Raw genomic sequence first — 60,948 nt, 5'->3', positions numbered from 1 at the left:
ACATACATACATACATACATACAGACACGCATACTGCTCTGCTGCATATATACATACATACACGCATACTGCTCTGCTGCATATATACATACATACATACAGACACGCATACTGCTCTGCTGCATATATACATACATACATACAGACACGCATACTGCTCTGCTGCATATATACATACATACATACAGACACGTATACCGCTCTGCTGCATACATACATGCATACATACAGACACGCATATTGCTCTGCTGCATATATATATACATACAGACACGCATACTACTCTGCTACATATATACATACATACAGACACGTATACTGCTCTGCTGCATACATACATGCATACATACAGACAGACACGCATATTGCTCTGCTGCATATATATATATACATACATACAGACACGCATACTACTCTGCTACATATATACATACATACATACAGACACGCATACTGCTCTGCTGCATATATACATACATACAGACACGCATACTGCTCTGCTGCATATATACATACATACATACAGACACGCATACTGCTCTGCTGCATACATACATGCATACATACAGACAGATACGCATATTGCTCTGCTGCATATATATATACATACAGACACGCATACTACTCTGCTACATATATACATACATACAGACACGTATACTGCTCTGCTGCATACATACATACATGCATACATACAGACAGACACGCATATTGCTCTGCTGCATATATATATATATATATATATACATACATACAGACACGCATACTACTCTGCTACATATATACATACATACATACAGACACGCATACTGCTCTGCTGCATATATACATACATACAGACACGCATACTGCTCTGCTGCATATATACATACATACATACAGACACGTATACTGCTCTGCTGCATATATATATATACATACATACAGACACGTATACTGCTCTGCTGCATATATACATGCGTACATACAGACACGCATACTGCTCTGCTGCATATATACATACATACAGACACGCATACTGCTCTGCTGCATATATACATACATACATACAGACACGCATACTGCTCTGCTGCATATATACATACATATAGACACGCATACTGCTCTGCTGCATGCATACATACAAACACACACCTTGCTCTGCGGTGCCCACACACGCGGCTCCAGGGGCCACACACACGGCTCTGCTGGGCCCACACACGTAAGGGGGGACAGGGAGGGGCGGGGAGGGAGTGATGTCCCACATACTGATCAGGTCACGGTGCAGATGGGGCCCACACAGCGCCGGAGGGAAGCGATGTGCTGGGGGTCGCTGGCTGGCACTGTGACTCCTTCATCTGTGCGACCGAGCAGGACGCCGGGCGGTAGCTCCGCCCACAGATGATGCTCAATGCAGGAGAACACAGTGAACACTGTGGCCTGCGGGCCTTAAAGGGCCGGCAGCCACAGTTTCCAGTGCCAAGGACTGCTGCCCCCGGGCCGACCGCAGGTAAGCCGAGCAGGACTGTGTGTGTGTGTGTGTGTGTGTGTGTATACGTGTGTACGTGTGTACATGCCGCGGGCAGGAGGGGGCGGAGCGAGCTGAGCGGGGAAGTGTGGGCTTCCTGCACGTAACTAGGATAAACATCGGGTTACTAACCAAAGCGCTTTGGTTGGATACCCGATGTATATCTTGGTTACCAGCCTGTGGCAGGCTGCCAGCGATGGCTCCTGCACACTATAGCTGTAAAAAGCCCTGCTTTTTGCTGCTAGAACCGTTCTCGAACGTATCTAGAACAATCGAGCTTTTGCAAAAGCTCAAGTTCTAGTTCGATCTCGAACAGCCCCCAAAATCACTCGAGCCTAGAACTGGAGAACCTCGAACTGCGCTCAACTCTACCCAGGACCTTCTGCGTATTAAGCAGAAATGATGACCACTACACTATGAAACCTGACAAAAAGTTACTGTGTATTGGCTAGCAGAGCAGAATTGTGACTGACGGGGCCTTTTTATTGCTGAAGGAAAGTATTTTTGGTTAATGAAACATTTACAATTATTATTACATATTTTACCAGTTTTATTCCTACAAAGGGATTTTGCTTAAATTGAAGTTTATATTGAATGTGTTACTTTTTTCTCCATAGTTTGGACTTTTGCTTTTGTATTTATGGGAACTATATATTTTGAAACAAATAGGATTTTTATAATATGGGATTATGTTTTCTGCTAAAATGGTCAATAAAAAAGAAACCCAAAATCGTAGTTCTCTTTGTGATGGAAGCCAAAATGTATTGTCATTTGGCAACGAAACCAAGAATTTCACATATTACAAGTCGATAGGAAATTACTTCAACACCAAAAACAGATTGGTTTCTCTGGGGATTGAACCCATGACCTTCTACAAGTGAAGCAGACGTGATGACTACTACACTATGAAACCTTTGAAATCCTGCAAAGTAATGGCAATTAGAGTCGAGTTTTGACCGCCAGGGGAAAAAAAACAAATTCGTAGCTCTGTTGGTGATGGAAGCTAAAACATCCCGTTATTCGGCAACAAAGCCAAGAACTTTATATACTGCAGGTTGATGGGGGATTATTTCAACACCAAGAACACTGGGGTTTCACTGGGGATTGAACTCAGGACCTTCTGCGTGTTAAGCAGACGTGATGACCACTACTCTATGAAACCTGATGGAAAGTTACTGTGTATTGGCTAGCAGAGCAGAATTGTTACTGACGGGGCCTTTTTATTGCTGAAGGAAAGTATTTTTGGTTAATGAAACATTTACAATTTTTATTACATATTTTACCAGTTTTATTCCTACAAAGGGATTTTGCTTAAAAGGAAGTTTACATTGAATGTGTTACTTTTTTCCACATAGTTTAGTTGTTTGATTTTGTATTTAAAGGAACTATATATTTTGAAGCAAACAGGATTTTTATAATATGGGATTATGTTTTCTGCTAAAATGGTCAATAAAAAAGAAACCCAAAATCGTAGTTCTCTTGGTGATGGAAGCCAAAATATATTATCAGTTGGCAACAAAAGAAAGAATTTCATATGTTACAGGTTAATAGCAAATTACTTCCCATCATTCGGCAACAATGCCAAGAACTTCATATATTGTAGTTTAATTGAGTATTATTTCAACACCAAGAACAGATTGGTTTTACTGGGGATTGAACGCAGGACCTTCTGCGTGTTAAGCAGACGTGATGACCACTACTTTATGAAACCCGATGGAAATTTATTGTGTATTGGCTAGCAAAGCAGAATTGTGACTGACGGGGCCTTTTTATTGCTGAAGGAAAGTATTTTTGGTTAATGAAACATTTACAATTTTTATTACATATTTAAACAGTTTTATTCCTACAAAGGGATTTTGCTTAAAAGGAAGCTTACATTGAATGTGTTACTTTTTTCCACATAGTTTAGTTGTTTGCTTTTGTATTTAAAGGAACTATATATTTTGAAACAAACAGGATTTTTATAATATGGGATTATGTTTTCTGCTAAAAGGGTCAATAAAAAAGAAACCTAAAATCGTAGTTCTCTTGGTGAGGGAAGCCAAAATATATTATCAGTCAAACAAAACCAAGAATTTCATATATTACAGGTTGATAGCAAATTACTTCAACAGCGAAAACGGCTTGTTTTTCCTGGGGATTGAACCCAGAACCTTCTGCATGTGAAGTAGACGTGATGACTAGTGATGAGCGAGTACTAAAAAGCTCGGGTGCTCGAGGCTCGGGCCGAGCATCCCAAGATACTCGTGTACTCGGCCCGAGCAACGAGCCCAATGTTATCCTATGGGAGACCCGAGTATTTTTGTGAAATGACCCCCGGCAGCATGGAGAAACCCTAAAAATGTCACAAAAGTCTCAGAAGAGTGCTCAAATGACATGGCAACAGCATGGGGAAGACCCCTTGAAGCATTTATCACTCAAAAGTCACAGCTGTGAACAATTTTGTCCGCGTTTTACGCCATTTTTACGGACTCACCAGAAAACCTTCCAAAATGACCCCAAAATGATTTTTCATGGCAGAAATGTTAAGGGCACATACCCAATAGTGAGATAGAGCTGGTGTATGTTACTTTTTGAGATTAATACATGAAAGATTTTACGTAAAACATTGTGTGGCACTCCGATGTCCCTGAGAAGAGACGTACATGAAGGCCTCTTGAGTCTAATGTGCCCATTTTGAGGAAGTGAGTCTTTGTAGTATTTTCCTTTGGCAGGGCAGCCAAAAATTGGGAGGTTCACCAATGCCCCTGCATACAGACGTGCATGAGGGCCTGTAAACCTGAAGTGCCCATTGTAAGGAAGTGGGTCTATTGTAGTATAGCCCTTTGGCAGGGCAGCCAAAAATTGGGAGGCGCCACATTGTCCCTAGATAGAGACGTGCATGAGGGCCTGTAAACCTGAAGTGCCCATTGTAAGGAAGTGGGTCTATTGTAGTATAGCCCTTTGGCAGGGCAGCCAAAAATTGGGAGGCGCCACATTGTCCCTAGATAGAGACGTGCATGAGGGCCTGTAAACCTGAAGTGCCCATTGTAAGGAAGTGGGTCTATTGTAGTATAGCCCTTTGGCAGAGCAGCCAAAAATTGGGAGGCTCCACGTTGTCCCTGGATAGAGACCTGTTAGGTTCTTAGTGCCTCCGTGCTTGCATTTAAAAACCGCACGTGTGTGCCTGTTGGTGGCAGCTTTCCGCTGCACTTGTGTGCGTTTTGCAAAAACTTGGATATAACGCACAAGTCTAGTGAATACACATCAGCACAGCATTGCAAAATGCGCAAGGGCGTTGGCAACGAACAAGGAAGTGGACGTGATGGTGGTGCAGGCAGAGACCGAGGTCGTGTGCAAGCTCTAATTTCGCCACAAAAAGGGCCACATCTACTCGCTCGCACGTCCTGTCCCAAATTCTTGGGGACCGCAGCAGTACACCGCTCTTGAACCAAGACCAGTGTCAACAGGTTGTTAGTTGGATAGCGGATAATGCTTCCAGTCAGATTGGCACCACCACAAACACTCTGTCTTCCACACGGTCAAGTGTCAGTAGCCGTGATACTGCACCGCACATTTTCGAACCTGATCCTCCTTCCTACCACCAGGCCGAGTACACGTCCACGGACATTACTGATCCCACACTTGGACACTCGGAAGAGCTGTTCGTTCACGTTTCCATTCACACATTCTCGCCTCTCGCCAGCTCCTGTTAAAGTGGGCCATGACGAGATTGTATGTACAGATGCCCAAATATTTGAGCAGCCATTTTCTCACGAAGTTGGCAACGTGTCTCAACAAGGGGTGGACGATGATGAGACACAATTGTCAGGAAGTCAGGAGGAGCAGGGTGCGGAAGAGGAAGACGACGTGGTGGATGATCCAGTAACTGACCCAACCTGGCAGGAGGATATGCAGAGCGAGGACAGCAGTGCACAGGGGGAGGGAGGCGTAGCATCCCAACAGGCAGTAAGAAGCAGGGTGGTGGCCCCAGGCAGACGTCAGGCAACTGTTCCCCGGAACAACACGACACAAGGTGCCTGTACAAATGTTAGGTCTTCCCGAGTCTGGCAGTTTTTTAAGTTGGCTCCAGATGATTCTAAAAAGGCCATTTGCAACACCTGCCGTGCCAGCATCAGCAGGGGTACCAAAACTAGCAGCCTGACCACCACCAGAATGATCAGGCACATGTCAGCCAAGCACCCGACTTTGTGGGATGTACAACGGAGTCGAGGAGCAGTGCTTGCTGATGTCACTGCTACATCTTCGCTTGTTGTGCATGCGAGCCAATCCCCTGTCCATGCTGCCCGCAAACAAGCCTCCTCCGGCCCTGCACCTGCAGTTGCCCACGCAGAAATAACACCATCATCAAGCACGTCCTTGTCCCAGCGCAGCGTTCAGTTATCCATTCAGCAAACCTTTGAACGCAGGCGCAAATACACTGCCAACGCCCCACATGCCACACTTCTAAATACTAACATTTCGCGACTGCTTGCGCTGGAAATGTTGCCTTTTAGGCTGGTTGAGACAGAAGCATTCCGCGACCTGATGGTGGCAGCTGTCCCACGTTACTCGGTCCCCAGCCGCCACTATTTCTCCCGGTGTGCCGTCCCCGCATTGCATAACCACGTGTCACAAAACATCACACGTGCCCTGAACAACGCTGTTTCACCCAAAGTCCACCTAACCACAGGCACGTGGACAAGTGCATGTGGGCAAGGCCACTACATCTCGTTGACGTCACACTGGGTTAATATTGTGGAAGCTGGGACCCAGTCTGAGCGAGGGACGGAACACGTCCTTCACACACCAAGTTTTGCAGGCCCTACCTCAGTCAGGTTTTCACCCACACTCTACAGCTCCGGAATGTCATGCTCCTCAGCCTCCTCCTCCTCCTGCGCATCCTCATCCACTTTACCCTCCACACCAGTCCCAAGCTGTAAGTGTCGCGGGTGGAGGAGGGGACGCTGCGCTCTCCCACTGCTCAGGTCCGGCTGCCGCTGCTCTACGGCTGCTGCTGCTCGGTGGCTCGAGCGATGGCCGGATCCCGGTGGCTCGAGCGGCGCTCCTCGCCCGTGATTGAAAAGGGGTGGTTTGGGTTTTGGGGATATTGTCCGTGACGCCACCCACGGTTGTGGTGATTGTGTGGACACCACCGCTGCTCTGGACGTGGATCCCGGGAGCCTGTGACAGGGAGCAGCTTTGTTGTTATTTCTCCCCTCCGTGGGTAGGGGGGTTGGTTGTCCCGGGGCCCGGTGATGGGGTAGAGATGGATGACAGGCAAATTGCGGGGCCTGATGAGGTGCAGGGTCGCAGGGGCAGCGCTGTGCCGCACGGCACGGAGGTACTCACTCAGCCCAATGATGATGACACAGTTCACGGTAAAACAAGTGGCTGGATGGACGGGTCCCTCGGACGGCTGCGGTTGTTCCTCCCTGCAGGTTAGTGATGACTGTCTCTCCCTGCACCTAAGTTCAGTGTTGGTAGTGATGGTTTCCCACCGGTAACCCGCTCCCCGACCTGGATATGGGCCGGAGGAGCCCCTTTTGCCCACAGGCGCTGGCCCTGGGAGACGGTTGCCCTTGGCGGTGGCGGTGTCTCCCCTTCACGGTTGGACGGTTGCCTTCTATCGTGACTTGGCTGTTTGGAAACCCTGAGGTCCCCTTCACTAACGGATTTGGCAAATTCACGGCGACACCAAGCCTTGCCGGGATCCGAAAGGCCCCTGCCAATGGTGCTGTCTTCTCTTTGTATACCGGTCCGGTACGGCCGGGTCACCACCCGTCCACGGTCCTTACGGCAGACTCCAATCGGCCTCCACTGCAGACGGTCACCACATCCTACCAACCTTGCTGTCCTGTCCGGGCCACACACTCGGACCAACTTCAGGCTCTTTGCTGTCACTTTTCTCCTCTCTACTACTTTCCTCCTTCCACTTCCTTAGCTTAACTCTCACTGCCTGTGTTTTCCCTCCTCCTTGGTGGGTGGAGACCAACCGCCTGGCTCCACCCCCTGGTGTGGACAACAGCCCCTGGGGAAGGCAACAAGGATTTGGTGTTTTGACTATGATATGCCTGCAGGGAGTGTGGGGTGTGTAAGTGTTGTGCTCTGTGGCCCCTGGCTTGTCCAGGGCGACACAGAAGCACTGCAGCACTGCCTCGGCGAAGCGGCAACAGGCTGTGCTGAAGCTAATCTGCATAGGTGACAAACCCCACAATGCAGAAGAGGTGTGGACAGCTCTGAAACAGCAGGCAGATCACTGGCTCACACCTCTGAGCCTAAAGCCAGGAAAGGTTGTGTGTGACAATGGCCGGAACCTGGTGGCGGCTTTGAGGCGAGGCCAGCTGACACATGTTCCATGCGTGGCCCATGTGCTCAACCTCGTGGTTCAGCGGTTTCTAAAGTCATACCCAGAGCTGTCTGATCTGCTGGTAAACGTTCGCCGCCTGTCTGCACATTTTCGAAAGTCACCTACTGCTTCAGCCGGCCTTGCCGGCTTTCAGCGCCATTTGCATCTTCCGGCTCACAGACTGGTGTGTGATGTCCCCACGTGTTGGAATTCAACTCTGCACATGTTGGTCATGATATGTGAGCAGAAGAGGGCAGTTGTTGAGTACCTGCATCACCTAAGCCGTCGGGAAATGGGTCAAACTCCACACATAACACCTGAGGAGTGGAGATGGATGTCCGACCTATGTACCATCCGCCAAAAGTTTGAGGACTCCACCAAGATGGTGAGCGGCGATGATGACATTATTAGCGTCACCATACCGCTTCTCTGCCTTCTAAAATGGTCTCTGCTCAAAAAACAACCACGATGCATTGCAGGCGGAGCGGGATGAGTTTGAGCAAGAAACAGTAGTGGGTGTGGGTGATAACACACAGCCCAGCCTCGTCTCATCACAACGTGCAATGGAGAACTATAACGAGGAGGAGGATGAAGACATGGAGCAACTCTCTGGCCAAATTGAGGATATGACATGCAGTCATATTCTCGGTTCAGCGTGGCTGGCCAGAGGACAGGGTAGATGAGGAGGAGGAGGACAGCATGTTCAGTCATCGTGTTGGTCAGGATACTGAAGTGATGGCTGTTAAGAGTCTGGCACACATGGCTGACTTTATGGTAAGCTGCCTGTCTCGTGACCCTCGTGTTAAGAACATCTTTGCCGACAATCATTACTGGTTGGTAACACTGTTAGACCCACGCTAAAATGAGAACTTTATGTCTCTTATTCCCGAGGCGAAGAGGTCTGGCAAAATGCAGCAGTTCCAGAAGGCCATAGTCACGGAAGTAGGCAAAGCATTACCCTCACAAAACGCTAGCGGCATAGGTCAGGAATCAGTGGACAACCAAGCCGTACAGCCGAGAGGGACACAAGTCCAATCCGCCAGAGGTAGGGGAACAGTCTTTAAGATGTGGGACAGTTTTCTCAGGCCCTCACATACCACTGCCCCTGAGGTGCGGGGTAGTGCCACAAAAAATCCTAAGTTTGCCCAGATGCTCAAGGAGTACCTTGCAGATCAAACAACTGTACTCCGACATTCCTCTGTGCCTTACAATTAATGGGTATCCAAGCTGGACAAGTGGCATGAATTGGCTCTCTACGCCTTGGAAGTCCTGGCCTGCCCTGCCGCTAGCGTTTTGTCAGAGCATGTTTTTAGTGCCGCAGGTGGAATCATTACAGATAAACGCACCTGCCTGTCAACTGTAAATGCTGACAGGCTGACTCTGATCAAGATGAACAAGGGTTGGATTGGGCCAGACTTCACCACACCACCAGCAAATGACAGCGAAATTTAAAGTTTGTAACGGGAATTTGCCATGTACCTCCACTCACCCATGGTAACACACTTCTGGACTTTGGCTAATCGCTGGACTGCTCCTCCTTCTCCTCATGCGCCATCATGATGACCGTTACAATAGTTAGGCCGTTGTTTCAGGTATACCCCCAGTGGTAAATTTTTTCGACCATTCTTTCAGAATGGGCATTACAACGACAGGAGACCCGCTCCTTTGCAATGGGAACAATGTTTTGAGGCCCTTATGCACATCTCTATCCAGGGACAATGTGGAGCCTCCAAATTTTTGGCTGCCCTGCCTAAGGGCTATACTACAATAGACCCACTGCCTTACAATGGGCACTTCAGGTTTACAGGCCATCATGCACGTCTCTATCCAGGGACAATATGGAGCCTGACACTTCCACCTACTGCCACACACGTGCGGTTTTTAAATGCAAGCACGGACGCACTAAGAACCTAACAGGTTTTTAGGAGCGACAATTACTGAGAAGTCTGACACTATCAGCCACTGCTGACTGACATGTATTATTCACTAGACTTGTGCGTTATATATTAGTTTGTGCAAAATGTGCACCTGTACGCTGCCACCGACAGACACACACGTGCTGTTTTTAAATGCAAGCACGGACGCAATAAGAACCTAACAGGTTTTTAGGAGCGACAATTACTGAGAAGTCTGACACTATCAGCCACTGCTGACTGACGTGTATTATTCACTAGACTTGTGCATTATATAATAGTTTGTGCAAAACGTGCACCTGTACGCTGCCACCGACAGACACACACGTGCTGTTTTTAAATGCAAGCACAGACGCAATAAGAACCTAACAGGTTTTTAGGAGCGACAATTACTGAGAAGACTGACACTATCAGCCACTGCTGACTGACGTGTATTATTCACTAGACTTGTGCGTTATATAATAGTTTGTGCAAAACGTGCACCTGTACGCTGCCACCGACAGACACACACGTGCTGTTTTTAAATGCAAGCACGGACGCAATAAGAACCTAACAGGTTTTTAGGAGCGACAATTACTGAGAAGTCTGACACTATCTGGACTGTTTTAGACTGTGTACACCAGCCCCAGATATGATGAAGGCTGGTATACGGTCACCACTAGGAATGGCTATATACCCTGCCTGCCTGCCTGTATACTGCTACAATAGTCCTGACAAGGACTCTTCTGGTCACTAGCCTGTATTCCGACCTGGCTATACCCTGCCTGTATATAGCAACAATAGTCCTGAGAAGGACTCTGCTACTGTACTCCGACCTGGCTATACCCTGCCTGCCTGTATACAACTAGAATAGTCTGACTCCTGAGAAGGACTTCTGGTCACACTGTTTGCAGCCCTGCTCCGGAACTAACTATAAAGGGCCGCAAACCTTTCCCTGAAGCAGCGACACTCTCCCTGCACTGACTGTCTGGATAGCTGTGAGCAGAGCACAGCGCGCCGGCCGGTATAAGGGCTCGGTCACGCTGTGCAGGCCGGCCAATCACTGCAATTCCACAACTAACAGGGCTGTGGAATTGCAGTGGTCTGCCAGCCAATCCCTGCATGAGGGCTGGCTCTCAAAAGTGCGCCAACATGCAGGGATGAAGACCACGAGTACAGCACGAGTATCGCGAGATTACTCGGTCCCCGCCGAGCAGCCCGAGTACAGTGATACTCGTGCGAGTACCGAGTAGTAACAAGCATGCTCGCTCATCACTAGTGATGACCACTCCACTATGAAACCTGTGAAATCCTGCAAAGTAATGGCATTTAGAGACGAGTTTTGACAGCCAGGGGAAAAAAAATAATAATTTGTAGTTCTGTTTGTGATGGAAGCCAAAACATACCGTCATTCGGCAACAATGCCGAGAACTTCATATATTGTAGTTGGATAGCGTATTATTTCAACACGAAGAACAGATTGGTTTCACTGGGGATTGAACCCAGGACCTTCTGCGTGTTAAGCAGACGTGATGACCACTACACTATGAAACCCGACAAAAAGTTACTGTGTATTTTCTAGCAGAGCAGAATTGTGACTGACGGGGCCTTTTTATTGCTGAAGGTAAGTATTTTTGATTAATGAAACATTTACAATTATTATTACATATTTTACCAGTTTTATTCCTACAAAGGGATTTTGCTTAAATTGAAGTTTATATTGAATGTGTTACTTTTTTCTCCATAGTTTGGTCTTTTGCTTTTGTATTTATGGGAACTATATAATTTGAAACAAATAGGATTTTTATAATATGGGATTATGTTTTCTGCTAAAATGGTCAATAAAAAAGAAACCCAGAATCGTAGTTCTCTTTGTGATGGAAGCCAAAATGTATTGTCATTTGGCAACGAAACCAAGAATTTCACATATTACAAGTCGATAGGAAATTACTTCAACACTAAAAACAGATTGGTTTCACTGGAGATTGAACCCAGGACTTTCTGTGTGTGAAGCAGACGTGATGACCACTACACTATGAAACCTTTGAAATCCTGCAAAATAATGGCAATTAGAGACGAGTTTTGACCGCCAGGGGAAAAAAAACAAATTCGTAGCTCTGTTGGTGATGGAAGCTAAAACATCCCGTTATTCGGCAACAAAGCCAAGAACTTTATATACTGCAGGTTGATAGGGGATTATTTCAACACCAAAAACACATGGGTTTCACTGGGGATTGAACCCAGGACCTTCTACGTGTAAAGCAGACATGATTTCCACTACACTATGAAACCTTTGAAAGCCTGCAAAGTAATGGCAATTAGAGACGAGTTTTGACCGCCAGGGAAAAAAAAATCAAATTCGTAGCTCTTTTGGGGATGGAAGCCAAAACATTCCATCCTTCGGCAACAAAGCCAAGAACTTCATATATTGTAGTTTAATTGAGTATTATTTCTACACCAAGAACAGATTGGCTTTACTGGGGATTGAACGCAGGACCTTATGCGTGTTAAGCAGACGTGATGACCCCTACTCTATGAAACCTGATGGAAAGTTACTGTGTATTGGCTAGCAGAGCAGAATTGTGACTGACGGGGCCTTTTTATTGCTGAAGGAAAGTATTTTTTGTTAATGAAACATTTACAATTTTTATTACATATTTTACCAGTTTTATTCCTACAAAGGGAATTTGCTTAAAAGGAAGTTTACATTGAATGTGTTACTTTTTTCCACATAGTTTAGTTGTTTGCTTTTGTATTTAAAGGAACTATATATTTTGAAACAAACAGGATTTATATAATATGGGATTATGTTTTCTGCTAAAATGGTCAATAAAAAAGAAACCCAAAATCGTAGTTCTCTTGGTGATAAAAGCCAAAATATATTATCAGTTGGCAACAAAACAAAGAATTTCATATGTTACAGGTTGATAGCAAATTACTTCAACAGCAAAAACGGCTTGTTTTTACTGGGGATTTAACCCAGGACCTTCTGCGTGTGAAGTAGACGTGATGACGACTCCACTATGAAACCTGTGAAATCCTGCAAAGTAATGGCATTTAGAGACGAGTTTTGACCGCCAGGGGAAAAAAAATAATAATTTGTAGTTCTGTTTGTGATGGAAGCCAAAACATCCCGTCATACGGCAACAAAGCTGAGAACTTCATATATTGTAGTTGGATAGCGTATTATTTCAACACTAAGAACAGATTGGTTTCACTGGGGATTGAAGCCAGGACCTTCTGCGTGTTAAGCAGACGTGATGACCACTACACTATGAAACCTGACGAATAGTTCCTGTGTATTGGCTAGCAGAGCAGAATTGTGACTGACGGGGCCTTTTTATTGCTGAAGGAAAGTATTTTTGGTTAATGAAACATTTACAATTTTTATTACATATTTTACCAGTTTTATTCCTACAAAGGGATTTTGCTTAAAAGGAAGTTTACATTGGATGTGTTACTTTGTTCCACATAGCTTAGTTGTTTGCTTTTGTATTTAAAGGAACTTTATATTTTGAAACAAACAGGATTTTTATAATATGGGATTATGTTTTCTGCTAAAATGGTCAATAAAAAAGAAACCCAAAATCGTAGTTCTCTTGGTGAGGGAAGCCAAAATAAATTATCAGTTGGCAACAAAACCAAGAATTTCATATACTACAGATTGATAGCAAATTACTTCAATAGCGAAAACGGCTTGTCTTTACTGGGGATTGAACCCAGGACCTTCTGCATGTGAAGTAGACGTGATGACCACTCCACTATGAAACCTGTGAAATCCTGCAAAGTAATGGCATTTAGAGACGAGTTTTGACCGCCAGGGGAAAAAAAAAAATAATTTGTAGATCTGTTTGTGATGGAAGCCAAAACATCCCGTCATTCGGCAACAAAGCCGAGAACTTCATATTTTGTAGTTGGATAGCGTATTATTTCAACACTAAGAACAGATTGATTTCACTGGGGATTGAACCCAGGACCTTCTGCGTGTTAAGCAGATGTGATGACCACTACACTATGAAACCTGACAAAAAGTTACTGTGTATTGGCTAGCAGAGCAGAATTGTGACTGATGGGGCCTTTTTATTGCTGAAGGAAAGTATTGTTGGTTAATGAAACATTTACAATTAATATTACAAATTTTTTTCTAGTGATGAGCGAGTACTAAAAAGCTCGGGTGCTCGAGGCTCGGGCCGAACATCCCAAGATACTCGTGTACTCGGCCCAAGCACCGAGCCCAATGTTATGCTATGGGAGACCCGAGTATTTTTGTGAAATGACCCCCGGCAGCATGTAGAAACCCTAAAAATTGCACAAAAGTCTCAGAAGAGTGCTCAAATGACATGGCAACAGCATGGGGAAGACCCCTTGAAGCATTTATCACTCAAAAGTCACAGCTGTGAACAATTTTGTCCGCGTTTTACGCCATTTTTACGGACTCACCAGAAAACCTTCCAAAATGACCCCAAAATGATTTTTCATGGCAGAAATGTTAAGGGCACATACCCAATAGTGAGATAGAGCTGGTGTATGTTACTTTTTGAGATTAATACATGAAAGATTTTACGTAAAACATTGTGTGGCACTCCGATGTCCCTGAGAAGAGACGTACATGAAGGCCTCTTGAGTCTAATGTGCCCATTTTGAGGAAGTGAGTCTTTGTAGTATTTTCCTTTGCCAGGGCAGTCCAAAATTGTGAGGTTCACCAATGCCCCTGCATACACACGTGCATGAGGGCCTGTAAACCTGAAGTGCCCATTGTAAGGAAGTGGGTCTATTGTAGTATAGCCCTTTGGCAGGGCAGCCAAAAATTGGGAGGCTCCACGTTGTCCCTGGATAGAGACGTGCATGTGGGCCTGTAAACATGAAGTGCCCATTGTAAGGAAGTGGGTCTATTGTAGTATAGCCCTTAGGCAGGGCAGCCAAAAATTGGGAGACTCCACGTTGTCCCTGGATAGAGACGTGCATGAGGGCCTGTAAACATGAAGTGCCATTGTAAGGAAGTGGGTCTATTGTAGTATAGCCCTTAGGCAGGGCAGCCAAAAATTTGGAGGCTCCACGTTGTCCCTGGATAGAGACGTGCATGAGGGCCTGTAAACCTGAAGTGCCCATTGTAAGGAAGTGGGTCTATTGTAGTATAGCCCTTTGGCAGGGCAGCCAAAAATTGGGAGGCTCCACGTTGTCCCTGGATAGAGACGTGCATGAGGGCCTGTAAACATGAAGTGCCCATTGTAAGGAAGTGGGTCTATTGTAGTATAGCCCTTTGGCAGGGCAGCCAAAAATTGGGAGGCTCCACGTTGTCCCTGGATAGAGACCTGTTAGGTTCTTAGTGCCTCCGTGCTTGCATTTAAAAACCGCACGTGTGTGCCTGTTGGTGGCAGCTTTCCGCTGCACTTGTGTGCGTTTTGCAAAAACTTGGATATAACGCACAAGTCTAGTGAATACACATCAGTACAGCATTGCAAAATGCGCAAGGGCGTTGTCAACGAACATGGAAGTGGACGTGATGGTGGTGCAGGCAGAGACCGAGGTCGTGTGCAAGCTCTAATTTCGCCACAACAAAGGGCCACATCTACTCGCTCGCACGTCCTGTCCCAAATTCTTGGGGACCGCAGCAGTACACCGCTCTTGAACCAAGACCAGTGTCAACAGGTTGTTTGTTGGATAGCGGATAATGCTTCCAGTCAGATTGGCACCACCACAAACACTCTGTCTTCCACACGGTCAAGTGTCAGTAGCCGTGATACTGCACCGCACCTTTTAGAACCTGATCCTCCTTCCTACCACCAGGCCGAGTACACGTCCACGGACATTACTGATCCCACACTTGGACACTCGGAAGAGCTGTTCGTTCACGTTTCCATTCACACATTCTGGCCTCTCGCCAGCTCCTGTTGAAGTGGGCCATGACGAGATTGTATGTACAGATGCCCAAATATTTGAGCAGCCACGTTCTCACGAAGTTGGCAACGTGTCTCAACAAGGGGTGGACGATGATGAGACACAATTGTCAGGAAGTCAGGAGGAGCAGGGTGCGGAAGAGGAAGACGACGTGGTGGATGATCCAGTAACTGACCCAACCTGGCAGGAGGATATGCAGAGCGAGGACAGCAGTGCACAGGGGGATGGAGGCGTAGCATCCCAACAGGCAGTAAGAAGCAGGGTGGTGGCCCCAGGCAGACGTCAGGCAACTGTTCCCCGGAACAACACGACACAAGGTGCCTGTACAAATGTTAGGTCTTCCCGAGTCTGGCAGTTTTTTAAGTTGGCTCCAGATGATTCTAAAAAGGCCATTTGCAACACCTACCGTGCCAGCATCAGCAGGGGTACCAAAACTAGCAGCCTGACCACCACCAGAATGATCAGGCACATGTCAGCCAAGCACCCGACTTTGTGGGATGTACAACAGAGTCGAGGAGCAGTGCTTGCTGATGTCACTGCTACATCTTCGCTTGTTGTGCATGCGAGCCAATCCCCTGTCCATGCTGCCCGCGAACAAGCCTCCTCCGGCCCTGCACCTGCAGTTGCCCACGCAGAAATAACACCATCATCAAGCACGTCCTTGTCCCAGCGCAGCGTTCAGTTATCCATTCAGCAAACCTTTGAACGCAGGCGCAAATACACTGCCAACGCCCCACATGCCACACTTCTAAATGCTAACATTTCGCGACTGCTTGCGCTGGAAATGTTGCCTTTTAGGCTGGTTGAGACAGAAGCATTCCGCGACCTGATGGTGGCAGCTGTCCCACGTTACTCGGTCCCCAGCCGCCACTATTTCTCCCGGTGTGCCGTCCCCGCATTGCATAACCACGTGTCACAAAACATCACACGTGCCCTGAACAACGCTGTTTCAGCCAAAGTCCACCTAACCACAGGCACATGGACAAGTGCATGTGGGCAAGGCCGCTACATCTCGTTGACGTCACACTGGGTTAATATTGGGGAAGCTGGGACCCAGTCTGAGCGAGGGACAGAACACGTCCTTCACACACCAAGTTTTGCAGGCCCTACCTCAGTCAGGGTTTCACTCACACTCTACAGCTCCGGAATGTCATGCTCCTCAGCCTCCTCCTCCTCCTGCGCATCCTCATCCACTATACCCTCCACACCAGTCCCAAGCTGGAAGTGTCGCGGGCGGAGGAGGGGACGCTGCGCTCTCCCACTGCTTGGGTCCGGCTGCCGCTGCTCTACGGCTGCTGCTGCTCGGTGGCTCGAGCGATGGCCGGATCCCGGAGGCTCGAGCGGCGCTCCTCGCCCGTGAGTGAAAAGGGGTGGTTTGGGTTTTGGGGATATTGTCCGTGACGCCACCCACGGTTGTGGTGATTGTGTGGACACCACCGCTGCTCTGGACGTGGATCCCGGGAGCCTGTGACAGGGAGCAGCTTTGTTGTTATTTCTCCCCTCCGTGGGTAGGGGGGTTGGTTGTCCCGGGGCCCGGTGATGGGGTAGAGATGGATGACAGGCGGGTTGCGGGGCCTGATGAGGTGCAGGGTCGCAGGGGCAGCGCTGTGCCGCACGGCACGGAGGTACTCACTCAGCCCAATGATGATGACACAGTTCACGGTAAAACAAGTGGCTGGATGGACGGGTCCCTCGGATGGCTGCGGTTGTTCCTCCCTGCAGGTTAGTGATGACTGTCTCTCCCTGCACCTAAGTTCAGTGTTGGTAGTGATGGTTTCCCACCGGTAACCCGCTCCCCGACCTGGATATGGGCCGGAGGAGCCCCTTTTGCCCACAGGCGCTGGCCCTGGGAGACGGTTGCCCTTGGCGGTGGCGGTGTCTCCCCTTCACGGTTGGACGGTTGCCTTCTATCGTGACTTGGCTGTTTGGAAACCCTGAGGTCCCCTTCACTAACGGATTTGGCAAATTCAAGGCGACACCAAGCCTTGCCGGGATCCGAAAGGCCCCTGCCAATGGTGCTGTCTTCTCTTTGTATACCGGTCCGGTACGGCCGGGTCACCACCCGTCCACGGTCCTTACGGCAGACTCCAATCGGCCTCCACTGCAGACGGTCACCACATCCTGCTAACCTTTCTGTCCTGTCCGGGCCACACACCCGGACCAACTTCAGGCTCTTTGCTGTCACTTTTTTCCTCTCTACTACTTTCCTCCTTCCACTTCCTTAGCTTAACTCTCACTGCCTGTGTTTTCCCTCCTCCTTGGTGGGTGGAGACCAACCGCCTGGCTCCACCCCCTGGTGTGGACAACAGCCCCTGGGGAAGGCAACAAGGATTTGGTGTTTTGACTATGATATGCCTGCAGGGAGTGTGGGGTGTGTAAGTGTTGTGCTCTGTGGCCCCTGGCCTGTCCAGGGTGACACAGAAGCACTGCAGCACTGCCTCGGCGAAGCGGCAACAGGCTGTGCTGAAGCTAATCTGCATAGGTGACAAACCCCACAATGCAGAAGAGGTGTGGACAGCTCTGAAACAGCAGGCAGATCACTGGCTCACACCTCTGAACCTAAAGCCAGGAAAGGTTGTGTGTGACAATGGCCGGAACCTGGTGGTGGCTTTGAGGCGAGGCCAGCTGACACATGTTCCATGCGTGGCCCATGTGCTCAACCTCGTGGTTCAGCGTTTTCTAAAGTCATACCCAGAGCTGTCTGATCTGCTGGTAAACGTTCGCCGCCTGTCTGCACATTTTTGAAAGTCACCTACTGCTTCAGCCGGCCTTGCCGGCTTTCAGCGCCATTTGCATCTTCCGGCTCACAGACTGGTGTGTGATGTCCCCACGCGTTGGAATTCAACTCTGCACATGTTGGTCATGATATGTGAGCAGAAGAGGGCAGTTGTTGAGTACCTGCATCACCTAAGCCGTCGGGAAATGGGTCAAACTCCACACATAACACCTGAGGAGTGGAGATGGATGTCCGACCTATGTACCATCCGCCAAAAGTTTGAGGACTCCACCAAGATGGTGAGCGGCGATGACGACATTATTAGCGTCACCATACCGCTTCTCTGCCTTCTAAAATGGTCTCTGCTCAAAAAACAACAATGATGCATTGCAGGCGGAGCGCGATGAGTTTGAGCAAGAAACAGTAGTGGGTGTGGGTGATAACACACAGCCCAGCCTCGTCTCATCACAACGTGCAGTGGAGGACTATGACGAGGAGGAGGATGAAGACATGGAGCAACTCTCTGGCCAAATTGAGGATATGACATGCAGTCATATCCTCGGTTCAGCGTGGCTGGCCAGAGGACAGGGTAGATGAGGAGGAGGAGGAGGAGGAGGAGGAGGAGGACAGCATGTTCAGTCATCGTGTTGGTCAGGATACTGAAGTGATGGCTGTTAAGAGTCTGGCACACATGGCTGACTTTATGGTAAGCTGCCTGTCTCGTGACCCTCGCGTTAAGAACATCTTTGCCGACAATCATTACTGGTTGGTAACACTGTTAGACCCACGCTACAAGGAGAACTTTATGTCTCTTATTCCCGAGGCGAAGAGGTCAGGCAAAATGCAGCAGTTCCAGAAGGCCATAGTCACGGAAGTAGGCAAAGCATTCCCCTCACAAAACGCTAGCGGCATAGGTCAGGAATCAGTGGACAACCAAGGCGTACAGCCGAGAGGGGCACAAGTCCAATCCGCCAGAGGAAGGGGAACAGTCTTTAAGATGTGGGACAGTTTTCTCAGGCCCTCACATACCACAGCCCCTGAGGTGCGGGGTAGTGCCACAAAAAATCCTAAGTTTGCCCAGATGCTCAAGGAGTACCTTGCAGATCAAACAACTGTACTCCGACATTCCTCTGTGCCTTACAATTAATGGGTATCCAAGCTGGACACGTGGCATGAATTGGTCTCTACGCCTTGGAAGTCCTGGCCTGCCCTGCCGCTAGCGTTTTGTCAGAGCGTGTTTTTAGTGCCGCAGGTGGAATCATTACAGATAAACGCACCTGCCTGTCAACTGTAAATGTTGACAGGCTGACTCTGATCAAGATGAACAAGGGTTGGATTGGGCCAGACTTCACCACACCACCAGCAAATGAGAGCAGAATTTAAAGTTTGCCATGTACCTACACTCACCCATGGGTATACAGTTCTGGACTTTGGCTAATCGCTGGACTGCTCCTCCTTCTCCTCATGCGCCATCATGATGACTGACCGTTACAATAGTTAGGCCGTTGTTTCAGGTATACCCCCAGTGGTAAATTTTTTCGACCATTCTTTCAGAATGGGCATTACAACGACAGGAGACCCGCTCCTTTGCAATGGGAACAATGTTTTGAGGCCCTTATGCACATCTCTATCCAGGGACAATGTGGAGCCTCCAAATTTTTGGCTGACAATAGACCCACTGCCTTACAATGGGCACTTCAGGTTTACAGGCCATCATGCACGTCTCTATCCAGGGACAATATGGAGCCTGACGCTGCCACCGACTGCCACACACATGCGGTTTTTAAATGCAAGCACGGACGCAATAAGAACCTAACAGGTTTTTAGGAGCGACAATTACTGAGAAGTCTGACACTATCAGCCACTGCTGACTGACGTGTATTATTCACTAGACTTGTGCGTTATATAATAGTTTGTGCAAAACGTGCACCTGTACGCTGCCATCGACAGGCACACACGTGCGGTTTTTAAATGCAAGCATGGACGCAATAAGAACCTAACAGGTTTTTAGGAGCGACAATTACTGAGAAGTCTGACACTATCAGCCACTGCTGACTGACGTGTATTATACACTAGACTTGTGCGTTATATAATAGTTTGTGCAAAACGTGCACCTGTACGCTGCCACCGACAGGCACACACGTGCGGTTTTTAAATGCAAGCATGGATGCAATAAGAACCTAACAGGTTTTTAGGAGCGACAATTACTGAGAAGTCTGACACTATCAGCCACTGCTGACTGACGTGTATTATACACTAGACTTGTGCGTTATAAATAGTTTGTGCAAAACGTGCACCTGTACGCTGCCACCGACAGGCACACACGTGCGGTTTTTAAATGCAAGCATGGACGCAATAAGAACCTAACAGGTTTTTAGGAGCGACAATTACTGAGAAGTCTGACACTATCAGCCACTGCTGACTGACGTGTATTATACACTAGACTTGTGCGTTATATAATAGTTTGTGCAAAACGTGCACCTGTACGCTGCCACCGACAGGCACACACGTGCGGTTTTTAAATGCAAGCATGGACGCAATAAGAACCTAACAGGTTTTTAGGAGCGACAATTACTGAGAAGTCTGACACTATCAGCCACTGCTGACTGACGTGTATTATTCACTAGACTTGTGCGTTATATAATAGTTTGTGCAAAACGTGCACCTGTACGCTGCCACCGACAGGCACACACGTGCAGTTTTTAAATGCAAGCATGGACGCTATAAGAACCTAACAGGTTTTTAGGAGCGACAATTACTGAGAAGTCTGACACTATCAGCCACTGCTGACTGACGTGTATTATACACTAGACTTGTGCGTTATATAATAGTTTGTGAAAAACGCACACAAGTGCACCTGTACGCTGCCACCGACAGGCACACACGTGCGGTTTTTAAATGCAAGCATGGACGCAATAAGAACCTAACAGGTTTTTCGGAGAAAAAATTACTGAAAAGTCTGACACTATCTGGACTGTGTTAGACTGTGTACACCAGCCCCAGATATGATGAAGGCTGGTATACGGTCACCACTAGGAATGGCTATATACCCTGCCTGCCTGCCTGTATACTGCTACAATAGTCCTGACAAGGACTCTTCTGGTCACTAGCCTGTATTCCGACCTGGCTATACCCTGCCTGTATATAGCAACAATAGTCCTGAGAAGGACTCTGCTACTGTACTCCGACCTGGCTATACTCTGCCTGCCTATATACAACTAGAATAGTCCTAAAAAGGACTTCTGGTCACACAGTTTGCAGCCCTGCTCCGGAACTAACTATAAAGGGCCGCAAACCTTTCCCTGAAGCAGCGACACTCTCCCTGCACTGACTGTCTGGATAGCTGTGAGCAGAGCACAGCGCGCCGGCCGGTATAACGGCTCGGTCACGCTGTGCGGGCCGGCCAATCACTGCAATTCCACAACTAACAGGGCTGTGGCATTGCAGTGGTCTGCCAGCCAATCCCTGCATGAGGGCTGGCTCTCAAAAGAGCGCCAACATGCAGGGATGAAGACCACGAGTACAGCACGAGTATCGCGAGATTACTCAGTCCCCGCCGAGTAGCCCGAGTACAGTGATACTCGTGCGAGTACCGAGTAGTAACAAGCATGCTCGCTCATCACTATATTTTACCAGTTTTATTCCTACAAAGGGATTTTGCTTCAATTGAAGTTTATATTGAATGTGTTACTTTTTTCTCCATAGTTTGGTCTTTTGCTTTTGTATTTATGGGAACTATATATTTTGAAACAAATAGGATTTTTATAATATGGGATTATGTTTTCTTCTAAAATGGTCAATAAAAAAGAAACCCAAAATCGTAGTTCTCTTTGTGATGGAAGCCAAAATGTATTGTCATTTGGCAACGAAACCAAGAATTTCACAAATTACAAGTCGAAAGGAAATTACTTCAACACCAAAAACAGATTGGTTTCACTGAGGATTGAACCCAGGACCTTCTGCGTGTAAAGCAGATGTGATGACCACTACACTATGAAACCTTTGAAATCCTGCAAAGTAATGGCAATTAGAGACCAGTTTTGACCGCCAGGGGAAAAAACCAAATTCGTAGCTCTATTGGTGATGGAAGCTAAAACATCCCGTTATTCAGCAACAAAGCCAAGAACTTTATATACTGCAGGTTGATAGAGGATTATATCAACACCAAGAACACATGGGTTTCACTGGGGATTGAACCCAGGACCTTCTGCGTGTAAAGCAGACGTGATTTCCACTACACTATGAAACCTTTGAAAGCCTGCAAAGTAATGGCAATTAGAGACGAGTTTTGTCCGCCAGGGAAAAAAAAAACAAATTCGCAGCTCTGTTGGGGATGGAAGCCAAAACATCCCATCATTTGGCAACAAAGCCAAGAACTTCATATATTGTAGTTTAATTGAGTATTATTTCAACACCAAGAACAGATTGGTTTTACTGGGGATTGAACGCAGGACCTTCTGCGTGTTATGCAGACGTGATGACCACTACTCCATGAAATCTGATGGAAAGTTACTGTGTATTGGCTAGCAGAGCAGAATTGTGACTGACAGGGCCTTTTTATTGGTGAAGGAAAGTATTTTTGGTTAATGAAACATTTACAATTTTTATTACATATTTTACCAGTTTTATTCCTACAAAGGGATTTTGCTTAAAAGGAAGTTTACATTGAATGTGTTACTTTTTTCCACATAGTTTAGTTGTTTGCTTTTGTATTTAAAGGAACTATATATTTTGAAACAAACAGGATTTTTATAATATGGGATTATGTTTTCTGCTAAAATGGTCAATAAAAAAGAAACCCAAAATCGTAGTTCTCTTGGTGATGGAAGCCAAAATATATTATCAGTTGGCAACAAAACAAAGAATTTCATATGTTACAGGTTGATAGCAAATTACTTCAACAGCAAAAACTGCTTGTTTTTACTGGGGATTGAACCCAGGACCTTCTGCGTGTGAAGTAGACGTGATGACGACTCCACTATGAAACCTGTGAAATCTTGCAAAGTAATTGCATTTAAAGACGCGTTTTGACCGCCAGGGGAAAAAAATAAAATAATTTGTAGTTCTGTTTGTGATGGAAGCCAAAACATCCCGTCATTCGGCAACAAAGCCGAGAACTCCATATATTGTAGTTGGAAAGCGTATTATTTCAACACTAAGAACAGATTGGTTTCACTGGGGATTGAACCCAGGACCTTCTGCGTGTTAAGCAGACGTGATGACCACTACACTATGAAACCTGACGAAAAGTTACTGTGTATTGGCTAGCAGAGCAGAATTGTGACTGACGGGGCCTTTTTATTGCTGAAGGAAAGTATTTTTGGTTAATGAAACATTTACAATTATTATTACATATTTTACCAGTTATATTCCTACAAAGGGATGTTGCTTAAATTGAAGTTTATATTGAATGTGTTACTTTTTTCTCCATAGTTTGGTCTTTTGCTTTTGTATTTATGGGAACTATATATTTTGAAACAAATAGGATTTTTATAATATGGGATTATGTTTTCTGCTAAAATGGTCAATAAAAAAGAAACCCAAAATCGTAGTTCTCTTGGTGATGGAAGCCAAAATATATTATTAGTTGGCAACAAAACAAAGAATTTCATATGTTACAGGTTGATAGCAAATTACTTCAACAGCGAAAACGGCTTGTTTTTACTGGGGATTGAACCCAGGACCTTCCGCGTGTGAAGTAGACGTGATGACGACTCCACTATGAAACCTGTGAAACCCTGCAAAGTAATGGCATTTAAAGACGAGTTTTGACCGCCAGGGGAAAAAAAAAAAAATAACTTGTAGTTCTGTTTGTGATGGAAGCCAAAACATCCCGTCATTCGGCAACAAAGCCGAGAACTTCATATATTGGAGTTGGATAGCGTATTATTTCAACACTAAGAACAGATTGGTTTCACTGGGGATTAAACCCAGGACTAGAGATGAGTGAACCGGTCGCGGTTCGGCTCGAGTCGGTTCGCCGAACGGGGGTCCTGTTCGAGTTCGGTTCGTCGAACGTTCGACGAACCGAACTCGAACCAATAGGCTATAATGGGAGGCAATCACAAACACATAAAAATGCATTATAAATGTACACAAACAGTTAATAAACATTGCCATAACACTTACCGGTCCCCGCGATCCCTCCTGTACTCTGTCTCCTGCCGCTATTCCATCCGATGATCGCTGAATCCTCCCCGTGACCAGCACTGCCAGCTGAGATGCAGGACCTATCATGACGTCAAAATAGCCATGTGACCAGTCACGTGGCTATAATCTCATTGGCTACAGACTGGTCACATGACTATGACGCGTCATGTAGGACCTGCGAGTGCATCTCTCCGGTACACGGTGCACATATGTGTATCGCCGTGTACCGGCGACATGCTCTAGCACACAGTCGACTCCCCGTTCCGTTAGGGACCGGCTGACACAGCCGGTCATTAACGGAGATCACCGTTGCCATAGCAACGCAGTTAGCGGTGACGTCACCGCTAACCGCGGCTCTGAGAGCACCGTTGCTATGGTAACGCGTCTGTCAGCGTTACCGCTGTTACCGCTGACAGCCAGCACTGATCACTCACGGAGTGAAGGCTGCACGCTGCTTCCCGATTGTAGTGAGGATTGTAGTGAGGATGAGGTTCCTCAGCCCCAAGTGATGAGCTGGGTAAACTCATCCTCACTACAATCGTCACTACTACTACACTAGTGAGGATTGTAGTGAGGATGAGGTTCCTCAGCCCCAAGTGATGAGCTGGGTAAACTCATCCTCACTACAATCATCACTACTACTACACTAGTGATGATTGTAGTGAGGATGAGGTTCCTCAGCCCCAAGTGATGAGCTGGGTAAACTCATCCTCACTACAATCGTCACTACTACTACACTAGTGATGATTGTAGTGAGGATGAGGTTCCTCAGCCCCAAGTGATGAGCTGGGTAAACTCATCCTCACTACAATCGTCACTACTACTACACTAGTGATGATGGTAGTGAGGATGAGGTTCCTCAGCCCCAAGTGATGAGCTGGGTAAACTCATCCTCACTACAATCGTCACTACTACTACACTAGTGAGGATTGTAGTGAGGATGAGGTTCCTCAGCCCCAAGTGATGAGCTGGGTAAACTCATCCTCACTACAATCATCACTACTACTACACTAGTGAGGATTGTAGTGAGGATGAGGTTCCTCAGCCCCAAGTGATGAGCAGGTGAACCTCATCCTCACTACAATCGTCACTACTACTACACTAGAAAGAAAGAAGACAGAAGAGCAGGATCGTGGAGGGCTGACAGGGGGTAATAAAGATGGAGTCTCTAATGTGTCTGTGTATTTATTTCTATTAAAGTATTTTTTTCTCTGTGTGGTGGTTTTTTTTAACCCTTTATTGGAGATTCTTAATGGCCGGGTCAAACGTGCCTGACATTAAGAATCTCTGGCTTAATACTGGCTAGTAAAACAAAGCCAGCATTAACTCATGATTACCCAACAAGCCACCCGGCTTCAGGGCTGTTGGAAGAGTTGGATACAGCGCCAGATGATGGCGCTTCTATGAGAGCGCCATTTTCTGGGACGGCTGCGGACTGAAATTCGCAGCAGAGGCGCCCAGAAACCTCGGGCTAACCTGTGCTGCGGATTCCAATCCCCAGCTGCCTAGTTGTACCTGGCTGGACACAAAAAATGGGGCGAAGCCCACGTCATTTGTTTTTTAATTATTTCATGAAATAAGTGAAATAATTAAAAAAAACGGGCTTCCCTATATTTTTGGTTCCCAGCCGGGTACAAATAGGCAACTGGGGGTTGGAGGCAGCCCGTGGCTGCCTGCTGTACCTGGCTAGCATACAAAAATATGGCGAAGCCCACGTCATTTTTTTAGTGGGCAAAAAAATTCTGCATACAGTCCTGGATGGAGTATGCTGAGCCTTGTAGTTCTGCAGCTGCTGTCTGCTCTTCTCCATACAGACACACAGCAGCTGCAGAACTACAAGGCTCAGCATACTCCATCCAGGACTGTATGCAGAAGTTTTTTGCCCCCTGATAAAATTATGTGGGCTTCGCCATATTTTTGTATGCTAGCCAGGTACAGCAGGGAGGTACGGCTGCCCCCAACCCCCAGTTGCCTATTTGTACCCGGCTGGGAACCAAAAATAAAGGGAAGCCCTTTTTTTATTATTTCATGAATTTCATTAAATAATTAGAAAACAAGAGACGTAGGCTTCGCCCCATTTTTGTGTCCAGCCAGGTACAACTAGGCAGCTGGGGATTGGAATCCGCAGCACAGGTTGGCCTGAGCTTTCTGGGCCCCACTGCTGCGAATTGCAGTCTGCAGCTACCTCAGAAAATGGCATTTTCATAGAAGCGCCATCTTCTGGCGCTGTATCCAACTCTTCCAGCACCTGCCTGCTATACCTGGCTAGCATACAAAAATATGGCGAAGCTCACGTCCTTTTTTTGTAGTTTTTTGGCAAAAAAAATAAAAAATGCTTCCCTGGATTTTCCATTGCCAGTGAAGGTAACACCAAGCAGTGGGGGTTAGCAGCCAGTAGCTGCTTGGATTACCCTTACCTAGCCATACAAAAAATGCAGCGGGAGCCCATATATATTTTTTTTAATTATTTATTTAAATAACTAAAAACAAAATGGGCTTCCCTGTATTTTGATTGCTGGACATCACAGTGCTGTAAAAATAAATCTTTAAAAAAATGACGTAGCGCTCCGCGGTATTTTTGATTCTCAGCGCAGATAAAGCAGACAGCTATGGGTTGCCACCCCAGTCTGCCTGCCGTTACCTTGGTTGGCAATCAAAATACAGGGAAGCCCATTAATTTTTTCTATTTAAAAAATAGTTAAAAAAAAAATGACGTTGGGTCCCCCCATTTTTGATAGCCAGCTAAGGTAAAGCAGACGGCTGTAGCCTGAAAACCACAGCTGGCAGCTTTACCGTGGTTGGGGATCCAATGTGGAGGTCCCCTCAGGCTCTTTTTTATAATTATTTTATAAATATTAATAATTACACAATAAAAGTAGGGTCCCCCCAAATTGGATCACCAGCCAAGGTAAAGCGGACAGCTGTGGTCTGGTATTCTCAGGGTGGGAAGGTACATAGTTATTGGGCCTTCACAGCCTAAAAATAGCAGGCCGCAGGCACCCCAGACGTGGCGCATCCACTAGATGCGCCAATCCTGGTGCTTCACCCCAGCTCATCCCGTGCCCTGGTGCAGTGGCAAACGGGGTAATAAATCAGGTTGATACTAGCTGTAAAGTCACCTGAGATCAAGCCCAGCAGTTTGTGATGTTATGGCGTCTATTAGATACCCAACATCATAAACTGTCAGTACTAACAAAAAAAAAAATCGACAAAAGAAATTTATTTGAAAAAACAGTCCCCAAAACATTTCCTCTTTCACCAATTTATTGTAAGAAAAAAAAATAAAGGGGTCCCACGACGACTCTGGACCGTCTAGAATATGGGGGGAGACACTCAGGGAACGTATCCCCCATTTTCTAGGAGTGCGGACCCTTCATGTGAGGAGTGTGGGTGCAATGAATCTGCACTCACTCTCCCCGGGTCCACAGCAGCAGAGTCCATGTCGTAATGGTTGCTACCAAAGCTGCAATGCCCTGCTCATGAGGTAAGGGCATGCCTAATCAGGAGAACTACTGTAGAGGAAGCTCTGCTCACTGGTATATAGGTGCTCAGAGGTAATAATAGATAAAATTAGTGAGTAGCCTCGGCACTCTAAATCTCCCAGACTAAGTCAGTAAGTCACAATGGATAGTAATGCAAAATCACTCTTTATTGGTCCGTATTAAGAAAAAATTTTTTTTCATAAGCATATATGTTTTTGTCCAAAACAAGTTACAAATGACGTTTCGGCCTGAGCCTTCGTCAGATTGGACTTATCTGCATGTAATCATGAAAAATGACAATAATCAGTATCACATAAGAGTGAGAGAACAATAACATAAACTCGAACAATGTAGAGGTACAATTGGGATGCAGCAAAAAAATTGCAACACAGCAAGAAATGAAACACATGATACAAATGTCATAATACAGTACAAGGACAATATAGTAATGACAAATATGGGGTCAGAGTAGGCTTAGACAGCTCTGGTACGAAAAAGATGTCAATCATAAAGTAACATGTGCAGTAGGTGTAGAGCTACAGTATGCATGGCAGAGCTAATGGGTAGACCGACCATAGAAAAAGAACGGAGAAAAAGTGGAGAAAAAGTGGAGAAAAAATGGATAACAAGTGGAGAAAAAGTGAAGAAAAAGTGAAGAAAAAGCGGAGAAAAAGTGGAGAAAAGTGGAGAAAAAAATGGCTAAAAAGTGGATAAAAAGTGGAGAAAAAAATGGATAAAAAGTGGAGAAAAAGTGGAGAAGTGGAGAAGAAGTGGAGAAAAAGTGGAGAATAAGTGGAGCACCCTTTGGTGCCTTTCCTGTGGCACTAAGGGGTGCTTAGCTTTGTATTTAGCCAAAAAAATGAAAACAAAATGACGTAGGGTTCCCCCTAGTTTTGTAGCCAGCTAGGGTAAAGCAGACGGCTGCAGCCTGCAGGCCACAGCTGGCAACCTCACCTTGGCTGGTAATCCAAAACTGAGGGCACCCCACGCTGTTATTTTAAATTAAATAAATAATTAAAAAAAAACTACGTAGGGGTCCCCCAAAATTGGATCACCAGCCAAGGTAAAGCAGACAGCTGAGGCCTGATATTCTCAGACTAGGGAGGTCCATGGTTATTGGACTCTCCCCAGCCTAAAAATAGCAGGCCGCAGCCGCCCCAGAAGTGGCGCATCCATTAGATGCGCCAATCCTGGTGCTTCGCCTCAGCTCATCCCACGCCCTGGTGCGGTGGCAAACGGGGTAATATATGGGGTTAATACCAGATGTGTAATGTCACCTGGCATTAAGCCCTGGGGTTGGTGAGGTCAGGCGTCTATCAGATACCCGACATCACCAACCCAGTCAGTAATAAAAAAAAATAGACGACAAACACATTTTTATTTGAAAAAACACTCCCCAAAACATTCCCTCTTTAACCAATTTATTAGAATGAAAAACAAATCCAGGTCTGGTGTAATCCAAGGGGTTGCCATGACGATCCACACTGTCCCAGTCAATGAAGAGCAGGATGTTCCCCATTGGCTGGGAGAGCAGTGCAGTGACCTGAGCTAACATCAATGGGTCAGCCCAGGTCACTGCAGGGGATGACAAGTGCTGCTGTCAGCGAGGTACATTACTTGCGCTGATCTCCAGCACACTGACAGCCCCTGTCACTGAGTTCAATGACCGCCGCCTTCACAGCCAAGAATCGCGAGAGGCCCGTGACGTCACCGCTAGTCAGTCTCGGGTCGGAAGCGAGAGAAGGTGATGTGACAAGCGGCGGCCATGAAGGACAGTGACAGCGCTGAGGTCGGGATGGCGGGACTTCATCACCGCAGGCAGGGCCGGCTCCAGGTTTTTGTGGGCCCCGGGTGGAAGAGTCCCAGTGGGCCCCATAAACACGCAGACACACACACATACACAGATACATACACGTACATATACATATTTAAAGACAAACTCACAAAAATACATATAAACAGACAAATCTATACAGTCATATACACTGACATACATAGATACACATCATACATGCATACATACAGAGACACACACTGCTATGCTCCATGCATACATACATACAGACACACACATACTGCTCTGCATGCATACATACATATAGACAGACACACACACACTGCTCTGCTACATACATACATATAGACAGACACACACATACTGCTCTGCTGCGTACATACATACAGACACACACACACACACTGCTCTGCTGCATACATACATACAGACAGACACGCATACTGCTCTGCTGCATACATACATGCATACATACATACAAACAGACACGCATACTGCTCTTCTGCATACATACATACATACATACAGACAGACACGCATACTGCTCTGCATGCATACATACAGACACGCATACTACTCTGCTGCATACATACATGCATACATACAGACAGACACGCATATTGCTCTGCTGCATATATATATACATACATACAGACACGCATACTACTCTGCTGCATATATACATACATACAGACATGCATACTGCTCTGCTACATATACATACATACAGACACGTATACTGCTCTGCTGCATACATACATGCATACATACAGACAGACACGCATACTACTCTGCTACATATATACATACATACATACAGACACGCATACTGCTCTGCTGCATATATACATACATACACGCATACTGCTCTGCTGCATATATACATACATACATACATACACGCATACTGCTCTGCTGCATATATACATACATACAGACACGCATACTGCTCTGCTGCATACATACATACATACATACAGACACATATACTGCTCTGCTGCATACATACATACATACATACAGACACGCATACTGCTCTGCTGCATATATACAGTCATACACGCATACTGCTCTGCTGCATATATACATACATACAGACACGCATACTGCTCTGCTGCCTATATACATACATACATACAGACACGCATACTGCTCTGCTGCATATATACATACATACATACAGACACGCATATTGCTCTGCTGCATATATATATACATACAGACACGCATACTACTCTGCTACATATATACATACATACAGACACGTATACTGCTCTGCTGCATACATACATGCATACATACAGACAGACACGCATATTGCTCTGTTGCATATATATATATATATACATACATACAGACACGCATACTACTCTGCTACATATATACATACATACATACAGACACGCATACTGCTCTGCTGCATATATACATACATACAGACACGCATACTGCTCTGCTGCATATATACATACATACATACAGACACGCATACTGCTCTGCCGCATACATACATGCATACATACATACAGACACGCATACTACTCTGCTACATATATACATACATACAGACACGTATACTGCTCTGCTGCATACATACATACATGCATACATACAGACAGACACGCATATTGCTCTGCTGCATATTTATATACATACATACAGACACGCATACTACTCTGCCACATATATACATACATACATACAGATACGCATACTGCTCTGCTGCATATATACATACATACAGACACGCATACTGCTCTGCTGCATATATACATACATACATACAGACACGTATACTGCTCTGCTGCATATATATATACTTACATACAGACACGTATACTGCTCTGCTGCATATATACATGCATACATACAGACACGCATACTGCTCTGCTGCATATATACATACATACAGACACGCATACTGCTCTGCTGCATATATACATACATACATACAGACACGCATACTGCTCTGCTGCATATATACATACATATAGACACGCATTCTGCTCTGCTGCATGCATACATACAAACACACACCTTGCTCTGCGGGGCCCACACACGCGGCTCCGGGGGCCACACACACGGCTCTGCGGGGCCCACACACGCACGGGGGGACAGGGAGGGGCGGGGAGGGAGTGATGTCCCACATACTGATCAGGTCACGGTGCAGATGGGGCCCACACAGCGCCGGAGGGAAGCAATGTGCTGGGGGTCGCTGGCTGGCACTGTGACTCCTTCATCTGTGCGACCGAGCAGGACGCCGGGCGGTAGCTCCGCCCACAGATGATGCTCAATGCAGGAGAACACAGTGAACGCTGTGGTCTGCGGGCCTTAAAGAGCCGGCAGCCACAGTTTCCAGTGCCAAGGACTGCTGCCCCCGGGCCGACCGCAGGTAAGCCGAGCGGGACCGTGTGTGTGTGTGTGTGTGTGTATACGTGTGTACGTGTGTACATGCCGCGGGCAGGAGGGGGCGGAGCGAGCTAAGCGGGGAAGTGTGGGCTTCCTGCACGTAACTAGGATAAACATCGGGTTACTAACCAAAGCGCTTTGGTTGGATACCCGATGTTTATCTTGGTTACCAGCTTGTGGCAGGCTGCCAGCTATGGCTCCTGCACACCATAGCTGTAAAAAGCCATGCTTTTTGCTGCTAGAACCGTTCTCGAACGTATCTAGAACTATCGAGCTTTTGCAAAAAGCTCGAGTTCTAGTTCGATCTCGAACAGCCTCCAAAATCACTCGAGCCTAGAACTGGAGAACCTCGAACCTCGAAACGCGCTCAACTCTATGTGATGGAAGCCAAAATATATTATCAGTTTGCAACAAAACCAAGAATTTCATATATTACAGGATGATAGCAAATTACTTCAACAGCGAAAACAGCTTGTTTTTACTGGGGATTGAACCCAGAACCTTCTGCATGTGAAGTAGACGTGATAACCACTCCACTACGAAACCTGTGAAATCCTGCAAAGTAATGGCATTTAGAGACGAGTTTTGACAGCCAGGGGAAAAAAAAAAAAAAATTTGTAGTTCTGTTAGTGATGGAAGCCAAAACATACCGTCATTCGGCAACAATGCCGAGAACTTCATATATTGTAGTTGGATAGCATATTATTTCAACTCTAAGAACAGATTGGTTTCACTGGGGATTGAACCCAGGACCTTCTGCGTGTTAAGCAGACGTGATGACCACTACACTATGAAACCTGACGAAAAGTTACTGTGTATTGGCTAGCAGAGCAGAATTGTGACTGACGGGGCCTTTTTATTGCTGAAGGAAAGTATTTTTGGTTAATGAAACATTTACAATTATTATTACATATTTTACCAGTTTTATTCCTAGAAAGGGATTTTGCTTAAATTGAAGTTTATATTGAATGTGTTACTTTTTTCTCCATAGTTTGGTCTTTTGCTTTTGTATTTATGGGAACTATATATTTTAAAACAAATAGGATTTTTATAATATGGGATTATGTTTTCGGCTAAAATGGTCAATAAAAAAGAAACCCAAAATCGTAGTTCTCTTTGTGATGGAAGCCAAAATGTATTGTCATTTGGCAACGAAACCAAGAATTTCACATATTACAAGTCGATAGGAAATTACTTCAACACCAAAAACCAGATTGGTTTCACTGGGGATTGAACCCAGGACCTTCTGCGTGTGAAGCAGACGTGATGACCACTAAACTATAAAACCTTTGAAACCCTGCAAAGTAATGGCAATTAGAGCCGAGTTTTGACCGCCAGGGGAAAAAAAACAAATTCGTAGCTCTGTTGGTGATGGAATCTAAAACATACCGTTATTCGGCAACAAAGCCAAGAACTTTATATACTACAGGTTGATAGTGGATTATTTCAACACCAAGAACACATAGGTTTCACTGGGGATTGAACCCAGGACCTTCTGCGTGTAAAGCAGATGTGATTTCCACTACACTATGAAACCTTTGAAAGAATGCAAAGTAATGGCAATTAGAGACGAGTTTTGACCGCCAGGGAAAAAAAAAACAAATTCGTAGCTCTGTTGGGGATGGAAGCCAAAACATCCCATCATTCGGCAACAAAGCCATGAACTTCATATATTGTAGTTTAATTGAGTATTATTTCAACACCAAGAACAGATTGGTTTTACTGGGGATTGAACGCAGGACCTTCTGCGTGTTAAGCAGACGTGATGACCACTACTCTATGAAACCTGATGGAAAGTTACTGTGTATTGGCTAGCAGAGCAGAATTGTGACTGACGGGGCCTTTTTATTGCTGAAGGAAACTATTTTTGGTTAATGAAACATTTACAATTTTTATTACATATTTTACCAGTTTTATTCCTACAAAGGGATTTTGCTTAAATTGAAGTTTATATTGAATGTGTTACTTTTTTCTCCATAGTTTGGTCTTTTGCTTTTGTATTTATGGGAACTATATATTTTGAAACAAATAGGATTTTTATAATATGGTATTATGTTTTCTGCTAAAATGGTCAATAAAAAAGAAACCCAAAATCGTAGTTCTCTTTGTGATGGAAGCCAAAATGTATTGTCATTTGGCAACGAAACCAAGAATTTCACATATTACAAGTCGATAGGAAATTACTTCAACAGCCAAAACGGCTTGTTTTTACTGGGGATTGAACCCAGTACCTTCTGCCTGTGAAGTAGACGTGATGACGACTCCACAATGAAACTTGTGAAATCCTGCAAAGTAAAGGCATTTAGAGACGAGATTTGACCGCCAGGGGAAAAAAAATAATAATTTGTAGTTCTGTTTGTGATGGAAGCCAAAAAATCCCATCATACGGTAACAAAGCCGAGAACTTCATATATTGTAGATGGATAGAGTATTATTTCAACACTAAGAACAGATTGGTTTCACTGGGGATTGAACCCAGGACCTTCTGCGTGTTAAGCAGATATGATGACCACTGCACTATGAAACCTGACGATAAGTTACTGTGTATTGGCTAGCAGAGCAGAATTGTGACTGACGGGGCCTTTTTATTGCTGAAGGAAAGTATTTTTGGTTAATGAAATATTTACAATTATTATTACATATTTTACCAGTTTTATTCCTACAAAGTGATTTTGATTAAATTGAAGTTTATATTGAATGTGTTACTTTTTTCTCCATAGTTTGGTCTTTTGCTTTTGTATTTATGGGAACTATATATTTTGAAACAAATAGGATTTTTATAATATGGGATTTTGTTTTCTGCTAAAATGGTCAATAAAAAAGAAACCCAAAATCGTAGTTCTCTTTGTGATTAAAGCCAAAATGTATTGTCATTTGGCAACGAAACCAAGAATTTCACATATTACAAGTCGATAGGAAATTACTTCAACACCAAAAACAGATTGGTTTCACTGGGGATTCAACCCAGGACCTGCTGCGTGTGAAGCAGACGTGATGACCACTACACTATAAAACTTTTGAAATTCTGCAAAGTAATGGCAACTAGAGACTAGTTTTGACTGCCAGGGGAAAAAAAAAAAAATCGTAGTTCTCTTGGTGATGGAATCCAAAATATATTATCAGTTGGCAACAAAGGAAAGAATTTCATATGTTACAGGTTGATATCAAAATACTTCCCATCATTCGGCAACAAAGCCAAGAACTTCATATATTGTAGTTTAAGTGAGTATTATTTCAACACCAAGAACAGATTGGTTTTACTGGGGATTGAACGCAGGACCTTCTGCGTGATAAGCAGACGTGATGACCACTACTCTATGAAACCTGATGGAAAGTTACTGTGTATTGGCTAGCAGAGCAGAATTGTGACTGACAGGGCCTTTTTATTGCTGAAGGAAAGTATTTTTGGTTAATGAAACATTTACAATTTTTATTACATATTTTACCAGTTTTATTCCTACAAAGGGATTTTGCTTAAAAGGAAGTTTACATTGAATGTGTTACTTTTTTCCACATAGTTTAGTTGTTTGCTTTTGTATTTAAAGGAACTATATATTTTGAAACAAACAGGATTTTTATAATATGGGATTATGTTTTCTGCTAAAATGGTCAATAAAAAAGAAACCCAAAATCGTAGTTCTCTTGGTGATGGAAGCCAAAATATATTATCAGTTGGTAACAAAAGAAAGAATTTCATATGTTACAGGTTGATAGCATATTACTTCCCATCATTCGGCAACAAAGCCAAGAACTTCATATATTGTAGTTTAATTGAGTATTATTTCAACACCAAGAACAGATTAGTTTTACTGGGGATTGAACGCAGGACCTTCTGCGTGTTAAGCAGACGTGATGACCACTACTCTATGAAACCTGATGGAAAGTTACTGTGTATTGGCTAGCAGAGCAGAATTGTGACTGACGGGGCCTTTTTATTGCTGAAGGAAAGTATTTTTGGTTAATGAAACATTTACAATTTTTTTTACATATTTTACCAGTTTTATTCCTACAAAGGGATTTTGCTTAAATGGAAGTTTACATTGAATGTGTTACTTTTTTCCACATGGTTTAGTTGTTTGCTTTTGTATTTAAAGGAACTATATATTTTGAAACAAACAGGATTTTTATAATATGGGATTATGTTTTCTGCTAAAATGGTAAATAAAAAAGAAACCCAAAATCGTAGTTCTCTTGGTGATAAAAGCCAAAATATATTATCAGTTGGCAACAAAACAAAGAATTTCATATGTTACAGGTTGATAGCAAATTACTTCAACAGCAAAAACGGCTTGTTTTTATTGGGGATTGAACCCAGGACCTTCTGCGTGTGAAGTAGACGTGATGACGACTCCACTATGAAACTTGTGAAAACCTGCGAAGTAATGGCATTTAGAGACGAGTTTTGACCGCCAGGGGAAAAAAAATAATAATTTGTAGTTCTGTTTGTGATGGAAGCCAAAAAATCCCGTCATACGGCAACAAAGCCGAGAACTTCATATATTGTAGTTGGATAGCGTATTATTTCAACACTAAGAACAGATTGGTTTCACTGAGGATTGAACCCAGGACCTTCTGCGTGCGAAGCAGATGTGATGACCACTACACTTTGAAACATTTGAAACCCTGCAAAGTAATGGCAATTAAAGACAAGTTTTGACCGCCAGGGGAAAAATACCAAATTCGTAGCTCTGTTGGTGATGGAAGCTAAAACATGCCGTTATTCGGCAACAAAGCCAAGAACTTTATATACTGCAGGTTGATAGGGGATTATTTCAACACCAAGAACACATGGGTTTCACTGGGGATTGAACCCAGGACCTTCTGCGTGTAAAGCAGACGTGATTTCCACTACACTATGAAACCTTTGAAAGCCTGCAAAGTAATGGCAATTAGAGACGAGTTTTGACCGCCAGAGAAAAAAAAAACAAATTCGTAGCTCTGTTGGGGATGGAAGCCAAAACATCCCATCATTCGGCAACAAAGCCAAGAACTTCATATATTGTAGTTTAATTGAGTATTATTTAAACACCAAGAACAGAATGGTTTTACTGGGGGTTGAACGCAGGACCTTCTGCGTGTTATGCAGACGTGATGACCACTACTCTATGAAACCTGATGGAAAGTTACTGTGTATTGGCTAGCAGAGAAGAATTGTGACTGACGGGGCCTTTTTATTGCTGAAGGAAAGTATTTTTGGTTAATGAAACATTTACAATTTTTATTACATATTTTACCAGTTTTATTCCTACAAAGGGATTTTGCTTAAAAGGAAGTTTACATTGAATGTGTTACTTTTTTCCACATAGTTTAGTTGTTTGCTTTTGTATTTAAAGGAACTATATATTTTGAAACAAACAGGATTTTTATAATATGGGATTATGTTTTCTGCTAAAATGGTCAATAAAAAAGAAACCCAAAATCGTAGTTCTCTTGGTGATGGAAGCCAAAATATATTATCAGTTGGCAACAAAAGAAAGAATTTCATATGTTACAGGTTGATAGCAAATTACTTCCCATCATTCGGCAACAAAGCCAAGAACTTCATATATTGTAGTTTAATTGAGTATTATTTCAACACCAAGAACAGATTGGTTTTACTGGGGATTGAACGCAGGACCTTCTGCGTGTTATGTAGAGATGAGCGAACCAGTCCCGGTTCGGCTCGAGTTCGGTTCGCCGAACGAAGGTCCCGTTCGAGTTGGGTTCGTCAAACGTTCGACGAACCGTACTCGAACTGCATAGGAAACAATGGCAGGCAATCACAAACACAGAAAAACACCTAGAAAACACCCTCAAAGGTGTCCAAAAGGTGACAAACAACTCACAACACAACACAAACACATGGGAAAGTGACAAGGACATGTACTCATGCGAAAACAAAACAGCTGGACAAGGAAAAAGAGGAGGAGACACAGATATAGGCATGGCACGCCCTTCTAAAGTCATGTAAAACACCGCAAGGTGACTCCAAGCGGAGTCTCCCTTTTTTCCAAAAATTGGGCCCCACACACACCCACCCCTTCAGTGGCAGCAGTTGTGCCCCAGTTGTACACTTCACAGCTAGATTTGCATCAAGCACATTCAAAAATACGCCATAATTAACCGTCCCCAGGATGACACCAGGGTAGGTAGCAAAGTCTTTCCTGATCCCAGCTCTTTTCATCTTGGCTTCTTTTAAAAACACATCAAGCAAGGGTTACTCCAAGCGGAGTCTCCCTTTTTTCAAAAAATTGGGCCCCACACACACCCACCCCTTCAGTGGCAGCAGTTGTGCCCCAGTTGTACACTTCACAGCTAGATTTGCATCAAGCACATTCAAAAATACGCCATAATTAACCGTACCCAGGATGACACCAGGGTAGGTAGCAAAGTCTTTCCTGATCCCAGCTCTGTTCATCTTGGCTTCTTTTAAAAACAATGTAAGCAAGGGTTACTCCAAGCGCAGTCTCCCTTTTTTCAAAAAATTGGGCCCCACACACACCCACCCCTTCAGTGGCAGCAGTTGTGCCCCAGTTGTACACTTCACAGCTAGATTTGCATCAAGCACATTCAAAAATACGCCATAATTAACCGTCCCCAGGATGACACCAGGGTAGGTAGCAAAGTCTTTCCTGATCCCAGCTCTGTTCATCTTGGCTTCTTTTAAAAACACATCAAGCAAGGGTTACTCCAAGCGGAGTCTCCCTTTTTTTCAAAAAATTGGGCCCCACACACACCCACCCCTTCAGTGGCAGCAGTTGTGCCCCAGTTGTACACTTCACAGCTAGATTTGCATCAAGCACATTCAAAAATACGCCATAATTAACCGTACCCAGGATGACACCAGGGTAGGTAGCAAAGTCTTTCCTGATCCCAGCTCTGTTCATCTTGGCTTCTTTTAAAAACACATCAAGCAAGGGTTACTCCAAGCGGAGTCTCCCTTTTTTCCAAAAATTGGGCCCCACACACACCCACCCCTTCAGTGGCAGCAGTTGTGCCCCAGTTGTACACTTCACAGCTAGATTTGCATCAAGCACATTCAAAAATACGCCATAATTAACCGTACCCAGGATGACACCAGGGTAGGTAGCAAAGTCTTTCCTGATCCCAGCTCTGTTCATCTTGGCTTCTTTTAAAAACAATGTAAGCAAGGGTTACTCCAAGCGCAGTCTTCCTTTTTTCAAAAAATTGGGCCCCACACACACCCACCCCTTCAGTGGCAGCAGTTGTGCCCCAGTTGTACACTTCACAGCTAGATTTGCATCAAGCACATTCAAAAGTACGCCATAATTAACCGTCCCCAGGATGACACCAGGGTAGGTAGCAAAGTCTTTCCTGATCCCAGCTCTGTTCATCTTGGCTTCTTTTAAAAACACATCAAGCAAGGGTTACTCCAAGCGGAGTCTCCCTTTTTTCAAAAAATTGGGCCCCACACACACCCACCCCTTCAGTGGCAGCAGTTGTGCCCCAGTTGTACACTTCACAGCTAGATTTGCATCAAGCACATTCAAAAATACGCCATAATTAACCGTACCCAGGATGACACCAGGGTAGGTAGCAAAGTCTTTCCTGATCCCAGCTCTGTTCATCTTGGCTTCTTTTAAAAACACATCAAGCAAGGGTTACTCCAAGCGGAGTCTCCCTTTTTTCCAAAAATTGGGCCCCACACACACCCACCCCATCAGTGGCAGCAGTTGTGCCCTAGTTGCAAACAGGATGTTTTGATTTGCATCAAGCACATTCCAAATCCACAAGCATTTACTCTCCCCAGGATGACACAGGGGTAGTAAATTCCTTCTGGATCCATGACTTGTTCATTTTGATGAACGTCAGTCTGTCCACATTGTCACTGGACAGACGCGTGCGCTTATCTGTCAGCACACACCCAGCAGCACTGAAGACACGTTCAGAGACAACGCTGGCAGCTTGACACGACAAAATCTCCAAGGCGTAACTGGAGAGCTCTGGCCATTTTTCTAGATTTGAAGCCCAAAAGGAGCAAGGCTCCATTTGCAAAGTCATGGCATCGATGTTCATTTAGAGATACTCCTGTATCATCCTCTCCAGCCGTTGACTATGTGTCAGACTTGTTGTCTCTGGTGGCCTTGCAAAGGAGGGTCTAAAAAAATTATGAAAAGATTCCATAAAATTGCTGTTACCAGCACCAGATACGGTCCTACTGGTACGGGTAGACTGTTGAAGATGACGAGACCGTCCCATGTTTGTCAAGTTACAACTGGGAGAATCACTCCCTGAACCTGCACGGTTGTTTGGTGGAAAAGCCAATCTAAGATCGAGTAACAGCTTCTGCTGACACTCCTGCATACGTGCGTCCCTTTCTATGGCTGGAATTATGTCACAAAATTTGGACTTGTACCGGGGATCTAATAGTGTGGCAAGCCAGTAGTCATCATCACTTCTAATTTTGACAATACGAGGGTCATGTTGGAGGTAGTGCAACAAGAAGGCACTCATGTGTCTTGCGCAGCCATGCGGACCAAGTCCACGCTGTGTTTGTGGCATAGAGGTGCTAACCGTTCTTTCTTCCTCTGACATCTCCCCCCAACCTCTTTCAACTGAAATTTGACCAAGGTCTCCCTCATCCGCTGAGTCTTCCATGTCCATGGACACTTCGTCCTCCATTTCTTCATGTCCTCCTGCACCTTCCTCAACATCTCGCCTGCTACCATGCGCCCTTGTTGATCCCTGTCCCCCATGGTCCCATGCCTGGCGCCTTGGTGATGATGAACGTCTGGACCTTGGTGATGTTGTTGTGTCTTGCGCATGTGAATCCTCCTGTAGTTCCTCCCCTTCCTGTTGTCCCACCCCCTGACTCCGAATAGTGTTTAGCGTCTGCTCCAGCATTTAAATGACTGGAATCGTCATGCTGATAATGGCATTGTCAGCGCTAAACATATTCGTCGCCATGTCAAAACTGTGCAGAAGGGTGCATAGGTCCTTGATCTGAGACCACTCCATCAGGGTGATCTGACCCACCTCTGCATCTCGTTGTCCCAGGCTATACGTCATGACGTATTGCACCAGGGCACGGCGGTGCTGCCACAGTCGCTGTAACATGTGGAGAGTTGAATTCCAGCGTGTCGCCACATCTCATTTCAGCCGATGAACCGGCAGGCCGAAAGACTTCTGGAGCGATGCAAGTCGCTCAGCTGCGGCGCTTGAACGGCGGAAGTGAGCAGACAGTTTTCGTGCCCTGTTCAGAAGGCCATCTAGGCCGGGATAGTGTGTTAAAAATTGCTGGACGACAAGGTTCAACACGTGAGCCATACAAGGCACGTGTGTCACCTTGCCCAGGCGAAGGGCCGCACCCAGGTTTGCAGCATTGTCGCACACGGCCTTACCAGGCTGCAGGTTGAGTGGAGACAACCATTTATTAAACTCGGACCGCAGAGCTGACCACAACTCCTCAGCTGTGTGACTCTTATTACCAAGACATGTCAAGCTAAAGACCGCCTGATGCCGTTGCGCTCTGCTGCCAGCATAGTAATGAGGGGTGCGTGATTCCTTTTGCGCTGTGAGAACGCTGGTGGCCTGACCAGGCAGGCATGGGGCGGAGGTGGAGGACCCAGATGAGGTGGAGGATGCAGAAGCAGTGGCGGAACTTGGACAGACAGAGGATTGACACACAAGTCGTGGGGACGGCAAGACTTGTGCAGCAGACCCTTCACCATCTATCACCATAGTTACCCAGTGCCCAGTCAGCGACATGTAACGTCCCTGTCCATGCTTACTGGTCCAAGTATCGGTGGTGAAATGCACCCGTTGACACACAGAGTTTCTCAAGGAAGTGGTGATGTTGTGTGCGACATGCTGGTGTAGCGCGGGCACACCTTTGTTAGAGAAGTAGTGGCGACTAGGCATCTGGTACTGGGGCACAGCGACAGACATAAGGTCTCTAAAATCCTGTGTGTCCACTAGGCGGAAAGGCAGCATTTCGGTAGCCAACAGCTTACAGAGGGATAGAGTCAACCTCTTAGCTTTGTCATGGGTCGCAGGAAGTGGCCTTTTATTTGACCACATCTGAGGGACAGAGATCTGGCTGCTGTGTGTAGACGGTGTTGAGTAGGGTGTCCCTGGAAAAATGCAGGTTTGTGAGGAAAGTGCAGGCGGAGACATGATGTTGACTTCATCCAATGTTGGTGCAATTGATGTCTGAGAGAGCTGTACACACTCACTTGTTTCCCCTTCCAAACCAACTGATGACCTACCAAGCAAACTGCCTGTTGCGGTTACAGTGGTGGAAGTTGTGGGTGGAAAAACAGGTGTGACAGCTGTCCCCACAGTCCTAGAAGATGACGAGCGCGCGGATGCCATGGAAGGGGCAGGCGGTGGATGGTTCGCTCCGCTAGGCCGCATTGCAGCATGGTGAGCTTCCCACCGGGCCAAATGATATTTATTCATGTGACGATTCATGCAAGAAGTTGTCAAACAGCTGAGGTTTTGACCTCTACTAAGAGAACCCTGACAAATTTTACAGATCACATAATTTGGCCGATCTTTTTCTATGTCAAAAAAGGACCAGGCTAGGCAAGGCTTAGAGGCCATGCAACCTGTTGATCCACCCCGAATAATGCTCAGAGGCAGAGTGGTGGCTGAGGATGCAGTTGTAGACGTGCTACCAGTACTCCGACTGTGTCCAGGAAGGCGCAAGGTAACTTCGTCATCAGTTGCATCCTCCTCCACCACCTCTGTTGACCTCCTCGAGTGCCTGACTGTGGGTTGACAGTAGGTGGGATCTAGAACTTCATCATCAATTGTTGTGTTTGCACTCCCCTCCCCCTCAGACTGAGCCTCTTCTTGCCCTGACCGAATATTTAAGTTGTCATCCCAATCGGGTATCTGAGTCTCATCTTCATCAGTATGTTCCTCATTGTCTATAACCACAGGTGTTACAGTTTGTGACAAAGGGTCAACATTATGCTCAGAAACTTGGTCCTCACGGCCTGAATCAGAGTCACAAAGGTTCTGGGCATCACTGCAGACCATTTCCTGTTCTGTACTCACTGTAGCTTGGGAGCAGACCTCTGATTCCCAGGCTATAGTGTGACTGAACAGCTCTGCAGACTCAGCCATCTCAGTTCCACCATACTGTGCAGGGCTGATGGAGACTTCAGAGCTGGGAGAAAGCAAGTTTGATTGGGATGACAACTCAGAGGACTGGTGTTTTTTGGATGCGGTACTTGAAGTGGCTGAGAGGGCACTTGTTGGACCACTTGAGATCCATTCAAGCATTTTCCTTTTTTGGCCATCATCTACCTTTGTTCCTCTTGTTCGTGTCCGTAAAAAAGGGAGCACATCGGATTGTCCACGGTAAGTAGTAGACATCTTACTTTTGCTGGTAGATGGTCTATCTTCAGCAGATGATAATGGAGCTTTGCCACCTTCCCCACGGACAAAACCTTTTTTGCCTTTTCCACCACGCCTCTTCCCCTTTCCACCAGCATCTGACATTTTGCCACTCATGTTGATTGCGACAAGATTGTGCACTGAAAATGTGGTAGTAAAAATTGAGAGGTGGTGTAGATTGCAGTGGTGGTCTAGCTTTATTAACAGCAGAATAATAAAGAATAAATATCCCTGACAATGCAACTACAGCCCTTAAACTGGCAGCAAAAATACTAGTATAATGGCTTAGTTATAATGAGTTGGAGTGTGCAATGCAGGTAGAGGTGCTGCAAATGTCTTTGCACTAGTGTGACTATAGCAAAGTCCAATAGCCACGTATAGGATGCCACTAGGTACACTGAGTGTTTGCTAGTATAATGGCTTAGTTATCATGAGTTGGAGTGTGCAATGCAGGCAGACGCGCTCTGCAAATGTCTTTGCACTAGTGTGACTATAGCAAAGTCCAATAGCCACGTATAGGATGCCACTAGGTACACTGAGTGTTTGCTAGTATAATGGCTTAGTTATCATGAGTTGGAGTGTGCAATGCAGGCAGACGCGCTCTGCAAATGTCTTTGCACTAGTGTGACTATAGCAAAGTCCAATAGCCACGTATAGAATGCCACTAGGTACACTGAGTGTTTGCTAGTATAATGGCTTAGTTACCATGAGTTGGAGTGTGCAATGCAGGTAGAGGTGCTGCAAATGTCTTTGCACTAGTGTGACTGTAGCAAAGTCCAATAGCCACGTATAGGATGCCACTAGGTACACTGAGTGTTTGCTAGTATAATGGCTTAGTTATAATGAGTTGGAGTGTGCAATGCAGGCAGACGCGCTCTGCAAATGTCTTTGCACTAGTGTGACTATAGCAAAGTCCAATAGCCACATATAGAATGCCACTAGGTACACTGAGTGTTTGCTAGTATAATGGCTTAGTTATCATGAGTTGGAGTGTGCAATGCAGGTAGAGGTGCTGCAAATGTCTTTGCACTAGTGTGACTATAGCAAAGTCCAATAGCCACGTATAGGATGCCACTAGGTACACTGAGTGTTTGCTAGTATAATGGCTTAGTTATCATGAGTTGGAGTGTGCAATGCAGGTAGAGGTGCTGCAAATGTCTTTGCACTAGTGTGACTATAGCAAAGTCCAATAGCCACGTATAGAATGCCACTAGGTACACTGAGTGTTTGCTAGTATAATGGCTTAGTTATAATGAGATGGAGTGTGCAATGCAGGCAGACGCGCTCTGCAAATGTCTTTGCACTAGTGTGACTATAGCAAAGTCCAATAGCCACGTATAGGATGCCACTAGGTACACTGAGTGTTTGCTAGTATAATGGCTTAGTTATAATGAGTTGGAGTGTGCAATGCAGGCAGACGCGTTCTGCAAATGTCTTTGCACTAGTTTGACTATAGCAAAGTCCAATAGCCACGTATAGAATGCCACTAGGTACACTGAGTGTTTGCTAGTATAATGGCTTAGTTATAATGAGTTGGAGTGTGCAATGCAGGCAGACGCGCTCTGCAAATGTCTTTGCACTAGTGTGACTATAGCAAAGTCCAATAGCCACGTATAGGATGCCACTAGGTACACTGAGTGTTTGCTAGTATAATGGCTTAGTTATCATGAGTTGGAGTGTGCAATGCAGGCAGACGCGCTCTGCAAATGTCTTTGCACTAGTGTGACTATAGCAAAGTCCAATAGCCACGTATAGAATGCCACTAGGTACACTGAGTGTTTGCTAGTATAATGGCTTAGTTATCATGAGTTGGAGTGTGCAATGCAGGTAGAGGTGCTGCAAATGTCTTTGCACTAGTGTGACTATAGCAAAGTCCAATAGCCACGTATAGGATGCCACTAGGTACACTGAGTGTTTGCTAGTATAATGGCTTAGTTATAATGAGTTGGAGTGTGCAATGCAGGCAGACGCGCTCTGCAAATGTCTTTGCACTAGTGTGACTATAGCAAAGTCCAATAGCCACGTATAGGATGTCACTAGGTACACTGAGTGTTTGCTAGTATAATGGCTTAGTTATCATGAGTTGGAGTGTGCAATGCAGGTAGAGGTGCTGCAAATGTCTTTGCACTAGTGTGACTATAGCAAAGTCCAATAGCCACGTATAGAATGCCACTAGGTACACTGAGTGTTTGCTAGTATAATGGCTTAGTTATCATGAGTTGGAGTGTGCAATGCAGGCAGACGCGCTCTGCAAATGTCTTTGCACTAGTGTGACTATAGCAAAGTCGAATAGCCACGTATAGAATGCCACTAGGTACACTGAGTGTTTGCTAGTATAATGGCTTAGTTATCATGAGTTGGAGTGTACAATGCAGGTAGAGGTGCTGCAAATGTCTTTGCACTAGTGTGACTATAGCAAAGTCCAATAGCCACGTATAGGATGCCACTAGGTACACTGAGTGTTTGCTAGTATAATGGCTTAGTTATAATGAGTTGGAGTGTGCAATGCAGGCAGACGCGCTCTGCAAATGTCTTTGCACTAGTGTGACTATAGCAAAGTCCAATAGCCACGTATAGAATGCCACTAGGTACACTGAGTGTTTGCTAGTATAATGGCTTAGTTATCATGAGTTGGAGTGTGCAATGCAGGCAGACGCGCTCTGCAAATGTCTTTGCACTAGTGTGACTATAGCAAAGTCCAATAGCCACGTTTAGGATGCCACTAGGTACACTGAGTGTTTGCTAGTATAATGGCTTAGTTATCATGAGTTGGAGTGTGCAATGCAGGTAGAGGTGCTGCAAATGTCTTTGCACTAGTGTGACTATAGCAAAGTCCAATAGCCACGTATAGGATGCCACTAGGTACACTGAGTGTTTGCTAGTATAATGGCTTAGTTATCATGAGTTGGAGTGTGCAATGCAGGCAGACGCGCTCTGCAAATGTCTTTGCACTAGTGTGACTATAGCAAAGTCCAATAGCCACGTATAGGATGCCACTAGGTACACTGAGTGTTTGCTAGTATAATGGCTTAGTTATCATGAGTTGGAGTGTGCAATGCAGGTAGAGGTGCTGCAAATGTCTTTGCACTAGTGTGACTATAGCAAAGTCCAATAGCCACGTATAGAATGCCACTAGGTACACTGAGTGTTTGCTAGTATAATGGCTTAGTTATCATGAGTTGGAGTGTGCAATGCAGGTAGAGGTGCTGCAAATGTCTTTGCACTAGTGTGACTATAGCAAAGTCCAATAGCCACGTATAGGATGCCACTAGGTACACTGAGTGTTTGCTAGTATAATGGCTTAGTTATAATGAGTTGGAGTGTGCAATGCAGGCAGACGCGCTCTGCAAATGTCTTTGCACTAGTGTGACTATAGCAAAGTCCAATAGCCACGTATAGAATGCCACTAGGTACACTGAGTGTTTGCTAGTATAATGGCTTAGTTATAATGAGTTGGAGTGTGCAATGCAGGCAGACGCGCTCTGCAAATGTCTTTGCACTTGTGTGACTATAGCAAAGTCCAATAGCCACGTATAGGATGCCACTAGGTACACTGAGTGTTTGCTAGTATAATGGCTTAGTTATAATGAGTTGGAGTGTGCAATGCAGGCAGACGCGCTCTGCAAATGTCTTTGCACTAGTGTGACTATAGCAAAGTCCAATAGCCACGTATAGAATGCCACTAGGTACACTGAGTGTTTGCTAGTATAATGGCTTAGTTATCATGAGTTGGAGTGTGCAATGCAGGTAGAGGTGCTGCAAATGTCTTTGCACTAGTGTGACTATAGCAAAGTCCAATAGCCACGTATAGGATGCCACTAGGTACACTGAGTGTTTGCTAGTATAATGGCTTAGTTATCATGAGTTGGAGTGTGCAATGCAGGTAGAGGTGCTGCAAATGTCTTTGCACTAGTGTGACTATAGCAAAGTCCAATAGCCACGTATAGGATGCCACTAGGTACACTGAGTGTTTGCTAGTATAATGGCTTAGTTATCATGAGTTGGAGTGTGCAATGCAGGTAGAGGTGCTGCAAATGTCTTTGCACTAGTGTGACTATAGCAAAGTCCAATAGCCACGTATAGAATGCCACTAGGTACACTGAGTGTTTGCTAGTATAATGGCTTAGTTATAATGAGTTGGAGTGTGCAATGCAGGCAGACGCGCTCTGCAAATGTCTTTGCACTAGTGTGACTATAGCAAAGTCCAATAGCCACGTATAGGATGCCACTAGGTACACTGAGTGTTTGCTAGTATAATGGCTTAGTTATAATGAGTTGGAGTGTGCAATGCAGGCAGACGCGCTCTGCAAATGTCTTTGCACTAATGTGACTATAGCAAAGTCCAATAGCCACGTATAGAACGCCACTAGGTACACTGAGTGTTTGCTAGTATAATGGCTTAGTTATCATGAGTTGGAGTGTGCAATGCAGGTAGAGGTGCTGCAAATGTCTTTGCACTAGTGTGACTATAGCAAAGTCCAATAGCCACGTATAGAATGCCACTAGGTACACTGAGTGTTTGCTAGTATAATGGCTTAGTTATAATGAGTTGGAGTGTGCAATGCAGGCAGACGCGCTCTGCAAATGTCTTTGCACTAGTGTGACTATAGCAAAGTCCAATAGCCACGTATAGGATGCCACTAGGTACACTGAGTGTTTGCTAGTATAATGGCTTAGTTATAATGAGTTGGAGTGTGCAATGCAGGCAGACGCGCTCTGCAAATGTCTTTGCACTAATGTGACTATAGCAAAGTCCAATAGCCACGTATAGAACGCCACTAGGTACACTGAGTGTTTGCTAGTATAATGGCTTAGTTATCATGAGTTGGAGTGTGCAATGCAGGTAGAGGTGCTGCAAATGTCTTTGCACTAGTGTGACTATAGCAAAGTCCAATAGCCACGTATAGGATGCCACTAGGTACACTGAGTGTTTGCTAGTATAATGGCTTAGTTATAATGAGTTGGAGTGTGCAATGCAGGCAGACGCGCTCTGCAAATGTCTTTGCACTAGTGGGACTATAGCAAAGTCCAATAGCCACGTATAGGATGCCACTAGGTACACTGAGTGTTTGCTAGTATAATGGCTTAGTTATGAGTTGGAGTGTGCAGAGGACAGGAGGGTACAGTGCCAGGATTTTGGGGCTCTGGATAGAGGAATGGAAGCCTGCCTTTCTATCCCTCCTAATAGGCAAATGCAGCGAGGAAATCCCTGACCTTGGCTACACAGACGCTGGCGCTGTTTTCAGGACCTGTCACCTTAACTCTGACCCTGCCGGTTTGAGCCCTTAAAAGGACTGCTAGAAAGTGCTCTCCCTAAGCTGTCCAGCGCTGTGTATGGAGCGCATACAGCTGTATCAGCAATAGGACTCAGGATGGAGCTGCGAAAGTGATGTCTGACACCAAAGACGCAGAAGAGATAATGGCGTCCTGGAGGAAAATGTCCGGTTTTATAATGCAGGGACATGTGACATGGACATCCTATCACACATGCCGTTGCTTCTCTGGCTAAACGTCCACTTAGCTGTGTGTGTGTCTGGGATTGGCTGACATGCTGGCCCGCCCCACAAGACGCACGCGCTTAAGGAAGGAAGACAAGAAAAAAAAAAAAAATGGCGATCGCCATTATAGAAACAGCAGTGATCTGAAGGCGCTGTTCACGCACAATATACATTGAAATGTCATAATAGTGTTATTCACAGAGTGACTTACACTATTACAGCAGAAACCAAGCTATGATTTAGCTGTTTTTTTGCTGCTAGAACCGTTCTCGAACGTTTCTAGAACTATCGAGCTTTTGCAAAAAGCTCGAGTTCTAGTTTGATCTAGAACATGCCCCAAAATCACTCGAGCCTAGAACTGTAGAACCACGAACCACGCTCAACTCTAGTGTTAAGCAGACGTGATGACCACTACTCTATGAAACCTGATAGAAAGTTACTGTGTATTGGCTAGCAGAGCAGAATTGTGACTGACGGGGCCTTTTTATTGCTGAAGGAAAGTATTTTTTGTTAATGAAACATTTACAATTTTTATTACATATTTTACCAGTTTTATTCCTACAAAGGGAATTTGCTTAAAAGGAAGTTTACATTGAATATGTTACTTTTTTCCACATAGTTTAGTTGTTTGCTTTTGTATTTAAAGGAACTATATATTTTGAAACAAACAGGATTTTTATAATATGGGATTATGTTTTCTGCTAAAATGGTAAATAAAAAAGAAACCCAAAATCGTAGTTCTCTTGGTGATAAAAGCCAAAATATATTATCAGTTGGCAACAAAACAAAGAATTTCATATGTTACAGGTTGATAGCAAATTACTTCAACAGCAAAAACGGCTTGTTTTTACTGGGGATTGAACCCAGGACCCTCTGCGTGTGAAGTAGACGTGATGACGACTCCACTATGAAACTTGTGAAATCCTGCAAAGTAATGGCATCTAGAGACGAGTTTTGACCGCCAGGGGAAAAAAAAATAATAATTTGTAGTTCTGTTTGTGATGGAAGCCAAAAAATCCCGTCATACGGCAACAAAGCCGAGAACTTCATATATTGCAGTTGGATAGCATATTATTTCAACACTAAGAACAGATTGGTTTCACTGGGGATTGAACCCAGGACCTTCTGCGTGTGAAGCAGATGTGATGACCACTACACTTTGAAACATTTGAAATCCTGCAAAGTAATGGCAATTAGAGACAAGTTTTGACCGCCAGGGGAAAAAAACCAAATTCGTAGCTCTGTTGGTGATGGAAGCTAAAACATCCCGTTATTCGGCAACAAAGCCAAGAACTTTATATACTGCAGGTTGATAGGGGATTAATTCAACACCAAGAACACATGGGTTTCACTGGGGATTGAACCCAGGACCTTCTGCATGTAAAGCAGACGTGATTTCCAATACACTATGAAACCTTTGAAAGCCTGCAAAGTAATGGCAATTAGAGACGAGTTTTGACCGCCAGAGAAAAAAAAAACAAATTCGTAGCTCTGTTGGGGATGGAAGCCAAAACATCCCATCATTCGGCAACAAAGCCAAGAACTTCATATATTGTAGTTTAATTGAGTATTATTTAAACATCAAGAACAGAATGGTTTTACTGGGGGTTAAACACAGGACCTTATGCGTGTTATGCAGACGTGATGACCACTACTCTATGAAACCTGATGGAAGGTTACTGTGTATTGGCTAGCAGAGAAAAATTGTGACTGACGGGGCCTTTTTATTGCTGAAGGAAAGTATTTTTGGTTAATGAAACATTTACAATTTTTATTACATATTTTACCAGTTTTATTCCTACAAAGGGATTTTGCTTAAAAGGAAGTTTACATTGAATGTGTTACTTTTTTCCACATAGTTTAGTTGTTTGCTTTTGTATTTAAAGGAACTATATATTTTGAAACAAACAGGATTTTTATAATATGGGATTATGTTTTCTGCTAAAATGGTCAATAAAAAAGAAACCCAAAATCGTAGTTCTCTTGGTGATGGAAGCCAAAATATATTATCAGTTGGCAAAAAAAGAAAGAATTTCATATGTTACAGGTTGATAGCAAATTACCTCCCATCATTCGGCAACAAAGCCAAGAGCTTCAAATATTGTAGGTTAATTGAGTATTATTTCACCAACAAGAACAGATTGGTTTTACTGGGGATTGAACGCAGGACCATCTGCGTGTTAAGCAGACGTGATGACCACTACTCTATGAAATCTGATGACAAGTTACTGTGTATTGGCTAGCAGAGCAGAATTGTGACTGACGGGGCCTTTTTATTGCTGAAGGAAAGTATTTTTTGTTAATGAAACATTTACAATTTTTATTACATATTTTACCAGTTTTATTCCTACAAAGGGTTTTTGCTTAAAAGGAAGTTTACATTGAATGTGTTACTTTTTTCCACATAGTTTAGTTGTTTGCTTTTGTATTTAAAGGAACTATATATTTTGAAACAAACAGGATTTTTATAATATGGGATTATGTTTTCTGCTAAAATGGTCAATAAAAAAGAAACCCAAAATCGTAGTTCTCTTGGTGATAAAAGCCAGAATATATTATCAGTTGGCAACAAAACAAAGAATTTCATATGTTACAGGTTGAAAGCAAATTACTTCAACAGCGAAAACAGCTTGTTTTTACTGGGGAATGCACCCAGGACCTTCTGCGTGTGAAGTAGACGTGATGACGACTACACTATGAAACCTGTGAAATCCTGCAAAGTAATGGCATTTAGAGACGAGTTTTGACCGCCAGGGGAAAAAAAAAAAATAATTTGTAGTTCTGTTTGTGATGGAAGCCAAAACATCTCGTCATACGGCAACAAAGCCAAGAACTTCATATATTGTAGTTGGATAGCGTATTATTTCAACACTAAGAACAGATTGGTTTCACTGGGGATTAAACCCAGGACCTTCTGCGTGTTAAGCAGACGTGATGACCACTACACTATGAAACCTGACGAAAATTTACTGTGTATTGGCTGGTAGAGCAGAATTGTGACTGACAGGGCCTTTTTATTGCTGAAGGAAAGTATTTTTGGTTAATGAAACATTTACAATTATTATTACATATTTTACCAGTTTTATTCCTACAAAGGGATTTTGCTTAAATTGAAGTTTATATTGAATGTGTTACTTTTTTCTCCATAATTTGGTCTTTTGCTTTTGTATTTATGGGAACTATATATTTTGAAACAAATAGGATTTTTTTAATATGGGATTATGTTTTCTGCTAAAATGGTCAATAAAAAAGAAACCTAAAATCGTTGTTCTCTTTGTGATGGAAGCCAAAATGTATTGTCATTTGGCAACGAAACCAAGAATTTCACATATTACAAGTCGATAGGAAATTACTTCAACACCAAAAACAGATTGGTTTCACTGGGGATTGAATCCAGGACCGTCTGCGTGTGAAGCAGACGTGATGACCACTACACTATGAAACCTTTGAAATTCTGCAAAGTAATGGCAATTAGAGTCGAGTTTTGACCGCCAGGGGAAAAAAAACAAATTCGTAGCTCTGTTGGTGATGGAAGCTAAAACATCCCGTTATTCGGCAATAAAGCCAAGAACTTTATATACTGCAGGTTGATAGGGGATTATTTCAACACCAAGTACACATGGGTTTCACTGGGGATTGAATTCAGGACCTTCTGCGTGTAAAGTAGACGTGATTTCCACTACACTATGAAACCTTTGAAAGCCTGCAAAGTAATGGCAATTAGAGACGAGTTTTGACCGCCAGGGAAAAAAAAAATAAAATTCCAAGCTCTGTTGGGGATGGAAGCCAAAACATCCCTTCATTCGGCAACAAAGCCAAGAACTTCATATAATGTAGTTTAATTGAGTATTATTTCAACACCAAGAACAGATTGGTTTGACTGGGGATTGAACGCAGGACCTTCTGCGTGTTAAGCAGACGTGATGACCACTATTCTATGAAACCTGATGGAAAGTTACTGTGTATTGGCTAGCAGAGCAGACTTGTGACTGACGGGGCCTTTTTATTGCTGAAGGAGAGTATTTTTGGTTAATGAAACATTTACAATTTTTATTACATATTTTACCAGTTTTATTCCTACAAAGGGATTTTGCTTAAAAGGAAGTTTACATTGAATGTGTTACTTTTTTCCACATAGTTTAGTTGTTTGCTTTTGTATTTAAAGGAACTATATATTTTGAAACAAACAGGATTTTCATAATATGGGATTATGTTTTCTGCTAAAATGGTCAATAAAAAAGAAACCCAAAATCGTAGTTCTCTTGGTGATGGAAGCCAAAATATATTATCAGTTGGCAACAAAACCAAGAATTTCATATATTACAGGTTGATAGCAAATTACTTCAACAGCAAAAATGGCTTGTTTTTACTGGGGATTGAACCCAGGACCTTCTGCGTGTGAAGGAGACGTGATGACCACTCCACTATGAAACCTGTGAAATCGTGCAAAGTAATGGCAATTAGAGTCGAGTTTTGACCGCCAGGGGAAAAAAAATAATAATTTGTAGTTCTGTTTGTGATGGAAGCCAAAACATCCCGTCATTCGGCAACAAAGCCGAGAACTTCATATATTGTAGTTGGATAGCGTATTATTTCAACACCAAGAACAGATTGGTTTTACTGGGGATTGAACCCAGTACCTTCTGCGTGTTAAGCAGACGTGATGACCACTACACTGTGAAACCTGATGAAAAGTTACTGTGTATTAGCTAGCAGAGCAGAATTGTGACTGACGGGGCCTTTTTATTGCTGAAGGAAAGTATTTTTGGTTAATGAAACATTTACAATTTGTATTACATATTTTACCAGTTTTATTCCAACAAAGGGATTTTGCTTAAATTGAAGTTTATATTGAATGTTTTACTTTTTTCTCCATAGTTTAGTCGTTTGCTTTTGTATTTATGGGAACTATATATTTTGAAACAAACAGGATTTTTATAATGCAAGAGAAACAGGAGAGCAGATGTGGTTGAAATGCAAAAGAGAATGACAAATTTTATTACATCATAAAAAACAGTTTTTAGATGTAGCACAGAAAAATACATATAGGTGCAACAACAGAGGGCACCTTGGCACATAAAGAGTTAATCAGAATTAACAAGGCAAGTAGAATACATAAGACAACAAGTATACAGCACAGATGGCAAAAAATACAAAGTTACATGCCAGGTGATACCAGAGAACAATAGCTGGTGTGCAAGATAAGATAAAATTATACAGCACACTGGGTTTGTCAGTATATGCAAGCAATGATACATATCAGTGGCTAAATATATGCAAACACTGCTCACCAGCATGTCAGGTGATACCAGAGAACAATAGCTGGTGTGCAAGATAAGATAAAGTTATACAGCACACTGGGTTTGTCAGTATATGCAAGCAATGATACATCAGTAGCTAAATATATGCAACACTGCTCACCAGCATGCCAGGTGATACCAGAGAACAATAGCTGGTGTGCAAGATAAGATAAAGTTATACAGCACACTGGGTTTGTCAGTATATGCAAACAATGATATATACCAGTGGCTAAAAGAATGTAAACACCGCTCACCAGCAATGATATAAAGTGCCAGATTAAGTGCAGGAGCCAGAGACCAAAAGTTCCCCCTCAGAAGCAAGATAACGCGCTTTTCAGGTCTTGTTAGTATAACCCTTCATCAGACCAAGGAGGGGTGGTGACTCATCTGTTCCCAGAAGCTTTAATAGACCATATGGTTTATCACATGGATTGGACCGGCCAGTCAGTGCAGGTTTAAGCTGGCACATGCACGGTCATTGCTAATCCCACTAGCAGATGCGAGTGACGTCAAGCCGAGGAGTGCAGGGGAGAGGGCGAAGGCAACGCCCCCCACGAGCAAAACTCCGCCCTTGAGACATCGCTAAGCATGCCAGGGAGAGAAGAAAGACCAGGCATGTGCACACCACACATACTGGAACATACAAAGATACAGATATACGGGCTCCCACACAAACAGCAGTATAGGAACGCCAAGGAAAGAGGGCAAAGAAATAATGAAATGGCAGGAATCACAAGAATAACAGTAGTTAGCCCTCGACCAAGCAGTATCTAATCCCGGCTGTCATGGGGGAATCCACCTTGTAATCATAGTCCAGATGCACGATGTATTCAGGTAGTCATATTAACAGAGGCAGTGATCCATAGGGAGCAGAAGATGGAAGCTGCAAAGAAAAGGGCACAAAATGGCATAAAACACTTGCAGCAATAAAATTAGAATATAAAAACAGAGGTAAAAAATTGCATAGGTGGTAAAAAACCACATCTAGCAAAAAAAGTGGGGAGGGGAATAGGACAGGGGTCTAAAGGAAGGGGGCAAAGCTAAGGGACTCATTCAGACCAGACGGAGCCATAGTACCCAGTAGGGTGATCCATTTGGTTTCTTTTTGGGCGAGGATCTTTTTAAGGTTCCCGCCCCTATTGCCGCCATGTACGACATCTATCCCTATGACACGCAATGATCTCGCATTACATCCGTGATGGTTCCGAAAATGCCTAGGAAGGGTCTTAAGAGTAGAAATATCGGTCACCGTCTTGGCAGCACCAATGTCTCTCACATGTTCACACACTCTCACCCGCAATTCCCTAGAAGTTAAACCTATGTATATCTTAGGGCAACTACATTTAGCATAATAGATAACATAGGAAGTTGCGCATGAGATGTAACACCTAATATCAAATGTCTGACTACCATCTGCAGTGGAAAAGGTCTTACTGCGAGAGACATTGGTGCACGCAAGACAGCGACCGCAGGGAAAACACCCGCGAATAGGATTAGTAGAACCAAAGGGATGGGAAATCACAGGAACGTAATGACTATGTACGAGAAAATGTCGTAGATTTTTGGAACGGCGTGCCGTCATTAGAGGATAATCAGAGACCAAATCCCTTAGGGTAGGATCAGATTTTAGTATCGGCCAGTGTTTGTTTAATATGGCACGCATGTTATGCCATTCATGGTTGCACGCAGATATGAATCGAGCCTCTCCTGCTCCCGTATTCGCCTGACTAGATGGCTGCAGAAGCTCCTGTCGATTGGTATTCTTTGCCCTATTGTACCCCTTCTTTATGACACGACGGCTATATCCCCTATTAACCAATCTCGATGTTAGATCATTGGCCTGGGACTGAAAATTATCAGATGTAGAGCATATCCGCCTCATTCTGAGAAATTGCCCAACCGGGATGGCTTGGATGGTACTAACAGGATGAGAAGATGAGGCATGTAAAAGGGAGTTGACCGAGGTAGGCTTCCTAAAGACATCCGTCTGTAGTTGCCGACCACGGTCAACTCCAATCATAATATCCAAAAAATCAATAGACTGTAAATCATATCTAAAAGTGAGCTTAAGGTTCAATGAATTATGGTTTAAAACACCCATAAAGTCCGAGAGCTGCTCCACGGTACCCTGCCACAAAACAAAAACATCATCAATATATCTTAACCAGCACTGCGCATGGGTAGCGGCCGGCACGCCCTCGTCGCCAAAAATGCCCCTCACCCAATGGCCGAGGAACATATTAGCGTACGAAGGCGCACAGGCCGCGCCCATCGCAGTGCCTCTGGTCAGTAAATTACAACCGGTCTTTGAAAATGAAGAAATTGTGTGTCAGGATAAAGTGGAGCAGCTCCAGGATCAGCTCACATAAATGGCCATCACGGTTGTTATTGCTCAGAAAGAAGCGGACTGCCTCCAGACCATCATGGTTAATATTGGTATAAAGTGACTCTATGTCCGACGTGACAAGAAGGGTATCAGAATCCACAAAAATCCCGTCGACCCTATTCAGGACGTCCGTCATATCCTTAACATAAGATGGCAATGTTTCCACAAGAGGTTTTAAATAATAGTCGATAAAGCGACAGACAGGGTCGCATAAGCCATCTATGCCGGATACGATAGGGCGCCCCGGAGGGTGTTCGGGATTCTTGTGGATCTTGGGCAGGAGATAAAAGGTGGGGATTTTGGGAGATGCAACGAAGAGGCCATCAAAAACCTTTTTTGTTATAATTCCTTCATCCAAAGCCCCCTGCAAGATCCGGTATAGCAAATCTGAGAAGGGGAATGTATGTTTAATAGGATTTTTATAATATGGGATTATGTTTTCTGCTAAAATGGTCAATAAAAAAGAAACCCAAAATCGTAGTTCTTTTGGTGATGGAAGCCAAAATGTATTGTCATTTGGCAACGAAACCAAGAATTTCATATATTACAAGTCGATAGGAAAATACTTCAACACCAAAAATAGATTGGTTTCACTGGGGTTGAACCCAGGACCTTCTGCGTATGAAGCAGACGTGATGACCTCTACACTATGAAACCTTTGAAATCCTGCAAAGTAATGTCAATTAGAGAAGAGTTTTCACCACCAGGGGAAAAAAAACAAATTCGTAGCTCTGTTGGTGATGGAAGCCAAAACATCCCGTCATTCGGCAACAAAGCCAAGAACTTCATATATGGCAGGTTGATAGCACTACACTATGAAACCTGATGAAAAGTTACTGTGTATTGGCTAGCAGAGCAGAATTGTGACTGACGGGGCCTTTTTATTGCTGAAGGAAAGTATTTTTGATTAATGAAACATTTATAATTTTTATTATATATTTTACCAGTTTTATTCCTACAAAGGGATTTTGCTTAAATTGAAGTTTACATTGAATGTGTTACTTTTTTCTACATAGTTTAGTCGTTTGCTTTTGTATTTATGGGAACTATATATTTTAAAACAAATAGGATTTTTATAATATGGGATTATGTTTTCTGCTAAAATGGTCAATAAAAAAGAAACCCAAAATCGTAGTTCTCTTTGTGATGGAAGCCAAAATGTATTGTCATTTGGCAGCGAAACCAAGAATTTCACATATTACAAGTCGATAGGAAATTACTTCAACACCAAAAGCAGATTGGTTTCACTGGTGATTGAAACCAGGACTTTCTGCGTGTGAAGCAGACGTGATGACCACTACACTATGAAACCTTTGAAATCCTACAAAGTAATGGCAATTAGAGACGAGTTTTGACCGCCAGGGGAAAAAAAGCAAATTCGTACCTCTGTTGGTGATGGAAGCTAAAACATCCCGTTATTCGGCAACAAAGCCAAGAACTTTATATATTGTAGTTTAATTGGGTATTATTTCAACACCAAGAACAGATTGGTTTTACTGGGGATTGAACGCAGGACTTTCTGCGTGTTAAGCAGACGTGATGACCACTACTCTATGAAACCTGATGGAAAGTTACTGTGTATTGGCTAGCAGAGCAGAATTGTGACTGACGGGGCCTTTTTATTGCTGAAGGAAAGTATTTTTGGTTAATGAAATATTTACAATTTTTATTACATATTTTACCAGTTTTATTCCTACAAAGGGATTTTGCTTAAATGGAAGTTTACATTGAATGTGTTAGTTTAGTCGTTTGCTTTTGTATTTAAAGGAACTATATATTTTGAAACAAACAGGATTTTTATAATATGGGATTATGTTTTCTGCTAAAATGGTCAATAAAAAAGAAACCCAAAATCGTAGTTCTTTTGGTGATGGAAGCCAAAATATATTATCAGTGGCAACAAAACCAAGAATTTCATATATTACAGGTGTATAGCATATTAATTCAACAGCGAAAACGGCTTTTTTTTACTGGGGCTTGAACCCAGGACCTTCTGCGTGTGAAGCAGACGTGATGACGACTCCACTATGAAACTTGTGAAATCCTGCAAAGTAATGGCATTTAGAGACGAGTTTTGACCGCCAGGGGAAAAAAAAAAAATAATTTTTAGTTCTGTTTGTGATGGAAGCCAAAACATCCCGTCATACGGCAACAAAGACGAGAACTTCATATATTGTAGTTGGATAGCGTATTATTTCAACACTAAGAACAGATTGGTTTTACTGGGGATTGAACGCAGGACCTTCTGCGTGTTAAGCAGACGTGATGACCACTGCTCTATGAAACCTGATGGAAAGTTACTGTGTATTGGCTAGCAGAGCAGAATTGTGACTGACGGAGCCTTTTTATTGCTGAAGGAAAGTATTTTTGGTTAATGAAATATTTACAATTTTTATTACATATTTTACCAGTTTTATTCCTACAAAGGGATTTTGCTTAAATGGAAGTTTACATCGAATGTGTTACTTTTTTTTACATAGTTTAGTCGTTTGCTTTTGTATTTAAAGGAACTATATATTTTGAAACAAACAGGATTTTTATAATATGGGATTATGTTTTCTGCTAAAATGGTCAATAAAAAAGAAACCCAAAATCGTAGTTCTTTTGGTGATGGAAGCCAAAATATATTATCAGTGGCAACAAAACCAAGTATTTCATATATTACAGGTGTATAGCATATTAATTCAACAGCGAAAACGGCTTGTTTTTACTTGGGATTGAACCCAGGACTTTCTGCGTGTGAAGCAGACGTGATGAAAACTACACTATGAAACCTTTGAAATCCTGCAATGTAATGGCAATTAGAGACGAGTTTTGACCGCCAGGGAAAACAAAACAAATTCATAGCTCTGTTGTTGATTAAAGCTAAAACATCCTGTTATTCGGCAACAAAGCCAAGAACTTTATAGATTGCAGGTTGATGGGATATTATTGCAATACCAAGAACACATGGGTTTCACTGGGGATTGAACCTAGGCCTTCTGCACGTAAAGCAGACGTGATTTCCACTACACTATAAAACCTTTGAAAGCCTGCAAAGTAATGGCAATTAGAGACGAGTTTTGACCGCCAGGGAAAAAAAAAAGAAATTCGTAGCTCTGTTGGTGATGGAAGCCAAAACATCCCATCATTCGGCAACAAAGCCAAGAACTTCATACATTGTAGTTTAATTGGGTATTATTTCAACACCAAGAACAGATTCGTTTTACTGGGGATTGAACGCAGGACCTTCTGCGTGTTAAACAGACGTGATGACCACTACTCTATGAAACCTGATGGAAAGTTACAGTGTATTGGCTAGCAGAGCAGAATTGTGACTGACGGGGCCTTTTTATTGCTGAAGGAAAGTATTTTTGGTTAATGAAACATTTACATTTGTTATTACTAGAGTTGAGCGCGGTTCGTGGTTCGAGGTTCTCCAGTTCGGGGCTCGAGTGATTTTTGGGGGTGTTCTAGATCGAACTAGAACTCGAGCTTTTTTGCAAAAGCTCGGTAGTTCTAGAAACGTTCGAGAACGGTTCTAGCAGCAAAAAGCAGGGCTTTTTACAGCTACAGTGTGCAGGAGCCATCGCTGGCAGCCTGCCAGAAGCTGGTAACCAAGATAAACATCGGGTATCCAAGCAAAGCGCTTTGGTTAGTAACCCGATATTTATCCTAGTTACGTGCAGGAAGCCCACACTTCCCCGCTCAGCTCGCTCCGCCCCCTCCTGCCCGCGGCATGTACACACTCACATACACACACACACACTCACATGGTCACGCTCGGCTTACCTGCGGTGATGAAGTCCCGCCATCCCGACCTCAGCGCTGTCACTGTCCTCCATGGCCGCCGCTTGTCACATCACCTCTCGCTTCCAACCCGAGACTGACTAGCGGTGACGTCACGGACCTCTCGCGAGACTTGCTGTGAAGGCGCCGGTCATTGAACTCAGTGACAGGGGCTGTCAGTGTGCTGGAGATCAGTGTAGGTAATGTACCTCGCTGACAGCAGCACTTGTCATCCCCTGCAGTGACCTGGGCTGACCCATTGATGTTAGCTCAGGTCACTGCATTGCTCTCCCAGTCAATGGGGAACATCCTGCTCTTCATTGACTGGGACAGTGTGGATCGTCATGGCAACCCCTTGGATTACAGCAGACCTGGATTTGTTTTTCATTCTAATAAATTGGTTAAAGAGGGAATGTTTTGGGGAGTGTTTTTTCAAATAAAAATGTGTTTGTCGTCTATTTTTTTTATTACTG

General features: G+C 44.2%; 9 non-coding genes across 9 annotated transcripts; all 9 read right to left on the bottom strand.

Moving 5' to 3' along the window:
• Positions 1-11,208: 11,208 nt before the first annotated feature.
• On the bottom strand, positions 11,209-11,281 carry TRNAV-AAC (transfer RNA valine (anticodon AAC)). The gene has a single exon. It is a non-coding gene; the product is annotated as a tRNA-Val (tRNA).
• Positions 11,282-13,676: 2,395 nt separating this feature from the next.
• Positions 13,677-13,749, bottom strand: TRNAV-AAC (transfer RNA valine (anticodon AAC)). The gene has a single exon. It is a non-coding gene; the product is annotated as a tRNA-Val (tRNA).
• An 8,520-nt stretch (positions 13,750-22,269) lies between these two features.
• On the bottom strand, positions 22,270-22,342 carry TRNAV-UAC (transfer RNA valine (anticodon UAC)). Its single transcript has one exon. It is a non-coding gene; the product is annotated as a tRNA-Val (tRNA).
• Positions 22,343-22,517: 175 nt separating this feature from the next.
• On the bottom strand, positions 22,518-22,590 carry TRNAV-UAC (transfer RNA valine (anticodon UAC)). Its single transcript has one exon. It is a non-coding gene; the product is annotated as a tRNA-Val (tRNA).
• A 918-nt stretch (positions 22,591-23,508) lies between these two features.
• On the bottom strand, positions 23,509-23,581 carry TRNAV-AAC (transfer RNA valine (anticodon AAC)). The gene has a single exon. It is a non-coding gene; the product is annotated as a tRNA-Val (tRNA).
• A 9,321-nt stretch (positions 23,582-32,902) lies between these two features.
• Positions 32,903-32,975, bottom strand: TRNAV-AAC (transfer RNA valine (anticodon AAC)). Its single transcript has one exon. It is a non-coding gene; the product is annotated as a tRNA-Val (tRNA).
• Positions 32,976-33,641: 666 nt separating this feature from the next.
• Positions 33,642-33,714, bottom strand: TRNAV-UAC (transfer RNA valine (anticodon UAC)). Its single transcript has one exon. It is a non-coding gene; the product is annotated as a tRNA-Val (tRNA).
• Positions 33,715-36,718: 3,004 nt separating this feature from the next.
• Positions 36,719-36,791, bottom strand: TRNAA-CGC (transfer RNA alanine (anticodon CGC)). Its single transcript has one exon. It is a non-coding gene; the product is annotated as a tRNA-Ala (tRNA).
• A 176-nt stretch (positions 36,792-36,967) lies between these two features.
• Positions 36,968-37,040, bottom strand: TRNAV-UAC (transfer RNA valine (anticodon UAC)). Its single transcript has one exon. It is a non-coding gene; the product is annotated as a tRNA-Val (tRNA).
• Between the last annotated feature and the right edge of the window lie 23,908 nt (positions 37,041-60,948).

The sequence above is a fragment of the Anomaloglossus baeobatrachus genome, chromosome 2, assembly GCF_048569485.1.
Source record: "Anomaloglossus baeobatrachus isolate aAnoBae1 chromosome 2, aAnoBae1.hap1, whole genome shotgun sequence".
Lineage (NCBI taxonomy): Eukaryota > Metazoa > Chordata > Amphibia > Anura > Aromobatidae > Anomaloglossus > Anomaloglossus baeobatrachus.
This window is presented reverse-complemented; position numbering and strand designations above follow the sequence as displayed.